The sequence below is a fragment of the Dermacentor albipictus genome, chromosome 4, assembly GCF_038994185.2.
Source record: "Dermacentor albipictus isolate Rhodes 1998 colony chromosome 4, USDA_Dalb.pri_finalv2, whole genome shotgun sequence".
NCBI classification, from domain to species: domain Eukaryota; kingdom Metazoa; phylum Arthropoda; class Arachnida; order Ixodida; family Ixodidae; genus Dermacentor; species Dermacentor albipictus.
Window position 1 is genome coordinate 63,227,452 of NC_091824.1, and position 72,089 is coordinate 63,299,540.

Here is a 72,089-nt window from a genome sequence, read left to right on the forward strand (position 1 = left end):
TCCAGCTCCAGGCTTTCGCAGCGGTCAAATTCGCCACTGCCTAAAAAACAGGAGGTGAGCTGGGCGAGCGTTGTTTCTCCCACTGCTCCAAAACAGAATACTGGTGAAAATGATAAGCGTCTTAAAAAATTGGAAAAGGAAAATGCACGACTAAGAGAACAGCTCTCAGGAGAAGAACGCAAACGACAATCACTTGAGAAACAAATTTCAGAGTTAGAGGCGCGCTTCAATAGCACAATACAACAGCTGGAAACACCGCGTCAGTCTGAAGAAATAGCCAAAGCGAAAGCGGCGGCAGATATAAACTCCGTCTCCGCGCAGTCTCCGACGACCCAAATCTCAAAAAAACACGCAGAGAACGGCAGCGCAGATCCAGACAATGATCGCGAAAACTTGAAAATATTTATGCATGAAATGATGACGTTAGTTACCCAAAGGTTAACGGAATTTCAACAACTATGCACGAAGGACTTCGAGAAACACAAGGTATTCGTGGCGGAACAGCTTAAGGCAGTCTCGAAGGCTGTTCGCACCGAAAAAACGCGCAATTGCGATAGGAGCGGGTTCGGCAAAAACTAAAATAAGCCACTGCGTAACAGAATCCGACGGCTCGGACACGGGAACGTCACGGGCTTAAAATAAGAGTGGGCAACATGGCTAATCACGCTAAGAAATCACGAGGAATACAAAATTCAGGCCAATTAGAGATATGGCAATGGAACTGCCGCTTCTTCTCCAGGAAAGCAGCAGTGTTCCACCAGTTTATCAAGAACTCCGGAATCGCTCCGGACGTGATATGTCTGCAGGTGGTCGGGGCCAAGCCGGCCAAACTGCAGGGATACTACACTCTGAGCGATCCTCAAAATTCGAAGGTCGCCATGCTGGTGAGCAAGTCGATAAACGCTCAATTATTAACACTTCCACAAACTGAGGGAGAGACTAATTCCATAGTTATCAGTGTGATGCCAAAGAAACGAAGTAAGGCACGCACACTAATCACAAATCTGTATAGTCCTCCCAAAAGCAAAGGGGACGACCTACCCCATATTCTCTCAGCAACAAAAGATTTAGCGGGCACCAGGGACAAGGCGCTGATAGTGGGTGACTTCAATGACACCCCACATACTATGGGGATACGCGAAAACGTCGCCCAAAGGGTTCCTACTCGAGCGCACCGCAGAGGCCTTGGGCTTACGGGCAATCAATCAGATCGGCAAACCGACACGCACAGGTAACAGCGTCAGCAGAGACATGGCGCCCGACCGTCCCTTTACAATTAACATCAGAGACGCACAATGGGTTTCCTTTGACGAAAATTTGGGAAGTGATCACGACATAATCCGAGTAGCGCTCTCCACGCCCAACATACGGAGAAGATTAGGAATGACTAAATTAACTGACCGGCCTCGTTATAGAGAACTCCGGAGAGCGCTGGAGGAGTCGGATACAGCCCCGACCAACATGCGAGAATGGACTGAATTCCTTCGACGAGCACACGGGGACACCACTAAAGCCATTGAGCGTACAGCGGAGGTGCCGGTGATAGACTCTCACCTGGTCAGCCTATGGGAAGAGAGGCGGAAACTGGCCAAGAGGTGGAAAAGGCAACGTCTAAACAAACACCTGAGACAACGCATCGCTCTCTTGGCAGAGCAAGCCCAAGGCCATGCCAACAAGCTCGCTAAAAACGAGTGGGCGACGTTCCGTGGAACCTTGTCAGGAACTCTTGGAACGACCAGTACGTGGCGAATACTAGGAAGCATGCTAGATCCGATGAGCACGCGTACTGAGAATAACAAGAAGCTGCTCCAAATTATAGCAGACAACTTCGAGGGTACAGACCAAGATCTCGTCCATGCGCTTTAGAAAAAGTACATAGGACCTTCGCCTGCCACGGGATCGTCGTACGCGAGGAGACAATACGTGGGGGAGGCGAACCCTAAATTAGACGAAGATATAACGTACGCGGAAGTGTATGAGGCGGCACAATCCGCAGTAAAAAACTCGGCACTGGGCCCAGACTCGATCACAAATGCAATGATTCGAAACATGGATTCGGTAGCCCTAGCGAAAATCACAAAGACGTTTAATAGCGAGTGCTGGGCCAAGGGAGACTTGCCCCAAGAGTGGAAATTGGCTAAAGTAATCATGATCCCCAAACCAAAAAAGAATCCCTCGATTGATACACTACGGCCGGTGTCGCTCACGTCCTGCCTAGGTAAGCTCTATGAATGGGTTATCCATAGCAGATTGCAGCGATGCCTGGAAGAGCGGAGCTGGTTCCCGGACTCCATGATAGGATTTTGCACGGGTTTATCTTGCCAGGACGCGTTCCTCCTACTTAGAGACGAAATTCTAACTAATATACCGTACGGCGACGAGAGACTAGTCCTAGCACTAGACCTGAAAGGAGCCTTCGACAACGTCTCTCACGCCACAATATTGGAGGAACACGAACTCTCGGGTTGTGGTGAGCGCACATACAATTACTTAAGAGCGCTTCTTTCCAACCGCGAGGCGAGCATCAGTATTGGCCAAATCACTTCGGATTTATTTAAAATACCTGACAAAGGAACACCTCAAGGACCTATATTATCTCCTCTTCTCTTCAACATGGTGATGTGTCGCCTCGCGCGCGATCTGTATCGGATACCCGACCTAGGTTACACGCTCTATGCGGACGACATCACGCTGTGGACGAGCAGAGGTTCACTAGGGGATAAGGAATATACGCTCGAAAGCGCAGTATTAGCGCTGGAGAAGTTTTCTAGATGGAGTGGCCTGAAGTGCGCACCCGAAAAATCTGAGGTTATCCGGGTACACGCGAAAGGCTACAAATCCAGAGGATCCATTAACATCGTTGTTGAGGGCCAATCAGTCCGAGAGGTACCCACGATGCGAGTCCTGGGTTTGTGGCTTCAGAGCGACGGGAGAGCAGCACAGACACTCAAGACCCTCAAATCCACAGCCAACAACATAGCCCAAATGATACGTCGCGTGACGTTCGAAAAGCGGGAATGCGAGAAGACGATACCCTAAGGCTCGTACAGGCCTTAGTGGTTAGTCGAATAACGTATGGCTTACCGTACCAAATCCTGAACAGGGAGGAGGAAAAGCAGGCTAACACAATAATCCGAACCGCTTTCAAAGCTGCTCTGGGCCTGCCTAAATGTACTTCAACGGAGCGCATGTTAGCTTTGGGAGTGCACAATACTTTCGACGAACTGAGGCAAGCCACCCTGATGCGACAGAGGGAGCGCCTCAGCTTCACAAAAACTGGTAGGGCAATATTGGCTAGACCGAATATCCCAGCATACCCCATTTATCTCACAGAGCAGGACGTGCCTTTCCCTCCTTCGATGAGATCCAAAATTACAGTAGCCCCAATTCCAAAGAATATGCATCCCGAGTACAACAAATAATAATAATATTTGGGGTTTTACGTGCCAAAGCCACTTTCTGATTATGAGGCACGCCGTAGTGGAGGACTCCGGAAATTTTGACCACCTGGGGTTCTTTAACGTGCACCTAAATCTAAGCACACGGGTGTTTTCGCATTTCGCCCCCATCGAAATGCGGCCGCCGTGGCCGGGATTCGATCCCTCGACCTCGTGCTTAGCAGCCCAACACCATAGCCACTGAGCAACCACGGCGGGTACAACAAAGAAAGTACAACAACAGAAAGGCGCAAAGCACGCGCACAACACCTTCAATCAGCGTACTCTAACAACCATAGGTACAACACGTACTACACGGACGCAGCTATGTATGCAGAGGCGACCGGGCAGCGCTACCAAAGGAGGTACGCCCTGGCAGTCGTGAACGCTGTCAGCCAACAGCAAATTACCGCGTCGGCCACGGCGGGATCCCCCACCTCAGCTGAAATATTAGCAGTGGCGATCGCACTCGCTCACGCGGAGCGTTCGCAAAGGGACTCGGTCGTGGTCGCGGACTCCCAGGAGACATGTTTCATGTTTCTCAAAGGGCACGTGACTGCGGCTAGCCTCGCGATAATTCCCAAATCCTTCAACCACTATCATCGCCTACTCTGGTGCACGGGCCACGCGGGGGTACAGGGGAACGAAAAGGCTAACGCATTAGCTCGAGGGTTCACTAACCGAGTGACGGTGTCCTCTTCTAACCCCAACCACCCGCACTATCCCTCACAAAATTCCACCAATTTAAATGCCAAAGACATCCTTGCTCATCAGCGTGGAGTCCGCAGAAAATACCCGCCGCCTCACCCACAACTAAACGGGGAAGAGGCCGCCGATTGGCGTAAAATACAGACTGGGGTGTTCCCCCATTTATAATTGCTAAACGCCATGTATCCCGCTCGTTATAGGGCCAACTGTCCTTGGTGCGGTGGCATACCTACCCTAATACACATAACCTGGGAGTGCACTAAGCACCCTCATAGGCCAAATACCAGTGGGACAATGGAGCAGTGGGAGGCACAGCTCGCCCGCTCCGACCTGGCAGGACAAAAGTCCTTAATTAGCCAGGTCGGGCAGGCGGCAGAGGCCAGTGGGGCCCTGGACTGAGAGGCTCCGACCACCCCTCCTTCAAATCTTTACAATTGCAATAAAGTTTCTCTCTCTCTAAGGTAGAGTACGAGGGATAGTCATCGATATCGTAGAACGAACTGCCACGCCTCCAATGAACAAAGTTTAGCAAGTGGATGGCTACGGTCTCCAGCCACTACTGCAGAAGATCAACAACAATTTTCTGCATGCGAGAAACTTGCCGAGACAGACGCCTGCGCTCAGTGACGGCGTCCACAGTCGATGTGTTCTCGGGGTAGTCGGGACATATTTGCAAGAACATTGGCTTGCATGTCTTTGGAAAGCTTGGCATTCTCTGCAGACGGGTATTGAAGGCAGGAACGTAACCTCGGTGCAGATCTTCACAGAGAGTGTACAGCTGAAAGAGAAAGTCAACATATACCTGAACTGCTCAGTTTCTGCAATAGATTGGGGCCGGAAGTGAGCTTTTTTCTTTAAGCTCCGTACATGGCGGTGGCAAGCGTAGATTTTTTGGGCGTATTGGTAATACATCGTAGCACAAGCACCGTGCAAAAGACGTGGGTAAGATAAAGAAACACAAACGGACCTGTCATCATTCTGTCAAGTCACTGTGCTTGTCACTTGTCACTTGTCAAAAGAATCTGTGCTTTTTAGACGATGGCGATAAGAATGCTTCCAACCTCGAGAACGCTGCGGGTGACATCGCTCTCTGTGAACGCAGTGGCCGCCAAACTTCTCGATAATATAACGAGACCTCAGGGCAGCAGAAATCTCTCAATGGGGTCGAAAGCTTATAATCATCTTAGTTTGTGCCGAATGCTGCTTTAAGTGTTACAAGTCCTCGATGATTGAACTCAGTCAAAAAAGAAAGAGCCGGGTGCACTAAAGTAGGTGAATGACAGAAGTAGACGCGACCTTAACGGTTTCTTAAAGGTGTGAGATGGCGTTGTGACCGCATCGCCAGTGCCTTGAACAATAAAAAAACTAATATATTTAAGTTATTTTTTTTTCAGTGACGTGCTTGCAGTGCTGTTTTCTATATATCTCCCTGGCAATGATACAAATACTTATTCCTATGAGGCCGTTGCGGATATCATAATAAGCACAGTAAAGAATACAATGCTATGTTTGCTCTGCCTCATGTATAATCTTTCAGCGGCAAAGCACACTTTACAGGAGAGTCTTACGCTCGTCGACTCATTTTAGGTTACAATGTCATGTGCATAATGTATGAGTGAAGGAATGCACCTCAAATAGACCATACCAGAGTAGCCCAGCATGCACTGGTGCTGTCTTAGCCAATTGTGAAGAGCGGGAGCCATGAGATCTGATTAAAAATGTAGGAAGAATGCTCACAGGGAAACACACACGCGCGTTTAAACGACATTAACATGTGGCAGTGCGAACAGTTCTTGCTGTTCTTCAGTACTGCACATGTATATTCAAATGATGAACAACGCGTGATATATGCTGTCGCACTACTACCGAGATGATACAAGGCGTGCAAAGATGAACACAATGTTTGGAAAAAGCAATTAGCAAATAATACTTCTGCGGTCGATTTGGAGCGTGACCTAAAGGTTTAGACCAGCTTTGCCGTTTTCCAAAACTACGCCCACTATGACCTGAGATCTATGACCAACCTACCACCGTTTGCATTGGCTCAAACATCTTGTAATGCAGAGGCTACAAGCACTCAACAAAGGAAAGCGAACAGTGCATGCACTCATTGGAATCACGCATACAACGTACAAAACAGCGTACGTTTCAATAAAGAACAAGCTCGAAACAAGCATGCATCACCATAAGCAACGACTCATACTCCCATAAGCAAGCATTGCAATGGGTTATAGTTCTGTACGCAATGGATCATACCCACTTAAGGAGGCAAATGCAAGGGCTCATACCCACGTAAGGCGGAGGCTACAAGCGCCAACAAAGTGAAGCGAACGGTGCGTACATTCACCGAAATCACCCATACAACACACCGAATAGCATACGTTTCAATAAAAAAAAAACTCAAAGTGAGCATCCAAACCACCAATAAAGTATCGTATGCCTCCCACAGCAGTCGTAGTGGCGGTGATGCCACAGCTTCCCTGGCCATCCACTATTGCAGGGCCCGGATGGCGAGTAAACTTTTTTCTTTCTCAAATCTGCTCCGTCTACCTCGTTCCTTCGTAGTTACCTATGTAACTGCTACTATATAGTGTGCGACGTGGTGCTATAATAAGCAACTGCAATGCAGAATAAGAGAAAGCAAGGAGAGGAATGCAAAGTGCACACGTATCGACGCTAAGCGGCACGCATCTCACATCGCGTACCTCCTCGCGCGCTACGACACGCGTTTTCGCAGCCACTAGCAAGCGCTGACGTGGCGCAGTGGTGGAGTAGCTGATTCCCGCGCAGAGGCCCCGGGTTCGACTCTTGCGGGAACTGCTTTATGTTTTTTCATTCATGGCAATAGATGCGACGGACACCTATGGCGGTGGCGGAAAACATCGCCAACCGATACAGCTACTGGAATGAGCCCATAACAGCTTGCGCTGTAAAAGCTACGAGAAGAAAACATGATGTCATGAACAACAGAACACATCGCCGCTACAAAGGGGAGAGATAGCAGAAGGGCTCCAGTTTTGACAATTTTACAGTTCACATTATCGCTGGGACCTCAAATGTAATTTTAGTTCCCTTCGCCAAATATATTCAGTATATTCCCGCTGCCATTTCTCTGTTTGCTTCATCCTAATTTATATTCCTTCGAGCATTAGCGTAGGCACCTTTTTTAGGGAATGTTTTACGATTTATTGAACAACATTGTAGCAAAAGCGTATATTAAGGTGCATGTGTGAAAGCGTGTTCTCAATAGGGCATTCTTCAAGAATGTCAGCCCTGAAAATGTGGACTAAACCAGCACACACTACACGCTCACAATCCCAGCGAAATGCTCATACATTCAAAAGGTCGTTTATTTACACAAATAGGTTCAACACATATAGCTAACTTGGTGAGCCAAAAACAGCCATTGCCGTTAAACATCCTTGAATGAACAATACGGAAGGGATAACATGTGTTTTGATTGCATTATTTTGGTGAGTCATCATTTTTATCCTTTTACGGAATTATTACAAAACATTTTCCTTGCTTGCATCATCAAAAGTATTAAAACACTGCCTTCAGGGCGCTCGAAAAACAACAAAATATACAAGAAAAAATGTGTAGTAATTTAGATGTATGCCGCATCTTACGTGAGCCTTTCATGAGACACACATGTGCGACTTTTACGGGACCGCAGAAATTAGTGAACACGTCTTGCGATTTTGCTTCTGCTACGACGTCCAGCGCCACCCTCTCCAGAGAGCATTAAACTGGTTGGTCTTCAGATAATCTTCAGAGACCGCGGCCCTGGACGTTGCTGGTGTTTCAAGCAAAGAGGGAGTTGCTACAATACGTCACGTCAATAGGTCTCTGAGACTGTTTAGAGACTTGCTGTAAACCTCAAATAGTGCACGCAACTAGTGCTCTTTCGCTCTCTCTCTCTATGTTTTGTCTGCTCTGTTCACTGCTTTATCTCTTCCCCAATGCAGGGTAGCAAACTGGACGAGCGTCTGGTTAACCTCCCTGCACTTCTTTGCTTCTTTATCCCTCTCAATGATGTTCAGAAATTCTGCTAGTTTTTTCCTCGGTTATTATTAGTTCCTGTATTTGCTCCATACAGGCTACTGTACGAAAGAAGAAAATTTTTTAGACCTGCAGACACGTAGGCAGGTACGCAGCATAGAGGCTAAGTAGTACTCGGCAGCCCTATGTTTGTTGCCCAGTGGCGTAGTGATCACCTTACGGCTCTGCGCACTTCCACACATTAAGAAAAACGAGCGATAAACAAACAGAAGTGGAGAAGCGCTAGGGCACATTTATTTCGCCGTTGTCATCTCTCCATGCACTTCACGGAAGAACTTAGGCTATAGTGAAACAGCATTAAAAGTTATGTAGTACTGCCTAGTAGCATCCTCTGTAGTACCAGTTGAGATTCTGAACTATTGCATTAATGACGTAGCGGTTATGCATCTCTTTTTTCTAATTGCAGCGTTAACACTTGGGAATTGCTTTCAAGTAAGTTATTCTGCTTGCGTTACACTTTCACTGAAATGTACAAATACAATAAGTTAATAGACAGAAGTAAAGAGAAAGCGCATAGGTTAACCAGCTTGAACCTGCTTTGACAGCCTGATCTAGGAGATGGGGAAGTGGTAACGAAAGAAAAAAAAAATGCGATAAGAAGTTATGAGCGAGCACACAGACCAGCGTTCTCTGGACATTCAATAGTGCTCGGTTAAATGAGCAGACCCAAACCGTTGCTGGATTTTATATCACGGACTTTTCTTCCTTTCTTTTTTTCTGACGAGGGGGGGAGGGTGCGCATCGGAGTCACGTCTACGCGCTACGGTGGCACTTATCTCGACGCAGTGAAAAACCTAATGGCGCTACCGATTAGCGAACTGCCGAACGAGAACCCAAACGTGGCTCTCACGCGGCACGCTCCTTGTTCAATTCAATGCTGCTGGAGCGAGGCGACGCGGCGGGTCCGGCTCGGATCCGGCGCGAAGATGAACCGGCGGATAGCATCGCCAAATGACGTCGTCGCAGACACTGGCTAGTCGATGAGAGCGCGCTCGCTTCTCGCCAGTGATTGCGCGGAACATCGGTGTGTCGAGCCAGCTGGACGACGCCACTGCCGCGCCTGACCAGCGCGCTTTGTTGGGGAACGAGCTTCTCGTGCGGTGGATAGGCCCACTTCCCTAGTCTGTTGAGGAGAGATTGTGCGGAACGCTGTGAGTCTGATATGAAGTGGTGTTTCCTACACGAGAACGTGCCGATTCTTTAACCACAAGGATTAGGCAAGAAGAATGCGGTTCAATCTTGGCCTTTTTCAGACGTGATACACACTGTTGCTTGCCTTTAGCACGCGTGCTGTTCAAATTGACCGTGTAAGTGGTTATGAGATGGTAGCATGAAGAAAAGGCGTTGCTTGAAAAACGAGGACGCGTTCGCAACCTTCACGGGAGCATCGTTACATTTGTATATTTCATGGCAGCAAATAAGTTCAACTGACAAAAATACAGAGGCAGTATCTAGAGCTTGTTTTCTTTTATTATTTTTGTAACGACATAATATGAGGACCAACGCCTACTAAGTAGCCTTGTCTCTATTCTGATAAAGAGTTGTGTCATTACTCTTTGGAAATGGACGTTAGGAAAGGTAAACGCGTAATTGTCCAGAAACCATCGACAATGACTGTGAATACAAGTGAATATCTGAACTTCCCAAGGAAGTAGTTCACTTTATTACAGAAGTGGTGCGCTTGACAACATACAGTCGCCTGCAATATGAGCTACGGCACGGTGCACGTGTTCAAAAGGGCCCCAAGACTGCACGGTGGCGTTGACACACAAAACAATGGTGTTGTAAATACCAATAACTGTAACGTTGTTCAGTTTTCCATTTATTCGTATGCCGGTACCACCGTGTAGTGTTGGAGCCTGCTTGAACACAGACACTCTCTTAAAGGTAAGTTTGAACGCGACTGTACAATGGTTACAGCGAAATATATGGCTTGGACATGTTGTTTCATTGTGTAACTCTGCAAAGAAAGGAGCCATTCACTAGACCATCATTAGCAGTACTATAGCTGGATCACACGTGTGTTTCAAAGAGAAATATGACGGCTGTAGATCGGCAAAGATTGCGCCCCGCTACGGGAGCGCGAGCGCCCGTTGAGTCGCCACCTATTGTCCCAACCTCCGACGGCCAGCCACCGACCACAAAAACAGGCTCAAGAGCCAAAACGGAACCGTAGAAATTTACAGTGCGCGAAATGCTAAACCCACGTGTAATTGGGATGCCACCAGTGAAGTTCAAGGCTGAATGAACAATGTGGTCACCAGGTCTGTGCAACTACTACTCGCGAATGCTATTAGCAAACATAAAACCATGTTTTCTTCAAGAATATCTATTTCTCCAATGCTCATCTTGATATTTTCCGTCTCTTTGTTTACTATTGTGCTGTAATTATTAAATAAATAAATAAATAAATAAATAAATAAATAAATAAATGTTTATTTATTTATGTGTTAGTACCTCAAATACCCCATTTGGGGTTTTACATGAGGGGTGGGCATATTTAGATCATATTTTCAATGAATGCCTTGAACGATGAATGACTAGAGTGGTGCACCGCTTCAGCAGGTAGATGGTTCCAGTCTTTCGCTGTTTGAACGAAGAAACAGTTAAGATGAGCGGAGGTGCGAGTTGGAGGGGGATACGCGTGTGAGAGATACAGAGAGAAACAGAGAGATTGAGATATAGAGATGAACATGAGCAGGGGGTTGCCGAACATTGGCTCTTATTCTCCGTGTTCCTCGCCTTCAGTGGTCATCCATGCGTAAGCCGACAGACAGCTCTTCCGCCTCCAATTTGTGTGCCAGCAGCCAACACGATAAACGAAAGAAATCGGCAGAACACGTCTCAAGACGACTGTCGATGGCAAAGCGTTTACCATTGGATCAATAAAGCGGCACAACATATTGCCACCGTCGAAACAAGTCACGTATAATACGTCTACCGCAGCGGGATTCCTCTTTCCTACTTCCCTAAGAACACTTGGCGCCATGTAGCACCGCCGCCGCCAAGCCTGTGCGTTGCTTCCGAAATGCATGGAGCGTCGGTGCGCACGAATGCCGGGATTTGTCCTCTCGCTTGCCGCCCATCCAGTGGCACACACTCGGTGACCCAAGTTGGCTAGTTCATTGAACGGCGGCACATAACAATTTGTGTCAAAACCTGCTAAAGTGTCGGGTTCCTAACCTTAAGGAATCCGTGTGACGTGGGCTCGATTCCCCTCAGCATCGGAGAAATTTGAAGGATCTTTCGGGTCACTGTCGAGTGGCACACCCTTGGCACATGCCAACTGACCCAACTCGGCATCAAAGAAGTTCTTTGAAGAACAGCCACAGTGCGATTGGCACATACCCAAAGTGTGCTCCAAGTTGGCGTTAGTGTCTTGAAAGAGCGGTAAATATCAAGTGACACATCTAATGGGAACCATATAAGCTGGCAATGAGTTTGTTGAAGAGTCACACATATGTACACATTGCCAATACTCAGTGGCTCAAGTTGGTTTGACGGTTGGTTTCGAACACTGTTCCCTCAGCACAGCAGCTTGATGATCGAACCATTCGACAACGTACAAGGCAGCGACACAGGCTGGCAGGAAGACTGTTAAATACAAACATACGTAGATATATAGTTGCCCCGGGAAATACCTTGAAGTACCCTAAGAATGCAAAAGCATAACAAAATTCCGCCGGATCCATCTCAGGATTACTGTCGACGGTAATACGTTTCGCTTCTATCAATATAGCGACACAACGATATGCCACCATTGGAACAATAGCAAAACGAGAACAAGGTGAAAGCGGCAGCCAACGTTTCGACAAGTGGACTTGTCTTTTTCAAGGCGACATATGTTTTCCTCGGCGCAGTATACATAGGTAGAGTTCTTCCAAAGTGAGAAGGGATTATGTAGGTGGGTGCGGCAACGCGCGAAGGTGTGTTAAGGGCAAGGTCGTAGAATTGAGAATAAAGGAGGGCTGTGCACAAGGCCGGTGACACGGCCGTCTCTCACTCATATGTCAACGGTGTGCACAGCATGCCTGTACCTACTTCACTGGTTGTCGTGGGGTATGGTGTCTCTGAAAGAGATAATAGGAGTGGCAGAAACCGCGGCCCGCGATAAACATTGTACAGGAAAAAGTGCTCAAACGGAATAAACAATTAAATAAATAATTAAATCAATAAATAAATAAAAGGAAAAAAGGAAAGAAAGCGGAGGAAGAATGACACTAAGCAACCAAACTAAATGTTGCTGCCTATAGCTTGGAAGTTAGCATAGCGAATAGATTCTGAAGTTCCTATTGAAATGTTTATGCCTATTGGTTGGAATGGAATGGAAATCTGACTGTAAGATGTAGAGTTTAAGTTCATCAAAGTTATTACCTAGATAGGTGCAAGGATGGTCGACGTCATTGGGGAGCTTTTTAGCTGTGTTGACGCGATGTCCGTTTAATCTGACGTAATACAAATGTAATAACAGATAAGGCTAGGAACCGTGAAATAATTAAGCCGCACTCAGGATTCCGACCATCCTTGAGTCCTCGAACGGATGACTGTGCGTATCATGTAGTGTTGTCTTTTACCTTTTGTTATTCCTTCTTTATTGCGTTCGTTGTGCTTCTGTATTCTTACACGCATAATAATTGCTTTTGCTGTTTTTGTCAAGAATGGAGTGTCCTTACGCTAAGTACCTTAGTTCACTCTCACGGGTCACGTGATGAACAGCGCCAGATTAGCGCAGACGTGTGGAAATGCACAAATGCACGCCTCGCAAAAAAAAAAACACTTGCAGTCAAAGGATCAGTGATACAGACGCAGCCTGCCCTCCCACTTCCCCTGATGCCGATTTAACGAGCTCTCATTCATTACCGTTCCTGTATTTCTCGTTCTTCCACAGCTTCGTGGTTTGTTTCACCTTGTTCACTTTTGCTCCTCATAAATATTGAGATGGTACGCGCTCTCGCTTCGTGATGTTTTTATTTTGTTTCCGTACCTCATCATCGTGCACATTTTCCTGCATATCTATAAATTTGATTCCCTCTAGCCCTTCGCTGGCTGTTCATGCTAACTGCTGCTCTTGAAGCTCTGGAGTGGCCTTAGTTTGAAAGCGCCTCGCCAGGACAAAACAAAAAAAGGAAAAAGAAAAAAGAAAAAGAAAAGAAGGCAAACTACAATCTCGAGCAGGTCTCGTATGTTTCCTTGCAGCTTCCAGGTCTGCTGGCTCTTTTACTAGATAAGTCGTTTTGGTGCAGCATTCGGGAATGGTCCTTTTTCTCGCATATTCTCAAAGATGCGTAGATATTGTTCTTCTTGAGCTTTAACGGAAAACAATAAACGACATGAGAATATTTGTTGTTCTGTCCTCAGAGGCCAAATAGTCGAGTATTTTTCCAACACTCACAAAGACAAGTGACAAATGTTTATTAGCACTTGTATTAACTGCCCATCAAGAAATTCAGTTTTCATGTTTAAACATGATTTACCAAATTGCAGAAAAAAATTGTGTTCAAGATTTCTCCGTAGATGTTTTTTGCTTTTCAACGCTCGAACTGGTTCCAATTTCCTTATGCAAGGTATACTATCTTCTCGCGCTCCAAATATTTCAGATATTTTTTTACGGAGATGCCTTGGAATAATGTTTAAAAGGCGCTGATTACTGAAAGAATAATATTCGTCTGACATGATAAACAAATTTTTTATTCTGAAGCAATTTCTTTTCGAAAACTAAAGAAAAGACATTGGTACGGTGTTTAGCGAGAAAATACAATCCTTAAAGATTAGCCGAACGTTATACGCTGGCTGATCACTCGGTATGGTGCCAGAGGTGATAGCTGATACTCGTGGTATACATTGCAGCGGCTCCCTCTAAGCGCAGCGGGAATTTTCATCAACGCAATGGAGTACTATGATGGACAATGGCTTCGCTCGAAAATCTACAATAGTCTTCGTGGAGCCTCAACTGACAGTGGTTTATGCTAGCAAATATGATAATCTAAATAGCCTAATGTTCTCGAGCGCTATACAAGTAGTTTTCCTTTCTTTGGCATTATTCGCTGCTCTAAAAAAACACCGGTCATATTGTGCCAAACGTTGCATTATTCCTTCAGCTGCGCTTTTTATCTTAATGTCGTTAGAAGGTCGCCTACTCCGATTTGATAGCGTTTCTTTCTCTTTTTTTGATGCGCAATTTCCACAATATGTGAAAGTCAATCAACTCAGTCGAAATGGTCAAAATTAAATCAATAAATTTCTGTTTTACTTTCCAAAAACAACGGTCTCATTATGAGGCACGTAAGGCGTAGTGGGGAGACTCCGAATTAATTTTGGTCACCAGGGACTCGTAAACCCTGAAGCACCTAGGCTTCGTTGCAGTGTTCGTGGCTGCCCTGATCAGAAAAAGGCTAGCAGAGGTTGACGAGAGCAAAAGCACTATTTAATAAACGAGGTTAACGAACAGCAGTGGATTGCGCACACAGTGCGAAAAGAAGTCAAGACGACTAAACAAGCTTGCTCAGCAACAAGCGCTGCTGAACCATGGCCCCGACGGCCCGCTCGCCTCACCCACGCACACTTGCTGCGATGTGGCGAAGCGGACTTCCACTAAATGCTTGTCAACGTTCACTTGTGTCAGCGTGGTTACGATTGCTCTGAAGTGTGTACAGCGTCATGCAGACAAGTGTGGCCCCGCCGTACACGCAGCATCTTCATGTGGATGCCGCTGCTGATTCATCACTCATAATCGGTGGGCGTATCATCTCGGTGATACCCACAGCCTACACCTAAATTTAGTTGCACTAGCGTTTCGCTATAGCGCCTTTATCCAAAATGCGAAACGTCCCAGCCGGGTTCGCACTTGTGACACTGACCTCGGAAGCGCAACGCCATAACCGCTAAGCTACCACGGCGGGTCAGTCAGATTGCTGTGCTGGCCACAACGTAAGAGAAAGTTGCGGTATCTACTGTGAAAGTACGCGAGAACAGAGGAGCAGTGCGCAATTCAAGCGTTATTTGACAGAAATAACAAGACCTCCTTGAGAAATAACGACTGGTTCTGAACGACTTGTATTAGATAGTGAAACATGTACGTTCGAGGAATGATTTAGAGAGGGACAGAGAAACCATAGGTGGAGTGTAATTTCTGCCTTGATAATAAAACGCAAAGAAAACACTGACACAAAGTTGCAAGAGGAGACGTTGTTGTTGTGCCAAGGGGAACATAGCTGCCTAAAAATTGAAGAGGCCAGCGCTGCAGTCCTCTCCTTGAAATACGTACTGCACGCGTACGCAAGTCTTGCCGGCGTAGTTTGCGTTTGCGCTTCCTTTATTTGGAGCCACAACTTGCCCCCTTAATTTTGAAAATGTGCACTGGTTCGTCGACAATTATGAGGTCGGACGAAGATTTTTATCCACGTACAGAGTTGCTTTCTCAAATTGTGCACCCGAGACACTTTGTATTTTATTTGCAGCAAGCGTTGTGGGCTCCCGGCAAGTCCCGAAGTACAGCACAATTATACGTTAATTTTTAAATTGTGCCTTCCGCATTTACTCAACGACATTCTGAAGGTATGCGTGCTATTACATTTCGACTGTATGCAATGCCATTTCTAAGGTATGGTGTATGAAAATACCATTCAGAACGCATGCATTGCTTTAGTGCGAAGTTTCTCTATACGCGGCGCTTCCACTGCCTCTAGAAACGGGCCAGGGTACGCAGTTGCCACAATTGACAATTTCCTAAAACAAGCCTAACTTTCTCCTCCCATTTGTCTGGTGCCCTCTCATTCGTATAGGCAGCAGCCGCGTTATTCCACCTTTAACGAGGCGGTGACGTTTATATCACAAAATAAGGGCGTGTTCGGGATTAAGCGTTTATGTTTATGGACATCCGGTCTACGCCTATGGGTTTCAGGGTACATTCGTATTATTGTGCGCTTGTGCTTGCAAGAACAACTTCGCTTGAGGGATACACGTAAGAAAGACGAAATAAGATCATGGAAATAATGGAGAGGCGAAAAGGAAACGGAGAGACAAATACGTCAACGTTTATAATTATATTTTGCTATTCTGTAAAGGGACAACGAACACAAATGACCGGTACATGAGAAGCAAAATAATTAAACAGTAAATGTGCTCAAAACGCGAAGCGCATTTCATATAATCTACGCCGTTATCTACTCTCGAGACAGTAAATAACTTTACAGCACATTCATAGAGAACATTATGCACTCCGCATGTCGTTATTAGGGGCATTAGTGAGCATTTCGAGCTCGTCTATTTTCACTGAAGTTTAGGACACTGTGCCAGGTAGGCATTCGAAAATGAATGACAGTCTGTCAAGCATGCTGAAGCACTTTCATGCTTTGCAGGGTAGCGAGGCCCACAGAGCAGGAAACAAGACAAGCATATTGCTCAGTGGCAATATTACACGTCACTTCCATATCAATCCAGATCTGATTGCTGCACATTACTCTGTAATTATACAGCACGTTTGTCCCCTGCTTTTGATTTTTGTGGGCGAAGCAACTTTCTGGACGGCGCCCTTTCATTCACCGCAGTGAGCTTCGTCGCTTCGCTGTTGTTTCTTACTTGTGCCTTCTGTTTTTCGAACTCCTCGAGGTGTCAGAAAAAAAAAAGGCTAAGGCAAGGAACACATGCAAATTTTGCTTTTAAAAGAATCGTCGATTTCTTCTCTGATGAAGAGTTTGAATTCAACGACATGCGGGAACAGTGTCAGGTTTGCCGCCTGCGAGTGCGCAGCGTTTCAACTGCTGCCGTGAAGTCAATGAATGGGCTGCGTGAAACTTGGTCTTATTTCGTGATACTCATGTCCAATAATATTAGAAATAAAGCTTGCCAAAACTAGTTGTACTGTTTTTTCTTCTTTGCATACTTGGAATTACACAGTATACCAATGCACTAGAAAGATAGCTTCAAAGGGACTCGGCGTAGCCACCAGGATAGACCGGAGGAAGTTAACTTTCTTCATTCTGAAGTATTATTCGGAATAAAAAATAAATTTGCCTCACTTCTTCTTAAAAAGATCCCTGGATGATTAGGACGTCGAGAAAGCCGTGAGTAATGACGCCTCACGTAAGAAATGTTTTCGTTTACGGGTACGAGTGATATGCAGTGCCAAGATAGAACCAAAAAATAGACGATTACCTTTGTGAAAAGCAGCAGTATGACCGCTCTCTTCAAGCGCTCTTTCGTCTATTACACAGCATCTTCCAGAGCGCGTAACCGTCCTCCACGGTCTCTCATCCCTCCATCTCTCTCTCCATCCTCTGTAGTCCGGCAATCCTCAGCGTCTGGTATTTGGAAACATGCAACGCAATAGTGGCGCCCATTAAGTAAATACAGGCCAGGCAGCGCCATTTTAGTGCACGGAAGAGACCTACGCAACGGTCTTCTTCGAGGTATAATAATGAGCACTTATCGCTAGCAGCACCATAGATGAGAAGAGAGAGGGTGCTCTAAGATGCATGTGACTATGTCGCCTGGTGACGTAGACGTGCTTGCATTGTGCGAGTAGACAGCTAAGACCGTTTCCACTCGACCCACATTGCCATTTGCGTAGGTTAGACAAACGCCTCACGCCTGAGAGATGTGAAGCGGAGTGTTGACACGCTATAAAGACGAACGCTCAAGAGGTTGGCAGGGCCATCGCGGTCTTTGTTAGTCGCTCGTAATGTGGCGCATGGAGCGAGCGGCGAAATTAGGCATCATTTACATTATCAACACATTACTGAGGCATCCAAAACAGCTGCCAGAATGGGCCACCGTAGCCATCGCCGTAGGACACGCGTATTTTGCATAGCGATTAGCCCCTGCTCACGCTTGTCTACATCTCGTACTGCTGACACCCTTTACGACGCCAGAAGAAGAGGGGCGGGTAGAGGGGTGGTGGCTGTGCAAGAACACCGGCAGTGTGCAGGGCTATGAGTGGCGAGGCGCTCGTTTATTTGGCGCTAATTAGGCAGCGCGAGAAAGGAAACGTGGATAATTAGCGACGTGCTTCGCTTTGGCACGAGGCGACCCGACATGATGGAGAGCTGTCGCTCGCTGCCGCTTGTGGCAACAGTTACGGCACGTTTTCTTGCGGTGTCACGTTTTGTTTTTCTTGTTCTCATTTGGTGCCCTGCGGTTGTAGCACCGCCACTGTTGAGCGCCACTACTGGATTACTATCCGTGCACCCAACATCGGGCGTATTATTGGGGAAAGGAAAGCAAGATAAAAAAAAAAGCTGCTGGAATAAAACAGAAAGCTCGCTATTTGGGTAAAGAAAAAAATGCAATTCTGTTTTACTACTTTGAATCTCTCAACTGTGTTTATACTACAAGCCACTCGGTATGGCGGTAATAGCCCTGCAGTTAGCGAGCGTTAGCTTCCGTTTATGAAGAGGCGAAACACGGATGAAGAAGGCTGTGGTGGTGGTTAGTGGTCAGTAACGTGATTCGGTCACTGGGAAGTTCGTGTGTAATCGGAGTACTCGTTGCTAGTGTGCGTTTCCGTGGTTATCGCAGCGTGTTGCCGCTGGAACGATTGAATTTTCTTTACCTGCGAGCGTTCTTAGTATAGCGCTTCAGAACTGCTGCAATTTTGCTTCATAATGAAATCTCGCTAAACTATCGTCATATTGCAAAAAGAAATACGTTTCCACTGTTTTACCCGTAGCGTAACCAACCCCCATTGCTTCTGCCTATTTCGAGGCTCTACAATCTTCTTAAAGCTACTAGAAATGCGGCAAGCTTCCATCGCCAATTAGTGCGCACAGATATTTACCTCGCCTAGTTCTTTATGCCTAGTGGCAAAGCGTCCCGAATAAAAAGAAGCCCTATTGGGCTCTTGCAGTTCGCGAAACCATTTCTTGGTGCCCATTAGAATCGGTAGCGCACTCTTCAAATTATTTTAATTGCATTCCTCACACTGGGGGCTCTTGTTGATAAAACAGTTGTCAGCATACTTTCGAAGTTTCTTTGACACTTTCTAGAATTTCACAGTACAACAGTCGCTACATGTCAGTCTTTCATGCTCTTAGGCAAATATTATATTTTGTTTGAGGAGAAAACACTTTTGCAAAATCAAGTGAAGTAGAGCACAGAATTGCGTAGTATAAAACCTGGCTCTCACCTACTATTAAAAAAAGAAAGAACCCGAAAACGCGGTTATAATTCCATTTAATCGTTCATCGTACTGCAGTCTGGACCACAAAAATCGCCTTTTTTGTGCAGCTTCATGTCACCGTATGCGTGACGTAACTGTGGCTCGCAGCTTCGGGGACGAGGTTGTGCCGGTGTGTTTCGGTGGAAATCTAGATTCTCTGTGCATAGTTTCTGTTGAATTGGTTCATGTTGTGCAGCAGACAGAGGCCGTACACGTAGGTTGCTAGGAACAGGAGAAAACGTGATTATACTTCGAATTACAGCTTCACGGGACTGCCCTATGTGCATGAATATTATTCACCTAGATAGCGCGAACGATGCGGACATCATAATAAATTTATCGTTCTTTTTTCTAAAAGCCGGAAGTCAACACATACTCGCCGAAGTGGTTTAGCAGCTATAGTATTGTGCTGCTAAGCACCAGGTCGCGGGATCCAATCGCGGCCTCCGCGGCCGCATTTCGATGGGGGCGAAATGCAAAACGACCGTGTCCGTGCATTGCGGGCATGCGAAAGATCCCCTGGTGGTTCAAATTAATCCCGAGGCCCCACTACGGCGTGCGTCTTAATCAAATCGAGATTTTGGCACATAAAACCCAAGAACTCAATCCAATTCAGTTTAATGGATGTCAACAAAGTGTGAGATTTACTTTCGCCCTTGCTCCCATTCATCCTGTTTGAATCAGGATATCCACAGAAGAGGAAGAAATTATATCACATGTTGTCTGTCTAGGCCAGGGCAAGAATAGCCGTGTCAGATAAAGTATCACACCGCTATATCCATCATGAATCGCGCATATTAACCCACTTAATCTGTCCCCATTAGCTGCAGAGCATCGCACGAAGGCGGTGGTCAACCTGTGATGCCGCAGTAAGTTTTCAGATTTCCTTGATCACGACAGGCCGCCAATGCAAATTTAACCTCGCAATGTTGGGCACGCGCACAAACCCGCTCGCTTTAGGCTAGTTAAGCAGGACGCTCGGAGGAATTATTAGTCATGACCTGATAGTGGGCTAACTGGAGTTAAGAGAGCTGGCGGGGCATATACACGGCTGAGTAGTGAGCACGTTTTTGCGAAAGCGGTAATAAAACCTGTATAACATCTACAGCAATTCTGCATATTTACAGGGCTGCACATCGAGTTAGTAGGTTGTGCAAGTGCTGATGCACTTCTCGAGGTGCACCAAGCTTTGTGAACGCCTCTAATTGGGACGCCCTTCCCGTTATATATTTCTTTAGTTCTCAGTCTCTGTTCTATATCTAACCTCTATATGCCTATTTGCCTCTCAAGTGCAGGGTAGCAAACGGGAAGGATGCATCTGATTAACCTTCCAGCCCATTCTCTCTCTCCGAAGACGTTACGAAGCAAGATTAGTAAAGCTGTTCGTTCCTTTTCCTTCCTCTTGTAATGCTGTTCTTTACTTTTCTTTCCTTTTTAGTATAAATTTCGCTGCTTCCACTAATATAAACGGAAAATAAAGACAACCGCTAGTAGCGCTGTGTGCGTTTAACCATTATGCGCCTTCTTCTGTCATTGTGGCTTCTGTGGGCTACGAATCGATAACTTCAATATGACCGCCCAACAAGCCCACATCGACACTGTCATGTAAGTCCTCGGCCCCCGAGCCCATCCAAATAAGTGATATTAAGGGATCTAATCCTACGGGACATAACGGGAAACCTCGGTGAAAACCACATCAATAATTAACGTGTAGAATTCCCTATAAAAAGCTATATAGGTGGTATAAATAAACGGAACTTCAAGCCGTGACTGGCAGAGGTCGTACATCGTCATGACTGGACGCTCTGGCCTCCAGTTATGATGATGATGTAGATGACGTTGAAAAAGGGCGACGGTGAATCGCCAATGATAAAGATAAGAAATTAGTGAACTGGCGCCATGGGTGACTTCCATGCGAAAGTGCAGAAAGAGCATCTTGGGGAACAATTAATTGGCAACTATTGTATCGACCCTTAAAATAGAAGATATGTGCTGGTAGTGCTCGCAGAAAGAATAATAAATACCTTTTACCAAAAGCGAAACAGAAAGAAGTAATCCAGCAAACGGATACACTAAGAAACAAGAAACGAAATTTATTCCATATTCTCTGCTGACCCCAGCATGTAGGAGCGTTAGGTAAAATAAAATACAGTAATCACATGGTAGTTAGGTACACGTTTGCTCCGCATTTGTAGAAAGAAAGAAGAAAATTAGGAAGAAACAAGACATGCTACAAAGAGATGAAATCAAGCTAGTGCTGGCCAAAAAATATGACGCTATGAAGAGGTAGGAGATAGTATATAACTAATGGAGGAGGTCCTAACTAATATCGTTTCAGAGACCGTAAACAAAGCTAAAGGTAATGCACCAAGACCGCGAACAGGCAAGCCCTGACTAGGACAAAAGACCTAGTAAGAAAACAACAGCATGAGAGCGTCTAACTCGAGATGTCGGATAAAATTGGCCTATTGAACTGATTGTTTGATTTCTGTTTAGTTGAACGATACGCGCCGTCTTGTTTATTTAAATTCTTCGTTTGCTGTTTAAGCACGCTTGATAAAGTGCTTTACTGCCCTGAGGGCTTTCATATCACTGGTTCTTATAATTTTTTTATGAATAAACTATTTATTATTTGTGGAAAAGCCGGCGATACAATACTTGCCAACACTTTTGGTATAAACCAAAGAAACAACTCACGCTGAACGGCTGTGAAATGCGGTTGAAAAGAAAAAGCTTAGCGTTTGTCGTTTCACTTTCACATGCTTGCAGAACTATTCGTGGCTGTGGCTCCATCGCAGCCTGCTCTTGTTTCTTGCTTGTTAAAAAAGTAACCACAGCTCCAAGGAAATTCGAAAGACGGCCCCCTTAAAAGAAAAGTACGCAGCATCAAGTTTTCAACGCTGCTTCGCTTCTCAGTGCTTTGGGCGCCTTTGCTTACCTTTCCTCGTTCGGCATGCACTCTGTGCGTGTTTGTGAGCATGCTTGAGAAACAAGAGGAAGTGTTTGTGAAGTACCCAAATGGTAGAGCTATGCAGGTAAGCTGACGTGCTTTGCTGAACGCATGTTTATGCTTCAGGAGATCAGCAATATCAAGAAAGAGAAAGGAAGTTCAGGTGAAGAAAAATGAATATATGTTATTACGCCTGATATTTGTAAACAAAAATATAAAAGCGTTCATGGTTAGATATGTTTATACATTGCAGAGATGACTCTGTTGGGCAAAAAAAAAATCAATTTGGAGGCTCAACATAACGAAATTACACGGTGGGTCATCAGGCAAGCCGTATCAGAGCGATCCAGAATAATGTGTACCACTGAGATTTCTTGAGCTTTCGTTAAATGAAAGGTACACCTTATAGTAATGGGGTCGCTGTGTCCTGGTATGTAACCCACGACGTCGTGATCATCAAAATGTTGTAGCTACTGAGATACTGCGGGCTGCTGGATGGGCTAAATGACCACTATGATAACCGCAACATCGTTGTCCTTTTACCTGCGTGTGATTTGTCATGCAGGCAGGCTGGTAGGTAGGTTCCTCTCTCGCCTGGCTTTGACCTCCTTCAATGACGATACATGAGTGACCGATGGTGGCATCAAACCTCGGTCACCTAGCACAGCACAGCGACGTTATATACATTAGGCCGCAATATATACGTTGTATACATTAGGCCGCAGTGCATACTTCTTTCCTGAAAACGCACACTATCTCTTTGAGACCTTTGGCGGGCGGGTCACGTGCCAGTTTCTCGCATCCTTCTCTCAGGACAGCTGGCGCTTCGGGACACTGCGTTTCACCTGCAGTCGGGATCGTCCCAAGTTCCCCAATCCTTTCCCTGTATCAGCTATTGCTACGCTGCGCTACATTTAACCGCTTTCATGATCGGTGCAGGTCGAACCCATTTTATCCTTTCTTCACTAGAGTACGAATAGCATCGTCGTTTTATCATACGCAACATGACATACATCATAGATAAGGACGATTATGAAACGCTTAGCCACAGAGGCCAATACAATTCTTGTTTCTCTCCCATACGCCCTCTCCAGTATGTACAGTCAACCAAAAAACTTGTGGACCAAGGGACCTGACGAAAAGCTGAATATCTCCGCAGCCTGAAAACGCAGCCCGGTATTCCCATTTGCAGCCTTTACTGGTATATGTGAACAACATTGGGGGGTACGGTTGTACTGGCCATTTTTAAAGGCTGCTCATATATTTAGCATTTTCTAAGACCCCGTGGTCCGTAAATTTTTTTTGTTGGCTGTACATATGTACAAACCAATAATCGGCAAGTCATAAAGTCGCATTGAACGGCTGCTGTAGAAACCATGCCGCCGCTGCGATGCGGTCGTCGTCAGCATCGCCGTCGTCTCACTGAGGCCTTCACACACGGCGATCGCGGCACAAACAGAACTGATTGCCTTGTACTAACAGGTTGCATCACCTGGTAACGCTTTGCGAAACTCCAGTCGACGCCAGATAGCCAGCTATCTGTAAAATGCTTCACATAACATCTATTACCAGAGTGTGTGATGTTCTGGACATTTTTTTCTTTCTTTGGTATCTTTGTGCGAGCGAGTTAGCAAGACAGTAGCAGCAGCAGTCAGCAGCGAACAGCCATGGTCAGCAATGCCGAGAAGGGTTGTCCTAAAAAGTTTCGCTTTAATATCTATGGCTACATATGAGCGAGCTTGAAATTTTGACCCGTGCCGCCACCGTGAACGCAAATGGCGTTAACGGCCCGGAAACTATGCGATTTAATTCAATAGTGTACCTTGAAAAAAGGACATCTCTGCAGACTTTTTTCTTTGTGCGACTAGAAGGCGCACAGCAGATCCGAAGTTCTTTGATGGTGCTACAGATTTCTAACGTTTATATATGTAAAAAAAAATAACTTTTACAACAATCGCTCATGCACCTTGAGCCACAATTATGGTTGTGAACGATCTATAGCGCCTGGGTGCAATCAGTAAAACGAGATGTTTACCCATCGGGCTGCTTCGGACCCACCTGACAGCAAAATTGGATTTAAAATTTCAGAACGTCACCATCGAACAATCTCTATCGGTTAGATTTGTGGGGGTGACATTTCCAGAAAAACTTTCATGGACGCCTGACGTTGACAAGCTCCGAAGTGAGCTAGGGTCAGGCGTTGGAATTTTAAATTAAGTTACGTGAAAAGTCAGATATACTACGCACTTCTTCATTCCAGGTTATGGTAGTGTTTTTTTGTATGGTAAAAAACGACCAAGATTAACCTAGACTGTCTTTTTTCTTTGCGCAATGAGCGGTGCGTGCAATTGGAAATTCGGAACTTTCGGAAGACACTACGCTCTGTTTTAAATCAAATAAATTATTGCCTACTCATCAATATTTATAAATATAAACTAGCCTTAGCAATTTCGCACCAGCACCGAACAACTACAGCATTCCAAACCAATATCAAGCGAAACCAGGTCCGTGCTACCTACGAAAGAATTTAATACCGAGGCAACGTTCCCGAACAAAATATGGTGATCAAAAACTAAGTTTTATTATACCAGATCTACTAAACGAATATCCGAAAATAGCTGACGCACTCATTGCACCTTCCTAGGCACAGAAACTCAGAAAGAAGTTCAGGAAATTTTTTCTCAATACAAACTGAAGATAGTGCCGGACTGATTTTAGTTGGTTTCCGTTTACTCTGCGAGTCGTTGCTTTTATTGTGAAAGTCTGGTATATGTTCTGTACCCGGATGACTGCTGCTTCGAAATACCTAGCTCTATCACGTACCTGTATGTACCTGTATTATTATGTGATTGATGTAAAAAAAAATAATCATGTCTCGATTTTACCATCTTTCAAATTGCCGCATTTCAATTCTATATCTTTTGTCATTGCATTATGGGGTTCTGCGACCGCAGCTGCCTGAGGTGGCGCGGCCCACTCAGGCACTGTCTTTTGTCGCGTCCCCCAAGGCATTTCCGTAAGGAATGTCTTGAATTAATAAATGAATAAAGAAAGAAATACATTGGATGTCAATTCTTTGCAGTGGGTATCCTTTCAAAACATTTCCAGTAATGATCATGCAATTAGCCTCGAGATCGAGCTAAAGGCAGCAGTAGCGTCGCCGCGTTAGTGTGGATATAGGCTATCGGCGGGATGCATTCAAACGTGCTTGGCGGCGCTCCATTGTGAACGATGTGGCCCAATTGCTAACGCCAAAGCGTTACGGAGCCCTTGTCGCAAATATTCTATGTCGGCGTCGGACGTCGATTCGGCGAAAATATTTTCTAACCACCCATACCCAGGTACTCCACATGACGCAAGGAATTTGCTGAACAAATTCAATTTCTCAAGCTAAAATAAGCGCAATAATCGTAATCTATGAAGGAAGGAAGGAAAAAGTGGAGAAGGAAAGGTAGGGAGGTTAACCAGTATGGCTTAACCGGTTTGCTACCCTACACATGGGAGAGGGATGGGGGAGATTAAAGATGGGGAAGGGGGAGAGGGAGAGAGAGCACACAGCACAGCACACACACATCGTCCGTTGGAGTCCATCATTCTGGCATGGTACGCGACGTTACTCTCACAGCCGCTTGTCCAATCCCGTCTCTTTCAAAAACCGAAGTAGTCCCTTTGTCGCCTTCACCTGCGATATCTTCTGTCGGCGGCATGTGAAAATCGTGTCGAGCGACAATGGTCTACTGTCAAGGCGCGCTAGAACAGATGCCAGGGACTGTCGCTGAACGTTATAGTCAGGACAGTCGCACAGACCATGTTCCAGCGTCTCCTCGCAAAGACAGGCATTACAGAGATCGTTGTCGGCCATTCCAATGCGGAAGGAGTAAGATTTGGTGAAAGCCACCCCCAGCCATAAGCGATAAAGCAGGGTCGCCTCTCTTCGACGCAGTCCAGATGGCATATAGAGATGCATCAAAGAGGGCAGGTGGTATTGACGGTTGCTCTGGGTGGTCTGGCTGTTTGGTGTGCACCATAGAGATAGCGTGATCTCATGTGCAAGCACTCGAAGTCTGCTAGCTGCGTCGGATCGTGAAAGCGGTATGGCCTCTTCTCGTGCGTCTTCAAGAGCTGCCCGAGCGGCATTATCGGCGTCTTCATTTCCAGTGACGCCGCAGTGACTTGGCAGCCACTGAAACGTCACATGGTGTCCTTTCTCCTGTGATGTATGGAGTAGGCATCTAATATCGAATACGAGCTGCTCGAATGGCCCGCGATGCAGAGCTGACAGTACAGATTGTAGGGCTGCCTTTGAATCGCTGAAGATTGACCATTGCCGAGGTGGCTCCCGATTGACGACACGAAGTGCAGCGCGAAGAGCAGCTAGTTCAGCAGATGTCGATGTTGTTGGGTGGTCAGTCCTAAAGCTGATAGTAATAGCTTTTGCTGGGACAACCACAGCACCGGACGAACACTGGATGTTTGTGGAACCATCGGTATAAATGTGTTCCCTGTCCGCGTACCTCTCGTGCAGAAGAAGCAGAGACAGTTGTTTGAGCACAGGCGATGACAGTTCAGACTTTTTTCCGATTCCTGGTACACTGAGATGGACTGTAGGGCTGATAAGACACCAAGGGGGTATCGATGGTTTAGATGCAGCGGTGAAGCCCGATGGCAGTTTGTCGTTGTATTTGATGATAGTTTTAGCGAATGATGATTGGTGCCTGTCCGACGGTAGTGCTGCAAGGTGGTGATAGGTGGCACGTGCAAAATGTCTGATGTGCGTTCTCAGGGCTTCCACCGTAATGTGAGTTCGCATTGGATGGTCCCGAGCAATCGCAATAGTTGCCTCTGTTGAGGTGCATCTGGGCAAACCAAGGCAGACTCTGAGTGCTTGAGCTTGTGCTGCCTGCAGAACACGAATATTTGTCTTGCAGGTGTTGGTCAGCACAGGTAGACTATATCTTAGAAAACCGAGAAAGAGAGCTCTGTAGAGTTTAAGCATTGCGTCTACTGACATCCCCCACGTCTTTCCTGCCAAGTATTGAAACAACTGGGAAGTCGCTGTCAGGCGCCGTTTCATGTAGGCCACGTGCGGGCTCCAACAGAGGTCTCGGTCAATTATTACGCCAAGGAATCTGTGGGTTCGGACATAGGAAATAGTCCGCCCATTGATTGAGATGATATAAGGCGTCATCGGTTTGCGAGTAAATGCTACTAGTGCGCATTTTTCTGGTGATATGCTGAGACCCTGTTTACACAAGTAGTTCGCTGTCAAAGTGGCCGCTCTTTGAAGTCGCGCACGTATCTGAGGACGTGTGTCTGCCGAAGTCCAGACACAGATGTCGTCAGCGTATATTGAAATTTTGATGGTAGTTGGCAAGTACTCAGCAAGTCCAACAAGAGCGAGGTTGAATAGCGTCGGGCTGAGAGCACCGCCTTGAGGAACGCCCCTGCTGGTATAGCGTCGTGTAGTTGGGCCATCGTCAGTTAACACAAAGAATAATCTTGCAGATAGGTAGCTTGCAATCCACAAAAAAACTCGACCACCTAGGCCAACCGTCGCAAGGGCGTCGAGAATGGCCTCATGTAATACGTTATCGTATGCCCCTTTCACATCTAGGAATAAAGCTGCAGATAAACGCTTACGGGACTTTTCGTGCTGGACATAGGAAACGAGATCCACTACATTGTCGATAGAAGAGCGGTCACGTCGGAAACCAGCCATGGAAATCGGATAAATCTTGTAGTATTCAAGGTACCATTCCAGGCGGCCAAGGATCATCCGTTCCATTATCTTTCCTACACAGCTGGCCAGTGCTATTGGGCGGTAAGAGGTGAGTTCTAATGGGGATTTGCCCAGCTTTAAGAGTGGCACCAGGCGGCTTACTTTCCATTCGTCACGAACATTTCCCTCCTGCCATGAGGAGTTGTAAAGGCTCAACAACTCTATCCGTGCGGACTCTCCGAGATAGCACAAGGCCCGGTATGATATACCATCCGGACCCGGAGATGATGAGCGCCTGCAGAGAGCTAGAGCCGCTTCGAGCTCCTACATTGTAAAAGGAAGGTCCATGCGGCCATCACGTGAATTGGGGACGTCAGCTCGGGCTGGAGGATCTGGACGAGTAGCTTGGTCTGCGATCCGCGCACAAAAGTCTTCTGCGACATCGATGTCTTGCCGCCCTTGGAAAAGCGCTAGCGCCTTGAATGGGAAACGCCGTTCCGGAAGGCAACGCAGACCTTGCACCGTTTTCCATATGTGAGACAGTGGCTTGCGGGGGTCGAGTTTCTGGCAAAACGTTGTCCAACGTTCCGACGCTAATCTATCCATACGACGCTGAATCTTCTTTTGCATCCTCCTGGCTGCCCTAAGGTCATGAATTGATTTTGTACGCCGATATCGACGTTCCGCCCGGCGACGAAGCGCTCGAAGGCGCTCTAATTCTATGTCGAAGTCATTCCGCGTGGAAGAGGTCGTCATCATGCGAGTGGCGTTTTGCATCGTCATTTTAATCGTTTGCTCTAACCCTGATGGTAGGCCCTCGCGGCAGGCATCTTCCATCTCAGATTTGAAGTTGGCCCATTGAATCGTCCGAATGGTATTCCGTAAGCCTGATCTAGACGACAAGCCTTTGATGTTCAGATAGGTGGGAATGTGGTCACTCCCATGTGTCTCAATGTCTGGAAACCACTTCACACATCTGGCGAGAGAGTTGGAGACGAAAGCAAGGTCGAGGCAGCTGCCGTATGTCACGCCGCGAAGAAAGGTGGGGCTACCATCGTTCAGGAGAGTAAGGCCATAGTTGTGGGCGATGCTTGCTAATCTTCGTCCTCTTGCATTTGTCCGTGTACTTCCCCATGCTGGATGGTGTGCATTGAAATCTCCTATGATGACCCATGGGGCGGGACAAACACTCAAGATATCCGCAAATCTTTTGGTATCGAAATTGCAGGAAGGCGACATATACACGCCTATGAGAGTAAACAAGAGTTTGTTCCTTTTAACTGTGATGCATATATATTGATTGTCGTCGTGGGGAGCAATTGGTTGCAAAACATAGGTGAGTTCACGACGAACAAAAATGACGATTTTGCTGCATGCACCATTTGTTGATGACATGATAAATTCGTATCCTGACAGTCTTATTGATTTCGACAAGTTGGGCTCACAAATGACGATGAGGGGAAACAGATTGGTGTACACAAACTGCCGAAAATCTGAAATTCGTGATTTTAGCCCTCTGGCGTTCCATTGGATGATGGACGCAGCCTTGACTTCTTTCCGGAAGGATGGGGTATGGGTAGCCATTTTTCTAGTTGAGGGATGCAAGCACTGGGCCTAAGGCGTCCAGCACTTTAAGTGCGTTTTGAGCACAGGGTGTCCCGATGTCCACTAAAATTGCTCGAATGGCCTCCATGAGAGAACGTAGCACCGAGATGACTTGGCGGTCTGTTTTAGGTGAATCGTCCATGGCCGGAGAAGGATCAGGTGGGACCCCGACCTTCTGAGGTTCCTTCGCAAGGGAGCGGCTTGGTAGCGTAGGCCATTCCTCTAAAGATAGAGTCTTTTCTGCTTCCTTTGTGGAAGTGGTGGGCCTTGTCGCGGAGTGACTAACTGGCACCGCAGTGGAGTGGGTACTGTCACTTCGCGCATGCGCCTTCTTCGAAGACGTACGATGGCGCCTACGTCGTCGCCGACGCCGGACTACTTCGGCTGCCTCCCTGTGGGCAGAATTGTCTCTGGCCATTTGCTTAAGAACCGCGCGCTCCCTCTTGATGCGGGGACGGTCCTTCGAGGAGGCCGCGTGAGGGCCGCTACAGTTGACGCACTTTAGGACCGTGGCACCGCAGGTCTGTTCTGCATGAGGTTCAGCGCAACGGGGACACAGTAGCGAGTTGGGACACACGCCTTTGACGTGGCCTAGCCTGAAACACTGATGGCATTGAAGCGGCTTCTGGATGAATGGTCGAACCGGATGACGGAAATGTCCGACTTTAACGTGGGATGGGATACAATCCCCCTTGAATATTACTTTTACGCAGCGCGTATTCCCAAGACGGCGCACTTGCGTAATGATCGTGCCTTCGTATGCCGGCTTGATGAGGCTAGGTAAGTCATCATTGGGAATGGCAATGTCAATGTCGTAAATCACACCGGCTATGGATGTGTCGTCGACCGGGATAAAGGATAAAGGATAAATCTATGAGACACACACAACCTACGGACATGATAGCTCTCTGATTGTAATTTGACTATGCGAGAAAACATAATTATGCTACGCGAAAACTAAAAAAACACCTTTTGTTCCAGCGTTTGTACCATTCACAAACCAGCCGCGGCGTCCGCCATTCGCGCGTGCAGGCGCACGGGTGTCTCGGGGGACATGGAGCCTGCGCACACATTTCCTTGAAATACCTATAGCTTGCGCTCACCTCCGTCGTATCGCGGCCCACGCAAAAGGCTGCGTTTCTACCAAAAACCCCGCCTTCAAGCATAGCGCGCGCGGCCAGCGTTTCCTGGTAAACATTACGGTTACATGTGCTCGAGTTGCTGGGAAACGTGAGAAGCAGTCAGAGATCTTTGAATGCTATCGCGTTCCACTCTTAAAGGCGAATCTTAAGCGTCCATCAATTTTTTTGTAATGAAGCGCGATGGCTGCAGTGAATTCATTATACATTGCCCATGAATACGTCATTTTTCGCATGAAATGCACCAAAGTTACTTTTTTTACTTGAAAGAAGCGCAAACTGCCATTCGACGGAGGTGTGGCACTCCTCCAAACAGTGTGTGTTTTGGCACTTCTTCGGGGTCTATTGTGAACGTTTCGATGACATTCCACCAGATCTGCTAAATTTGCTCTATACCCTAATATTTCCCCCATTCTCTGCGAATCTTGCACTGGTTGCACAAGATTCAACATCCCTGTACTACGAAGTAAATGTAGCAAGGTAACGCGCCCTTTAAACACCAATTTTTGGCATACATCTCGGCCTCTCTTTTTTTAACTCGCTGCGAAACACAAACAGCTACAGAGTTAAGTTAAACAAGCTAGGCCCCTGTGAGTGATAGAATGTTAGGAGGACCGCCAGGTTATTCCAGGCGAGGGTACTTCTATGGCAAAAGTGCTAAGAACGCGTAATTTAGGCACAAAGCCGCCCTAGCATGGTTACGCACGAAGTCGAAATTACTTGAGAGGCTAAAAACATTAGGTTGCTTCATTTCAGTGAATAATGGCTGCTATTGTTCGTCCACCTAGCAAACACACACTAAAGAGCGAAAGGTAAGTATACTAACCGCCTTCCAACTCAGTGTTATGACGTCCTGCGTTTAGAGACTGATGTTGCATATGATACTCAGTAATACTTATTTTATCTTTCTTTTTGTAGCCGCGAACCAAACAGAAAAGCCAACAATTAACTTGCAAGACAAAATAAGCTTGACCTCGGGGCATCAGAACCACATAATGAAAGATACCTTCGGGCCTCCGCATAACCACTAAGTGAGAGTTATTCAATTAACGCGATTACTACGATGATGCAGTCATTCTCATATAAAGTATCTGACACGATAATGAGTGCTCGTTAGCGATCCTTTATTTTTATTGCTGAGTGATATTCAAGCCACCTCGCTCATGTTGCATAGATTAACAGGTGGTATGGCGACAAGTCGCTAAAGCGCGATATCCACGTTTCGCTGTAACGTCTTTTTTTCTTTAAAACGAGAGAAAATGCATCCTGTGCCTTACTCAAGGCACATAAACAATAACATTGGTTTGACTGTGGAGAAGGCAGGCCGCGACGGTCACATATCACGCACTCAACGTGGGCAGTCAGCGATCTTACTACAGCGCAAAGACGGCAGCGCAAGGTTTAATGCTTCTGTGGATTGTAAAAAAAATGCCGACTAGGTTTTACGGCCGTGCTACAAAGACGGAAGAAATGCGCGCCATACGGGCACATGTAAACATGCACGGCGTATCAGACGATGCGCGGCGCAATCCACACCATTCGGGGTTCAGCCGGTGCCTGTCAGACGACGTCTGTGCTCGAACTCGAGGCCAATACTTCGTGAGACATACGCGAAAGCCATCATTGTTTTTCTCTTATTGTTTATACACGAGGCCTCGTTTGTGTCTTAGTTTGCTTTTTATCCTGGTGGTCTGTGATCCATAGAGTCATTGTAGTTAATTCCGAAGCATCATGATGAGCTACCACTGATTACAGCGCATGCCATCAGCTAAATTGCAACAATTGAAAAACACTATATATATCAGAAGATCCGTCGTTATTCCACAACTTTCAGTTAGTAACGTTGAAAAGGTACGAAGTTCTAACAATGCGTACTTACGGCACAAGATCAATAACGTCCACGCAGCATTGCAGCAGTGCTTTAATCATGACCAAAACACTGCTCTAACACAAAAAGGTGCATTGTAATAACATGTTGTGCAGTTCTCTTCCCATCGTTGCCTTGAGTGGTGCTGCTCGCCACGTATAGTCAACAACTAGACAACTTTGCCACCGTAATAAGTGAGCTAAGAGCAGCTGCCTGAACTTTCGCGTTGCTAAACTAGTCGTTCGAAGTTCTCTATGAATATGCGAATTTTAGAGCACAAATCTTAGGTGTCCGTTCCTGCGGCGAGCGTCGGTGGCGTCGGCGTCGGCGGCGTAATCGAGCAAACGAGCACAGCGAAAGATGAAAGAGCGAACGCGGAGCAGGGAATGAAAGACGTGAGCCGCGAACTGCGAAGAACAATGAGAGCGGCCTCTTCAGTGACGTGCGCGCGGGAAACTGGCGTCATGCGGAGCCGCTCAACCGCTCGATGTGTACTGGTATCTGGTGTCATCCGCACCATTCGTTTCGTACTATCGTCTGCTCGCGTCAGCTCTCGCTCGCGCTTGTTTGTTTTGCTTGGTTTGGTCTCGTTCGCGCTTGTTTCAATCGTCATGGTTTGCGATTGTTTTGTAATCTGATTGTATGCGCGGCTTGAATTGTGTAGTACTTTCTGGAAACCACGCGGCACCAGCGATTACGCTGGAGCCTTTTACAAGTCATGTAAAAGCCAACGCGCTTGACTTGCTGATCAGATCGACGATGGCCGACTTTGCTACATGTCGCTCTCAAATTTTTTACCTGAATATATCGCGAAATGAAAACGCGTGTAGAGCTGCGCTCAAATTTTGCATTGCGATATATCGTGATCATCGGTGAATGTTTTAAAAGTTATGCTAGAAAACATGTCACACACATTTATACAAAGATGATCGGTTTCAATAATGTTTGCTGCAGAATAAGAAAAAAGAGCAAAAGGAACTTCTTTCACATATATCAGATGGCAGCACTACATCAGAAAAACACGTTGCGATTAAATGGAAAGTAGTTAAAGTAACCGAAATCCCTTCCCGAAAATTCACACAATGCAAGTAGGATGAAAATTACTACTCTGTAGCTCTAAGCATGTCTTTTGTGAAGATATCATTGTTTCCGAGCAATAAAAACAGCGCTAAACGACAGGACGAGTGAAGGGACACAGACAACGTCCCTTCACTCGTCCTGTCGTTTAGCGCTGTTTTTATTGCTCGGAATCATGAACCAACCAGCCCAAATGCGTACTCTTTTGCATATCATTGTTTCTTTTCGAAACTTAGGATTTATGAGCAAACTGCAAATGACGTTAAAATGATTTAGAAGTTATTTTTTACTGCTTTGAACAATCGCCATGTAGTTGCACGCTTAAACAAAATGTAAGCATTCCGAATTCTAAACGTGGACGTTCTCTTTTTGGAAACTAAGGCACGCCCTGGTCCTTCTTCGAAATTCGGTAAATCTAAGCTGAACGATAGGTACAAGTAATATTTATAATTACGTGTATTTGTATCATGTCAAGGCCTACACGATGCAGGAGCCAGCAGAACAAGCTGTCGAAAACATTATGACCAAGGCTGCAGGCCTCTTTTCTTATTGACATGATCCAACGAGGCTGTGGCGCACAAACAAGTGCCGGCTGCTTGGGTCTTGATCATGTGGTACACATAGCATACATGTAGTTGCAACATATAACCTATAACAATGTAGAACAAAGCTACAACAAAGTTGCGTTGCCACGTATTATTCAAAATAAAACACGCCATTACAAAGACGCTCTTAAAGCAATAATGCGATGCGAACAAAACAAAGAAACGCTCAAGCATTGATGCAAACTGCAATGATGGCAAATGTTCACAGTGACAATAAAAATAAAGGATTTTTATATAAATATACTAAAGGCTTAATTGTTCATTGTTTAAAGCGGCGAATAATAACCATCTCCTCCAGTAAGGCTTTACTGCTTTAAAGGGCACTTCTGCGTAGCTCTTGTTTCTGTAATTTCTGTAAACTGAGTGGTTTTTGGTCCAATACCATTATCACGACTTGATTCTTCGTCTAGGGGTATCATGATGCAGAAATTTTAGAGAAAGCTGACATAGGGGTCTTCGTCAACAAAGCCACAATCACCCTACGAATTTCATCGCTGACAATTCTGTGCAAGAAGTAATTTTTTTAGGTGGCAGCCAGTCACAACGGACGAATAAGGGTTTCCATGTTTCTATCCAAAGGTAATAGAATGTTGAATTAAGTAAGCGGATTATTGTAAAGCGGATCGAAACTCATGAAATTTTGGTCAGATCACGTATTTTGAATGATGTTACTTTTAGAATGCAGAGCAGTACGCTTCCTGAAACAGGGATGGAAATCACATCATCATTACAATGTGCTTGTGCTGCAGCATCCGCTGCTGTGCTGCTTGGCATATTTTGATGTCCCAGTATTCACTGAAATATATGTCGTGCTGCATTTGGTTTACCTTTGTGAACTTTAAGTGTCTCATAAATCATAATGCCATGATTCGTTTTAATTTTCTTGCTGCAAAGTTATGCGAGTACTCCCTGGGTGTTGTTGACAAATACGCCCTTTTGCACCTGTCTTGCAGATTTCATCGCACATAGAATAAAGAATAGCTAAGTCCTTATTGATGAGGTTGCATGTGATAACCTGAATGGTTTTTGTTTGTTGAAGTTTTGCATAAGAAGTGCTGAATTTGAAGAATATCCTAAGCTGGCGCCATCCGTGTAGACATGTATATATCCTGGATATAGTATATATATATTTGGTATAGTGCTGGTTGGTCAGTTGTATTTAACATGTCTCCTTTTCTAATTATGCCCTCCACGGCCAACTACACTTTAGGGAGCGTAAACGGCAATTGAGAGTATTCGACGTATGATTTCCCATACTCCTTCCTTCGAAGGATATACAGATGGGTCAGAATTTCTTTCTGGGGACTTTGTCCCTTTGTCAATATGTCTCAAGCCAATGGGTGGTTTTCATGCTGCGTTTGAAGCCGGAAGAAAAGAAACCACTACTTATTGCGACTGGTACGTTCAAATGCACATAGATCATGGCTTAAACAAAAAAAACATATTAAGTACCTTGCACCCGAAGACGCACTTTGTGGTCTAACGTTGTGGCAGTGATATGTTGTTCTTGAGAGCCACTCCGTACCCAATGTGACTAAATCACTGCACGACAAACATATCCCGCAGGAAAGCCGAATATTCTTAAGGCCTGCACGATGGTTCAGTGGCTACCGTAAGCATTTCAAGAACGCTTTGCAACGGCATCTATAATTCCAAGACTGAAGTATAAAAGTGAGTCCGGAAAGTCGGCTGATCACTGCAGGCAGTTAAGGACAGCGTTTTCAGTATGTCACGTGCGAGCAGAAAATGGCGCACATAGCTTCGAAATGCTAGTTTCTGTCTTGGCTTAATGCAAGTATTTATATTATTTACTCGTTCACGTAAAATGTTGCTGTCTTGTTCCTATTGCGAAGCAACCGTCGAACTGCTGGCTAAGTTATTGCTGTGTCTGCCAGCCATTTTCCGAATGGCTGATGTTTTTAACGGCAAGCCGTTGGTATATATCTTACGATCTTTTCCATGTCTTGTGTTGTTGTGATTTTTGTGTACAGTCTGTTTCGCATTCTGTCCAACGTATAGAATCCTTGAAGTGCCACCACTGTTCTTTTTTTTGCTGAATTCTGATGAGAGATACAAGTCTTGCTCCTGTTTCTGCCCTAAGTACATTTTGAATGGCGGGACATTTTAGTGGACAGCGAAGAATAAATTTCAAACAAGAACGAGGCATGCACATTTAGAAACAAGTGCTTTTTTTCCCTTGCATTTCTTATACCCTCACCATACTAATGGCAAGTACGCGCGCACTTGAGTTCCAGTAACCATTTTGTACTTGACGAAATGGTGACCTAAGGATACTTTGAAAGCAAAAATAACGGCTCACAACGCAAACCTGCGGTTATTTGGTTGGTGGCAACATTTTCCGTAGTTTTTTCCTGTGTTAATGGGTTCTTTCTCTTCTCTGAACAGAAGTTTCACGGTGGTGCATGTTGCAGTGCGTTACTACAGTGGCATTCGCACCCATAAATGCCTTGAAACGTGACTCCCGCGCTGTGTGTATTTTATATTGCGCTTTGAATTGCTCATGAGAATTTCGACGATATGTTTCTCAGTGCAAGGACCATAAAGTCTATTCGCTGGTGTCCCATAAACAACCGTGCGCACACTCATCGTCGTTCTCGTTGTGGAAAGAGCCTTTTTTTTTCAGAAAACGGTCGCCCATTTGCTATTGCTTGAGCTTGTCCTTGTTTCAGTAGCTCATGTTTCAAATGGCCCGTTTTTTTTTTCGTTCAGTGCAGGCACAAATGTGGGCCATTACAAAGCTGATTGCAGCATTCAGGCTTTCGCGACGTATGCGACATCAAAACAAAAACTCAAAAAAAGTTTTGTGCGACCTAGAGCCATGGGGTTAGAAAATGGCCAGTTTGCTTTGACGCTTTTTCGAAGCCCAATGGATATAAAGCCTGCCACGGTGTTTTGAAAAGAAGTCAGGGCATGTAGAACACTGCAGCGAACAGCAGCGCATTTGGCACAAATCTTCAATGTCCCCTTGCCTGCCGCATTGAGGTTGTAGCGGTGTGTCACCGCGTTTCGAAATGAAAGTTGGGGCGATCCACATCGTCAGCGTGGTAACAAAGAACAGCAAACGAAGACGACGAGATTAGGAAGAATAATGTAGCAGTACGTGGATTAATGCTTCGTGTGGATGTATGGCTTTATCCTTTTTGGTTTTTTTTTCGATGTATTTTTAAATCAACCGAATGTGGCAAATACCCCGGTGGGCTCGAGCCATGTTTTGAGACAACAACGATAACGACAACGACGACGATAACAACAGCAACAACAAATGGACTCATGTTATGAGGCAACAACAACAACAACAACAAATGCGTTCATGTTATGAGGCAATAACATCAACAAATGGTTTCAGGAGGCAACAACAACAAATGACCATGTTCTGAGTAACAACAGCAACAAAAAATGGGTTCATGTTGTGAGGCAACAACAACAAGCGGGTTCATGTACTGAGGCAACAACAACAAATCGGCCCATGTTCTGAGACGACGACGACGACAACAACAACGACGACAACGACGACGACAACAACAAGCCGATGGTTCCTGTAAGGAGCCCGCTACAACTACAAATTCGCTCTACCTACAGTACCCTCGTGAAATTTTTACACTGGCATATTTGAAAAGAGGAACAGGTAGAATAAAAAAATGAACACGAGCGACAAATCCCAATCGAGTGGTAAAAAGCGAGTGACGAGGAATACGTGGAGCCGTTAGAGGACGTCGCCACACCTGATGATTGACGAGACGCGTGGATCCGAATGTTTTTTACGCATATACTTCTGCAAGGGACACCGGCAAGGGCGAATAAAAGTGTGGCTAAGAAATTTATGGCATTTATCGAACCGTTCTACATCTACGAGTACAATTGGTTGCCATTTGGCTAGAAAAGTTCTTGGTCCGGGTTCCAACATATGATGAACGAAACACTAAGCAAATTCATTAAAAATTTGGCCAGGTATATAGGGATGATATTGTCTACTCCAGGAGGAGGGAAAACCACGAGGAGCATTTGTATAAGGCACCGGAGGCACTAAGCGTCGCAAGACTTAGAATTTATATAAAGAAACTGAGTTTATTTTGCAATAAGGTGGCCTTTATTGGAAGGATGTTTGACGGCAAAAATAAGAGCACCAAGAAAGGGAGTGTTTAGCGCGCCAAAAAACTGGTTAACTTATGATATTCATTCCCGCCGTGTGTTTTTGGGACTGTCATTTCCGCACATTCGTACGAAACTATGGAAGAATGACCAAATGTCTCGGCGCATTAACTCAAAAGGGCGTGCCATTTAAGTGGTTCGAACAATTTGAGAATAGGCACACCGAGCTTGTCCACATTATTTCATCGGACCATGTTTGAAGGGACACTGAAGCGATTTTGACGATTTTGTACAAACGTATTCACTCGTTAGGGTTGACCCTTCTGATCATTTAGTGACCCATCTATGCGCTCGGCGTAAAGCGGTTAGCTTATTATAAAGTTTTAAAAATGTAAATCATTGGTGTTTGCAGAACGGCACACCCCTTAGTTTTCAGCCTCCCCTGACCAAGCGACGCGATGTGACCATATAACGCCAGTAGGGCGAGGTATCCGATTAGATGCCCAGGGCGCGGCATCGATAATTTTTCCAACTTTATGGTGAAAAAATGTTCGTCATAGCGGGAACGTTAGTTAATTTGTTTTTACATGAAAGAGTGTTACCGAAAGGGAATGCACAAGGACAATTTATCTGCACTCAAGCACTTCCGGTACAGAGCGAGTGTTGTCTGCTTGTGTTACAATGTTGTCCGTGTTGACGCGAGCTGTGTGGTCTGCGTTGGTCTCGATCTGTCATTTCGCGAGCACCATGGTTCACCTTCGCGTTGTGGGCTGTAAACTTAGTGATAGGGGACATGTGAAGCTGCGACAACGTGTCCCTCTGCAAGGCAAACATGCGAGGGGCGTGGCTAGAGCACTGGTAAGCCGTATCCGATCGGCACCACCAACTTCAGGTTTGCGGCCGTCATTTCATGCCGAAGGATTACTATACACCGTAATCGTGTTTAGCGGGTCCGGTATTCGGGTAGACGCAAGCGAAAGGGGACTACGTCTGGGCCTTTTACGGGATGAGTGGAGTCGCAAAAGCGAACGGCCTGCATGGTGCCGCCACCTCGTGGCACAAACCTCAACCAAACACAGAACTAATATCGCAGTAACCAAGTGTATTCGACTTTGCTGCTGGTGTAGATTGTTTGGTAGGAGCGTAATCGGGAACACGTTGTTTTTCTAAATCTTGAAAATGTTTTATGCTTTTTTTACAGAAATATTAGCTCTTTATTTGACTGGTTAACCTCTGCACCACCGAGAGGCTGGACCATGCAGACTGATCAGGGTGCTCACGTCTGTCTACGCTAAAGCTCCTTCATCACGCCAATAGTAGTATGGAGAGGCTTTAGTTTACGCCTCCACCCGTCCACCGAAGTATCCAGCTCGTCTGTCCCTGCCGGAATACCGGTCACACTCGGCGTTGCTTGCTTCAACAGCCCTCGCTTGGGATTTACTGCTCGGCGGCTGGGGGAGAAGTTGGAGAGGCCTCGCGCGCAGCCTCCAAGGCAACCGGAATTAGACAACGCGAAGTCTCATCATAACGCAGAGCCAGTGAAGGCGGAGCTTAGCCCCGATCACTCGGTGAACGAATTGATGAGAGAAAGCATGGCTATGGAGAGGGTTAACTTGTAATCGTCCGTTGCTCTCTTAAAATCAGACGCTTCACACGTTTTGTGGTGCGAATGCTTTACTGTAGCTGTACCCTACGTATTTACAAAATTTGTGTGAACCGTTTCAGGGATCCTTTGATGCTCCCTGTCTTCAAGCTTACCTCAGAGTTCTATGCCGACTCATCTTAATAGGGAACAGGCGCCATAGTCAATCAGCGTTGTGGTACAAAATACCAACTAAGGGTAGTAGATTACTACTCTTGTACAAAATTAATTGGTGCCTGGAAATATATATATATATATATATATATATATATATATATATATATATATATATATATATAACCGACTTATAAAAGCCCTGAATGCTAATTTCAAAGTATCGCGGGGGCGCGCACACATTTTTGCATAATGAAACAACAACATGAATTACCTGCATTTAATCGGGCCCAATAGGTATCTTCAATGCACATAAACCTCCCACTGGTATGAAATGTGGTATTCATGGTTTTTTTGAAATTTTTCTTTGTTGGCTATCAGCACTCTTGGAGCACTGGCTATGTGCCCACTCCTTCCGAATCCCCCGGAATGGGTTTTCTACTTATACAGAGATGGTGCTAAAGCCCCAAATAGTATTTACATACCTCCAATATGACAAAGGAGGTACATTAAAGGGATATTTTTGGGTGGCCCAGTTTTCGGTATGTTTGTCCATGTATACGCTTATCCCTATGTCCACGACTGACCTTTTTCGCGCCAACCTGGGTCATTGCTTAGTCCATCGTCTAGAGTATAGAACACCAGGCTTCTGGCCCTCAATGAAACACGTTCGAAACGAATCGCCGGACCGACCTGGGACACTGAGTATGTGCCACTCTTCAAAGAATCTCTCTCACGCCTGCTTGGGTCATTGGTTATGTGCCACATTTTAGTGAATCTCATTGAGATTAACTTGTGTAACTTGTTATGGGCCACTGGGTATGTTCGTTTAATCAGTTAACTTCTTTGCCACCAAAGAGAGTCATTGGTTATTAAGGGCCAGGTGGCATGTGCCGCTCTTCAGTGATTCAAAAAATCTGGTGTGCAGATTCACTCTCTCTCAACGAGCGGACTTCGTCGTGGCGCCGCTAGGTGGCGCAACATGTTCAGAGAAAAGCGCGAGAGAGGAACCTGTCTGCACATATCTCTCAGACATGACGCGTTTCTGACGTTGCAATATGGTTTGTCGCTACATTGCTTCAATACTAATCGCATCGACGTTGGCAATCATCGTAAGATGGGTTCTGCCGAAAGTTTTATTGCAATTAGCATTCTTAGGATACTTGTAACGTTTTCCGGTGTCTGTCTACCGGTCTGTCTGTGTCTATGTGATCGGTTTAGTGCGCGAGTGCCGCGGTCAGAGTGGGTTAGCCGCGCGAAAATACCGATGAGATGTTGCAGCGCTTGCACGAGCGCGCCAAATAAATAATTCGAAGACAGTGACAACAAAAATGGCACGCGGCTGGAATTCAAACCATGAAGCGTTTAGCCAATGAGTGGCCTATACGGCAGTGATGAAAATGATGAACAACTTCTAAGGCGGTTCCGCTTCGATCATAATGGCATCGCTTTCATCTCCAACCTTCTGTGACAGGACCTTGAGCTATGAGGCGACGAACTATAGCAGTGTTCGTGATCGTGCAAGTCGTTACTGCGCTACAGTTTTTCGCAACAAGAAATTTTCTAGTGGCAGCAGGGGATGTGGTTGCTGGGCACGAGGCGGCTGCGCCCTGTATTGTGCGTTGCGTGGCCCTTGCCTTGAAGAAGCGGGCCAGCCACTTCATCAGGGGAGTGCATTTCATAATACGTGCGCACGAAGGGGCGTACCGCAACCGTACACCTTATAATTTCATCAACTAGTATATTGATCTAAACAAAATCTTTATTGTGTATAAAATAATAATAAGGTGGCTGATAGAATTCGCCGACGACAGCGTAGACGCGAGGAACAATCCTCGTACTACGCGTGGAAATACCGGGAAAAGATAGAATTAAAAAAAAACTATTTGTAATGCTTCTGCTGAAACAGGAAATCTAAATTTTCGCCAAGCAGTACACTTACCATTGTTTTCGCTGAGTGGGAAATCGCTGTCCAGTGCAGTTCTTTTATGACCTTTCGATACATTGCGGATAATGCCTGTGTGACGCTCTGGAACGCTTTAATAAGTAACTTTTTATAAGGATTGCAAATAAGCTACACATATTAAACATTCATAGTTATTCAGTCACAAGCTTCCTACTTCAACAAAACGTAAATACCGTACCTAGTGCAGTTCACCGAGCAGACAGGGTAAAAGCAACTATACGCCTTGTATATCGTGCTAAAATTTGGTGATGACGAGTATACAGTAATTATTTTTAAAGCACGTAATTAGCTTACAAACTTTAAAGTTTCGGTTCACGTCATTCACGGAGTGGCCTCTATTTCTCCAAAATCAATAGTGCCTGCTCTTATTGATCCCCTCAGGCAATCCAATAAACTTTTGTGGCGTTTCATATAAACGTCTGCAAATGTGCCGAAACGGGGGTTTTAACATTTTTGTTTATTTTTATAACTCTGTGACACTCTTCACAATGTGTACTGCATACTGCCCCTACCACTTGCCACATTTTCTCAATATATAAACTTAGTGAGCTAGGTAGTCCTTTCTTTAGAAAAATCGTGAAAAGAGGTCTTTGACTCTTTCAGTGCTTCCGGTCGCATTTACCACTGCGCTGTAAAACTTTTTCAAAGCTAACGCACGAGTGCGTCCCTTGTCGGGAAGCGCCGCGAGTCCGAGTCTTGAAAGATCAACGGTTACAAAGACATCGGCCACCACAATGAGACGCCAGTGAAGGAATAAACAACCGTATGCCCGGTCTGGCTCGTTCTGACCATCCTCGTTGCACTATAGACGATAGAACGAAGGAGCACTGATGAAGCGAAGTGGCAGAAAGGGTAAGAAAAGAACGCTGCTGTTTTGGTTGAATGGAAAACTTCCGCCCTTTTAAGGCGCTGTGGCTCGGTCCCCATTGTACGTTAGGCACGGTCCGGTGAGTCTCAATGGGCGATATCGTTGTAAGGGAGGGAAGCGCTCGGTGGCACTGGCGTTGGCACCGACATTTCACATGCTAGAACGCGTTCGCACAAAGTGTTTAAATAAGGGAACTGCGTGCATAACTTTCCGTTTAGGACCTTCATGCTCCTTTTGTTATCCACTGACTTCGTGGCACGGCAGGTTGCTGTTAAACCTGCGCTTAAGAAAATAGTGGCGCCGTGGTGCGGTAGTGAATACGAGTGTCTCGAAAGCAGACTTGCAGTGTTATGCTGCATGCTTTAAGCGTGGATTGTCTTCATTCGAATCGTTTTCTTGAAACGTGAAAAAAAAAGAAAAGGAAAAAATTGCTTTTGTACGCATTTGTATAAGTTTCCAAGTTCTGTTCTTCTTCTCCTAAAATTATGTTGCCCAAGTGGGCAAGTGTATCTCAGTTACTGATTGAGCGAGCGAAAGAGCACCGGAGGCTATGCTCGACGAGCAAAATGAAACGCTTTTCCTAACTATGTGTGCGATTACCAAAAATGGGTGCTTCCTAAAGGCGTGCGTTATTTTGAACGTTCTTTGAAATTGAAAAATGAGTTGCTTGAGCGATGTTGTAAATATGCCCATAATGCTATAGAGCACAAACATGTGCTCAGTAATTGTATTAACTGCATTCATTAGACGGTAATGTCCAGCTGATTGCATGTCGTTCTTCTTCAGAGCTCGGCCAACGACACTGCTGGAAGCGATAGCTGTAAATCACGCACACTCACACGCTTTCTGATCTGGCACTGAAGATCTAGTGGAAAGCAAGAGTGGGATATATTCAGAACGCCTGGGGCCCTTTGAGCGAAACGTCACAGGAACGGGTAAACTTACCCAGCCATCGTGGCCTTCAACGAGTTGTGACCTTCAAGAAATAATAATAAAATTCAAATAAAGAAAACTGATTTGTAATCTGTCATTATTTTAATCATGTGACCTGAGTTTACATTGTAATGTTTTTTTATGGAACCTGTTTTGTAAGTTGTCTCTAGATTTATGGGAGATGCCATAATGTTCCAGTTTGTTTATTGTGAATATTGTTGTGAGCTGTTTTAGTGCATTTGCGCCCACCTGCGTCTTCTCGTGCTACTAGGTTTATCTTGCTCATGACAGGCTTGTAATGATATTTTTATTGTATGTTGCTTGTGAAAAAAAGTAGGCGGCGCCATTCAAAGATGTCAACAGCTCTAAATATTATGCGTAAAAAACAACAAAAATGACAACCATTCCACCCTGTGAAGATGGGATGGTTGTCACTTTTTTGTGTTGCGAGTCTCGCGTCGTTAATCGTTCGGAGGTGCACGGGCTCGCGATTGTCGTTCTCGTTCAGCATCGGGGAACGTTCTTCAGCGGTGGTCGTTTCGCGCCACCGTCGTTTGCATTCGCGTTGTTGTTCCCTCGGGCGCTCATCGTACGCATGTTGTTCTTCGGATGTACGAACTATACGTGTCCGCCCCATCGATAACGCAGCTGTTTTTAGCGCCGATACTTCTGCTTATACACTGCGATAACCTAGACGTCATGCTATTGTTCACGGCGGGTGTTCTAATCTGTTCCGTATTTTGACACCTGCGCCGCCGCACTGCACCCGTATGGGTTTGTCAGAAATCGCCAAGACCCGCCGTGGTTGCTCAATGGCTATGGTGTTAGGCTGCTGAGCACGAGGTCGCGGGATCGAATCCCGACGACGGCGGCCGCATTGCGGTGGGGGCGAAATGCGAAAACACCCGTGTACTTAAATTTACGTGCACGTTAAAGAACCCCAGGTGGTCTAAATTTCCGGAGTCTCCCACTACGGCGTGCCTCATAATCAGAAAGTGGTTTTGGCACGTAAAACCCCATAATCAAATCAATCAAATCGCCAAGTCCGTTTCTGTTGCCGCACGCCCAAAAAATTATGGAAGGTTAGGCATATACAGCTTTCGCTGTAACAGCAAAACTAAAGACAAAGTGGCTTTGAGCAGCATCCGAGCCGGTTCCGGGAACAGACAGGATTTGTCTTATTTATTCTCAACGGCAACAGTTTAGCCATCTATCACATCGGCATATGCAATTGTACGGGCCTCTTACATAAATGTTTGCCCTGGTATTGGCACAGACGCTCCGGGATTCCTCGACACCAACTATGATTTCGTGCAAAGTTATGTCTATTTTATATATATTTTTCGCTTTCTTGCAATCAATCGTGCTTTTCGCTCAACGCTGCGCGTCCATTTTCCTTTATAGCGCCATTGTTATGTGCGCATGTCCAACAGCTCAAATGTGCTGTTAAGTTGTGTAGTGGATTTCGGACGGAAGTATTTGTTTTTGACCCGAAGGGCGGCCTTTGCACGCGCACTTAAACGCTATATCCATTGCTAGGAGGTAATGCATAGTTTTGGCGCCTCAGGTGATCTGCTTCAATGAAAACGCCAATAATACCCCTGCAAGAATTCCTAACGGAAGGAACATCCATGCACGGGAAATTTCAGGTGAAGTGATTGCTTGCGCTCATGAGAAATTCCACCTAGATATTCACCATATAATGCTTTGTACGCATAAATGGCTGGATGCTGTGTAAGTAAAAAAAAAGCCGTTACGTTGTTAATTCTGCATGCGCGAATACTCAGTGTAGAGGGGAGGTACACAGAGTTGTGATGACATCTGTCTCAAAAAACATGTTTTACAATACTTCATGTACAGGTAATGTGGTACCGGCACTTGGTGTAAATGGGTCACTGTTAATGCAACGCCGATGTGACACGCCGCGATTCAGAGCTCTACACAAAAGGTTCAAGCCATTAGCGATATCTTTGTATGGAACAGAAAGGCTATGAAGTATAGAGATGAAATTAACGAAATACTATATATTGGGGGGGGGGGGCAAAACGCTAGAACACCCGTGTACCGAGAATTCGGTACACGTTAAAGACGCCCAGGTGGACAAAATTAATCCGGAGTCCCCATCTACGGCGTGCCTCATAGTCATATCGTGGTTTTGGCTCATAAAATACCATAAGGTCAGAATATTTATCACTCCAAAGTCTATAGCTACGCTTAAACATGAAACCGAACACCAATGTAGAAATGTGATGGTGGAATTCACTTTTCGTCTTTCCGTCTAGTCTCTTCTTAACACGGCTGCTGTTTGCGCCGACTGCCAGATCGCGCCTGCTGCCCCCGTTTATTGCGTTCCTTTTTCAGATCAAAACATGACATTCCACGGAGAAAGGCAGGAAGCGTCATCTGTTTGAACGCATCGAAGCGGATGAAGAGCAAGGAAAAAAGGGAATAAAAAATTGAGAAAAAAGCGATGGCATGGCTACAAGAAATTCCGGCCAAGTCAGATCGTTTCCGCCTTAGCAGAGTTGAATATCTCTGGCCCTTTTGACCATGCGAGATCCACTTTTAACAAGCTTCTCTTTCTCTTCCTTTCACCGTAACTCTCCCCGCCTCTTCTCTACCACGTGTCTTTTGTTTTCTTTCGTTTATCTCCTTTTCTTGATTGAAAGCAAGAGATGGAAATGCAGGATGGGAAGCGTTATATTTTCATGTGAATGACGTCACGTTTAAATGTCGCTAGCGTTCTTTTAACTCAGTTTTAGAGAAGAAAAGAAAGCCAGGGAAACAGCACGGTTGAGGAAGAGCAGTGCTGGAGTGAAAGTGCGTGTTCAAAGGCTGAGGGAGAACGCCTGCATAACACTGTCACTCTTGATATACCAATAAATCTTGCTGAATGACTAAAAATGAGAGAACTATCGACTGCTGGCCAAGTGCTGATTAAGCGGCCATAGCCTAATAAAGGAGAAAATAAGGAATATAAATGCCATAGCTCTTTTTAGGAGGCTGATATCCGCAACTTAGCTTACGATTTACATCGTGACAAGGCAAAATTGTTTATTGCCTTGCTTAGTAACCCAGGGAACGAACGGCAATGCGTGCTCACTGACCTGGAGAGGCAAAGCCGAAGGGTGGGTCTAAAAATTATTCTGCAGAAAACTAAAGTAATGTTTAACAATCTCGGAAGAGAAAAGCAGTTTACGATAGGTAGCGAGGCACTGGAAGTGGTAAGGGAATACGTCTACTGAGGACAGGTAGCAACTGCGGATCCGGATCATGAGACTGAAATAATCAAAAGAATAAGAATGGGCTGGGGTGCGTTTGGCAGACATTCTCAGATCATGAACAGCAGGTTGCCATTATCCCTCTAGAGAAAAGTGTATAACAGCTGTGTCTTGCCAGTACTCACGTACGGGACAGAAACCTGGAGGCTTACGAAAAGGGTTCTACTTAAATTGAGGACGACGCAACGAGCTATGGAAAGAAGAATGATAGGTGTAACGTTAAGGGATAAGAAAAGAGCCGATTGGGTGAGGGAAGAAACGCGAGTTAGTGATATCTTAGTTGAAATCAAGAAAAAGAAATGGGCATGGGCAGGACACGTAATGAGGAGGGAAGATAACCGGTGGTCATTAAGGGTTACGGACTGGAGGGCGGCAGAAGGTTAGATGGGTGGATGAGATTAAGAAGTTTGCAGTGACAACATGGCCACAATTAGTACATGACCGGGGTATTTGGAGAAGTACGGGAGAGGCCTATGTCCTGCAGTGGGCGTAACCAGGCTGATGATGATGATGTTTGTGTGCATGTGGGGGAGGGGAGGGTAGGTGCTGCACATTTTGTTTGAAATGATACAAATAGAAAAGCTGGGCAAATCAGATACTTATATGCATTGTCAGTAAAGCAAAGAAAGGAAGTGTCGATTTCTCCCACACAAGAGTAATATTAGACAGCTGCTTCGTTAATCAACGCTAAGCAGCAGAATCCGCAATGGGCGCAGTAGCCTCTCAGCTGTATACACTGCGAAGAACGTGAGCCACTAGCAAATAGTGAATGCTCGAAGAGATTGGCGTGTGATTGTGATGAAGTCGCCAGGACAGTTTGCTTCCAGCAGCCTCAATATAGCAGCGGACATGCCAGAATGCGCGCAGGAACGCAAGCCAGCTGCATGGGACAAACGTCAAATACTGGAAGTAGGCTTTTCCACACTGTTAGGTTGCCCTACAGAAAACAATCGACGTACCGCTTATGGCAGAACTGAGTCTAGAGTAGGCTTGCAAAGGACAAGCATTTAGTGAGGAAGAGGTTGTGGCAACGATAGCGAAAGCTGCTCGTGCTGTGTTTCCAGTTCAATAGATGCCGTACGCCACCTTATTTTTGTAAAGTTGTTCAAATTAGATATGTGAAAAAGCGCACTTGCAGGATTTCCCATATGCTCCATTGCGCATGGCAGATGGTAGGGCGGCAATGAGAGCGGACTTGACCATGGACAATAAGCGATTGGAGTAGTAGTAACTTTACATGGATGGTGACTTTATGTAGGCACAACTAATTTTGTTGAAATGCCATTGTGGCTGTGTGTAGGCAGAAAACCATTCCACACAGGAAATGACAAGTTGATTGATTGTGCAAGAAAACTAAAAATGTAAGAAAGAGTGTAAAAATTCTATTCGGTTGTACATTTCTCCTTTAGCACAGTTTAGTACTGCACAAACGTCGCTAGCAATTTTTAATCATTTTATCAGATAAAGGGTGAGGGAGCCTGGGCTGGAAAATTACACATAAAATTGAAAAAGGGGGTACCAGCGAAACAGAAAGGATGCGCACACAAGGAAGGAAAGCGTTAGACACGGACCCGCGTTATTGGTCCGTGTCTAACGCCTTTTCCTTGTGTGTGCGCCCTTTGTGTTTCACTGGTACCCCCTTTTTCAAGTTCATCATGCACCAACTGGCCCAAGAGCTTGCGCTAATGCAAAATTAGACAAAAACAGATGGTCAATGATTACCTGTAGGTGTACGAGAAATCACAATTGACTTACGCAGTACTGGTGTTCTATAGTCAGCCAAAAACAGGATACGGGAAGCCAAGAGGATAGAAATTCTTCACTTAAGATTTATTACAAACAACGAGTAAAATGCATTCAAATGGTTCCCAAATATGTACGGTTATTCTCACAACTCTACATCAACATAGCTTTAGGCATAACTAATGCGAACGTTGTTACAAATCAGTTGAACGATGTCTCAGACAACCGCACAGAAAAAAAAAACATACACGTTATCCACTCCGACCAAAATAAATTGAATTATTTTACGAAATTAAGGGAAAATATATAGGTTCGTTTATTCATGTACGCGCGTAGTTCTAGCAAAAAGAAGAGAAGAAGCGCCATTTGTTTACCGAAGTTCGCAAAGAAGAATGGTTTGCAGACAACAACATCAATTTGTTAAGAGTGGTAGAAAATGCGACGGCAAGCTGCATGCCATAAAACGCGGCACCAGTATTAGAACAATAAAAGAAATCATCAAGGGACACCTAAGCACTTCTTATGAGTACTGAATGCGAAAGCGTTGATGTCCAATTGAACGCCGCTGTGCAGTCCTTCGATCTTTGCGCTGCTAGTAATGCACAGTAGCAGAAGGTGCTACCTGAGCCAGCAGGCAGCAGGAGCCTGCGGTGCCAACACCGCCTGCCAATGAAGTCCTGCGGGAACTGACCGAGGAAGCAGCAGCGGCCACCAAGGGCTGGCTCGCGCAGCAGCTAAGCGCAGAGATGAGAGAGAGAGATATATATAAAGAGAGAGAGAGAGAGGGAAGGAGGGAGGGAGGGAGGGAGGGAGAGTTCCGAACCGCGCGCCGGCTTCCGAGAGCGAGACGGCGGCAGCCGCACGCGCGTGGCCGACGACAACCCCTGCGGCGTTGAGACGCCGTATCGGCTCCGTCGAGGCGCGCTGGTGATGTGGCGTCGCGGCGACGCTCTCTCCCCTCACGCAACACGTGGTGCGCTGACGTGGCCGCAGGTGTTCCGATTCGGCCGCTCTGCTCCGTGTAAGCACGCTCGTGATAAGGCGTCGCGGCCCATGGGAACTTAACGTGAGATTTCGCTGCTATAGACACCGGCTTTTTGCCCAATGGGCCATTTGAAGTTTTCGACTGAACAGTTATACGAAGCTTGCCCAACTTACCTGTGATCCTCTACATAAGTATAGACCAAAAATAACTCAGAGTGATTAAATTAATGCTAAAAAGTAAGGCTGCAGATTTCGAGGTCAACGCTCCCGCACCGACGACGACGCCGGCAATGCTAGAGGGCCCACAACAGCGCGGGCATGTAGGCTCCATAGTGTACTCTACGCCTAAGGAATGCTACTCGGAAGCACGCCATGACGCCACGGAATAGCTTTATTTGACTAATTCACCCGTTTTCGATGGTCAATGACTGGAATTGCTTTGCTGATGCAAAATTTGTAAGGCGCTTAAGCCTGGCCTTAAGTGTGGAACGCGATAGATTTGAATCGTGCTCCCGATTTTGGTCATGCTCCTGTCATCTCAGTCATCGTCATTCTACCACCGTTAGAGCGTCGTCATAGTCATGGTGTCATGCCGTCTGCCAAAATATGTCAATAATAACTCTTCCCATTGTAATAAAACCCAGTTATCGACATCGGCAGCATACTTTGGGAATGTCGCGCTCGTGCCCATTTGATACTTCGGTCGTTGATGAAGAAGCCAAGAGCACTTGATAAACTACCAACGCCTTCATAGCGGTATGACTATGGAAGAAACCATGGCACTAGTCTTGTTATGACGGCGCAAGCAGTTTTGCTCGTATGTTGTAGACACATTTGGGATAACTGCCATCGAAGTATATAATTTTTTTATAAATAATGTGTATTGTGCATCATGGCCCAGGCACACTAAATAAATAAATAAATAAATAAATCGAGTTGATGTTTGCACCGCTTGGAATCTCATCGCTTAACTTATTCGTAATTTAATATAATTAATATAATATAATATATAATCCCAACACTAATATAATTTACTAATTCGCGCGGAATAGCCTCCTTGTCAGGCCACTTCGAAATTTCGTTTTCTCCTGTAATTCAGTGCTGCTTCCTCGCATGATTTACCGCAGTGAATGCGGTGAGGCTTGCGGTCATACTTGCGGGGCGGCTCTTTTGCACATACACACACAAAGATTACAAGTCGATTGGAGGACGAGTGCTCGTCGAGTCTACTTGTTTCTATTTGTGTTTGTGCATTAACTCCGCCCTGCAAACATGACCGCCACATACTGCAGCTTCGTGCATGCCGTAAGTGAAGACAAATGACTCGTGAATGCCATGCTTGGCGAGCCTTTGGGATAACCATTTGCTGCTCCTCTCAATCTGTCATCGTTCGAGCGCATCACGTAATAACGCTAGCAATGACCGTAAATTATGAAAATACATTGGTTACCGTGTTGTATGAGTTCGATCCTCTGACATGCGGGCAAGCTATCGCTTCAAAATGCAATAAGAAAAAACCAAATGCACATTATAAATTGCTATGGGGACGATTCATATAGCAAGAAAAAACAAGGAGCGAATATGCCCTAGCCTTCGCTCATCCTTTTGAAGAAAAGCATCATTCCGAAAAGAAATCGCAGGGGATTATCATACGGACGGGTGCAGCCAGCATAGCTTTCACAAGGACGAAGAGGAAGAAACTAACTACAGCAACTCTGCTCACCATCAACTGAATGCTTTTGCACCGAAGCGGAACTTATATATAGGGTTGCAAAGAAAGGTAACAATTACAAAAGACCGAAAAATAAAGACTAACTTGCGGATCTAAATGACACTGTTACACACGAGAACTAGATCATTTGGGGGTGGGTGGGGGGCGGAATCGACAGTGTGCTGACGCTGCAGTTGCCTTTTTTTACATGTTGCCATGGCCTCTATGTGTGTTTAGGATGACACATAGGTCTGCGTCAGTCAATGGGTGCTGGTTGCGCCCGTCGATACGTACCGAGTAGCCCAACAAAATGCAGAGATTCGCTTGTGTATTGTTATATGTATTGTTTTTTACGTAGGCAGCAGCCCTTACAACGTTTAGTATGAAAGCAAAGCTCTAGCTCGCCCCCCTCCCCCATTCATTGACTTGTTCACTAATTACGTCTGTATGCTTTACCTTCACAGATGTACGCGTGGTGTGGCTGACTATAACCATTACTTCTAGCCGCCTGTTAGGGGTGAAGATGCCAGGTTTCGTTTACTTTTTTTCTTTCTAGGCGCGAGCCACGTTGGAGAGATCCTGTCTAGACTACAATCTTTCCGTCTCAATGGAACAAAAAAAATAAAGCGAACATTTCATAGTTTGGTTGAGGCGGCATTGCACTTCAGCACTTACGGAGGTTTTAATAAAGACAAGGCCGCCAAATCACGCATCGAGGCAGAAAGCCTGCATCAGTTTGTCTGGTGCTTTCTGGCGTTTTTGTCTGCTCGCAACGATAATGTAGTTAACTCGCTCACCCTATTGTCGATATATCAATGAATGAATGAATGAATGAATGAATGAATGAATGAATGAATGAATGAATGAATGAATGAATGAATGAATGAATGGTGATAAACCTTTTTGAGCGAAGGAATGGCTCTATGGCATAGGTAGTGTATACAGGGCAGTTCTTTATCAGGGTTACTAAACTAGTAGCAGTGCAATTGCTGAGGTGCAGGCAGGTTGAAACACAAAATTTGAACAGTGCATACAAGCAACTTTATGGGCAGCATAAAGAAAGAAATCTGGGTAGGTTATGTTGCATTCCAAACCATATTTAGTTTTGTTCAGATCTGTGCATGTTCAAGTCTATTCTAGTGCGCTGCACTTGAGCTGTCCGCTATCATGCAAAGACATTTCAGCCTGATGAAAGACTAGTCTTTGTTAATAGTCTGAAAAAATGCGATATATAACTATCTATGTCTAGGGCGTTTCACGCCTTACGCATGCATTACCTAGGCATGCTTCATGAAGGAGGCTTTCATTATTGACACTAGTCTACTAAAGGTTACATGAAGTTAACTATCGTCGGGCTTTCTTAATTGCTCAGACACTCGTCCAAATTTTTTCCTGTGCTGAGTGCTGAAAAACCACGCATCCAGCGACAAAAGTTTACGGACCGCAGGATCTCCTAAAATGTTCAGTGCCCGAACAGCCTGTAGCAACAGCCTTTGAAACTGTATACGACGATATTGCTAGCATATTCTTATCGAGGCCCAAAATGCAAATACCAGACTGTGCTGTGAGGTTGCGGAGATACCCAGCTCTTGCTCAGATCTCGTGCCCAGCAATATTTTGTCTTCGTGTGTTCTTATTTGAAGTTTCTTTTCTCAGTTTCACGCAGGGCTTCTTTCTTTTCGATAATTCGAAGACACCACGAGTATGCGGCAAATGAAGCGTTCGACTGGAACGATGTATTCAACGACACGAACTGCGATGCACAGATATAAGACTGCGAACTCACCGCAGTTATTCAGCGGCTATCGCTTTTAGTGGTCGAGCTCGAAGTTGCGGGTTCGCTCCGGCCATGCATAGATGGGCGAGAAATGCAAAAAAAAGGAAGAAAGGTAATGTACTTATATTTACACGTACATTATATAGTTCCAAATAGTAAAAATTATTCCGAATCATGGTTTTGGCACCTAAAAATGCAAGAATTGAGGGTACTACGGAATATTTGAATGTCCACAAGCCTGTCATGAATACTCCGACTGACAAGGCTGATGTATGAATTGGCCAACTCGCAGGCAATACACATTACTAGAACGCGCACAAGCACTCTCTGTAACAGGAATATGAAGCGTGTGGAGCAGGTTAGCCCAGCTCAAGAAAGCTGTAAGCGCTTTCGTTGCGCGTGGAGAACTAGCAGCACTGCTGATATGTCCGACGCATTGTGGCTTCATTTAAACTTCAATTACCCTTAAATGTGAGCGCATGTGGCTCTTAATTTTCACATCACTTGTGTTTATCTGACACGTGCGGTACGAGTGGTATATGCGGTTTCAATACCAATCGTTAAATTATTTTGTCGTAGCGAATGGCGCAGTTCGTGTTATATTTTACATTTGTATATTTTCCAACGCACACTGCAGCCGTAATCATAGTGCTACGTTAAAGAACGGAAGAGATAGAACCGGTGACAGAATGTCCTCTAAGTATTTGTTAGTAAGATATAGAATTGCTGAATTTATTTTCAGTGCTCGAAGGCAAACGAGCGTCTAATCTGACTTTACGCGTGAAAATGCATTCGCGTATCGAATCACTGGTCACGAAGAAGACAATGCCTCTAACGCTGCTTGCCTTCCGACTCAAACAGTAGTATTGACTGCGGGCTATTAGAAATATATACAGTCGATGCTAGGCCAACCCGAATCATTTTTCAGTAGTACAGCACCTAGTATATATAGCAGATCTCTCGGATTGATTCTAAAATTTTGTAGATGGAATGTCCTCTCAATTTCTTTTTTAGATAGCGAAGGCCACGACTTAACGAAGTCCAATCCATAGATGCGAATAAAACGATCCGTTAACGTTACCTAGCTCATTAGGTTCAATGCCCAGCCCATCAGAACAGCTGTGAGTCTTGGATTTATTAAAGCGAAAGTCTTATTTGTCTCATCGTTCAGTCGATCTTCAAGTCCTTGAACGAAAACGTGGCGACGCTAAGAAAGGTAGAAACACTACCATCATTATCAATGGCTCATGTCGCCGTAAGCAAGCAAGATGGATGATGGATGTACATGACAAAGCGAATTGGGTTGGATAATAAAGCAAATTAAGAAGGATGATGAAGCAAATTAAGCGGATTACTAAGCGATTTAAGTGGATGACTCAGGTGGGTTAACGGCAATAAAATAAGATTGATTACTAGGAGATTTATGAGGATTACTAAGCGAATTGAGAGGAAGAATAAGAGGATGACTAAGCAAAACAAGAGGTGTGACTAAGCAAAGTAGACTAAGAGAATTAACGGCGATGTGTACGTCATGTGCCCGGCTTTAATGAATCGGCACTTGGGCTTTCGCCTTCAAGTCGTCTTAGGGATAGCATAAGAGGCCCTGTGAATTTTTGCCTCAATACTTTAGAGAAAATTATCTTCTCGAAAAGCTTTAGAAATCCACTATATGATATAGTGGATATAGCCTGGATTCACCCACTGTATCACCTGTAAGTATAATGATCTGGTTGAATTGCGCATTTGATACATATTTTTATTTTTTTTATTTTTCGTTTACACCCTTCCTCTAGAATATTTTAATCATTTTGCCACTTCCTATACAGAGTGTAATATCAGCGGTTGTATAAACGCTGGCAAAAATACCTGTTTTACAGTAAATAGATTCGCTCTCATCAATCTATATTTCATTTCGACTTGAATAGAACGTTACACATTCCTTCTTCGCTTAGAAAATCTTATCCCTTCCTATACTGAGTATATTATCAGCGGTGTTATAAATGCTGTCAAAAATACCTGCTTTCTAGGAAAGAGCTTCGCTCTCTCTCCAATAAATAGTTCATTTCGGCTTGAATCCAATGTTACAAATTCCTACCAGACTTGGAAAAGAGACCTAGTGATTCGCCGTTTTAAGCGAAACAGCAAGTCTGCATAAATGTGCCGGGGAATCCCGCTTCTCCCGCGATTTTGCTTTTTCCTTTGGCTCCCGAGCTGACAAGATGCTGCGCGGAAGAGCACTATCCAAGCGTTCGGTCTCGAGCGCCTCTCTGAGCCGCCGCTTAGCACACCGTGGGCGGTAAGCTCTCCTTGAAGCGGAACGTGCGCCATTTTTCTTCTGCCTCACTCGAGCCTGCTTTCCTCGATTTCTCTTCAGCACGTCTCTCTGCCCGGTGTCCCTAAAGCCGCACGCAATGCTCGTATATGGCATCTATACACTGAATTTGTCTGCCCTCTGTATTTTTGGTTCGGCCGCATTTCATTAAAGAATAACTGTCATCTGACTTGTCTCCTTGCCTCGACCCATGGTCAGCGTGGTAAATGTACCAGAGTTCAACGGGTAAACATATTGTGCCTGGTATCGAACTCCCCTACTTTTGGTCTAAAAGGGACAGCAAATGTGTACACTGCTAAAATTTATTCGGGAGCGATGATAAGAATTTAGGCCCGTGGAAGCATAACTGGGCGCAATTACTTCACCAGCAGAACTTTCTTCGCTCGATGGACCCGTTGACGAGATAGGCATTTCTGCGTAAACTTCCACGGCAACCAGAAACCCGGTGTCATCGCCATAACCTGAACGTAGCCTTTACGAGCAGTTGTTCGGGCCCACTAGGGCAATTTATCATGCCTTTTCGTGACAGCTGTTGTGCTATAAAATTAAATGACTGAATATATCCTATTCGAATACTCAGTTAGAAGTGACAAATTAGGCTTAACAAACCCACACGAAAAAAAAAAACATTAGTGAGGCACCACTGGCGCGGAGGAGCACAACATAGGTCGAATGCCTTGTTCTTGGTAGCGTCATGACTTAGTGTGATTGTTGATTGTTGATAATGTGATTGAGAAGTGGGTCTGCGCGAGTACCATTTAAGGATGCTATATACACAACAGTACGACAGAACTTCGTTTTTAGAACACGTTCATTTTGCACGCACCCCATCGAACTTCGTTTGTAAATATAGAGCCCACCAACTCCGTGCCTTTTTCTTCTTCCTTTTCTTCCTTGCGGCCTTTCTCTCTCTCCAAGGGTCGCATCTCCTCCATACTAAGTAGCATGTAGGTCAGTATACACGTGTCAGCTGAAATCGCTGCGTTTTATGAAAAAGACCTTTTGCTCCCTCTCTGTCTCTGTGTACCGATGTGCAGAATAAAAAAAAAGTTCAACTTCAAAAAAAAGCATCGATGAAACATTGTTCCAGCGCACCAACGAACACGGATGAGAATAGAAAGACAACACGAACGCCGGTGTTGTCATCGAGGCCAGTAGCACGCCACTTCAGCTCGGTTTTGGGGCAGAATAGGATGAGACCGCGGCTTACATGCGTTTTGTCTTGGGAGCGTACAGAGCCTTATATGCCGATCGTTTTAGTCGAAAGCCAGGCAACGAGACACCCAGGCGTTCTTCCCCGGCCCGAAAAAGTAGTTTATTTAGTACGGCCTCCGCTTTGTCTTCTAACTTCACAAACAGCGGCGAAAAATATTTGGAAAGGCATCGCAATGAGTTCGGCACAGCAGAAGCAACGGTATACGTGGTCGGCAAAGTACGTTGGTGTCATGAAGCAAAAACACCCGCGAGATTTCTCGCCGCACATTATTTCTCTAACGCATCGCGGGAGTATCGCGCAAGCCCTTCCCCACTGGACTTCAGAAAAGCAAGCGTCCCTTAGAAAGCCAAGAGCATCCCGCCGTACCGATGCCGATCTCTCTCTAAGAACGGAGGTGAAGTTGACAAGTAAAGACGAAATCGGGAAAATGACGTTAACTGGAGAGGCATGCTACTATAAGAGAGCCAGAGCAATGCACTAGCTTGCAAGAGAGAAACGAAAAATCTGTAGGGGAAGAAGTGACACGGAAAGAAACCAATATAAAGCAGGTTACGAAAGCTCTGCAATAGAGCGGCAGGAAAAAGCAAGCTCTTTAGCGCTGACGGGCGCAGGAGGGGCAGGATGTGTATCGAAGTTGGCACCACAGAAAGCCATGACGCACTGCCGCCCGGAAAAGGAGGACGTCTACTTTTCACTTGTGTGTTTGATTATAGGCCCGCACTGCCGCCGTTGCCGAGATTCTAGTCCGCCTCTACACGAAAGAGAAGGTCGTGGTATACAGAGAAAACGCGAGTGGTCTCGAAGCAAGAAGACTGCCCTTCCTCGTTCATCCTGTCCGTGGTCGCGCTCGCGGAGAAAGGATTGCGGAAGGCAGCGGAAGCGGAAATGACCAAAGGAGAAGTGGTGGCAGCGCAGGAAAAGAAGGAGCAGCGAGAGCTGCTGAATTATATGTGACCTTCGAAGTTGAGCTCCAAGTGAAAGGATCTTCGGCAAAGAGGCGCTGTATACGCAGAGCGCCCGCTGCGCAGACGAATGAAAGTAGTGCAGAAAAAGTTAGCGGCATGGTTTGTGGTGGTCGCCCGGCATAGCGCGCCTGGAAAGCTTCTGCAGCCGCCGACAACAGTCCGTTGCGTCGCATTTTTCATGCGTGTTTCGTTCGTTCACTGAGAGCAGCGCTGACGCCGGGTATATGTCGTGTCAGGGTGTGTAATTGAGTCTGTGTTGTGATCTGCTATTGCCAATCTAAGAACATTACCACACCATTATATAATTGATTGTGTCGAATTTTGCCGTCTGTCACATCGCAAGAATTGAATGCCCTGAGGATGCACAGGAAGTAATGCACTAAGAAATCGAGGTTTAGCTTACCGTTGCGCTTTATGGTAGTATAGGTGGTGGCGGCGTTGGTTTTCGTCCCCGTGCGCGTTTCTTTAGCATTTGTAACAACGGGGATTTCACCACGCACTTATGAACTCAGCCTCTCTGAGGAAGGTGTTCAACGCTGCATGGTCATGCTGTAGTGTATCGCACTTTAAAGCAAATTATTACGCAGAATAAGAACGATGCTGCAATAACATACGTCATCTTTTCGCAGCGAAGTGTATCGTCACCGTTCCATCGTCGTCATCGGTTTCGTGCAATCGGTGTCACGCCGCACTAATCTTCAACCCGCGCAAACAAAAGGCAATGGATACGCTTGGCCACAATATAAATGAGATATTTTCCAGTGTATTGTCGAAAAAGCACGCGCATCCGAATTCAATATTGTTGTTTGTCTTCTACTCATTTACAGTAGAAGTTGCACTACTGCCAGCGATTGGAAGGACCGTTAGTCTCAAAGAGTGTCTCTAGAAATCGAAGAACAATGTGGCCTAGCGGCATGGTGAAACTACCACCTATAGCCGCGTATTAAACAAAGGAACACGCGGTAAACTGGGACATTGTAACACTTGTACCAGTTGGACGTGATACATAATCAAAATTGCACTTAGCATATCTGCTCATTCAGGCAACTGACACCAGCTTTGACAAAACGGATCGTAGTCTGCATTGCGTCAGCGCGATCGATTCGCAGCAGGATACTTGAGGATATTGCAATGTCTTACTGCCGGTCTGAATCAATTGCCGCTCCCACGAATTCCCTAGCACATGTGGTTTACAATTTATTCAAATTTGTTTAATTAACCTTATACCAAAGTTACCTAATAAATAAATATAAACGTTTTAAACGCACAAGCACCAACACCACCAAATATTTGCACCAATTATGATTTCGTCAGAAATACAACCTGAATCACTCTCGTTTGCATCATCTGGTGCATTTGTTATACAGTATCGAAATGCAGCCGCCGTGGCCGGGATTGGCCCCGTGACCTCGTGCTTAGCAGCGCAACACCAAGACCACTAAGCAATCATGGCGGATTCCTATAGCACGTAAAAGAAAAGGCGGCAATGAAAAAGAAAATGTTAAAATGTGGCAAGAGCATCAATGCCATTACGGTGAACATTTTCAGGGCATTACTATATTTGAATACAGTGCAAAAGTCGGAGAAGGTGTTCATGGAGTGAATACTGAAATGACATGAATACAAATACTATCGTCTTTAATTGTTCTCCATCCGTGCGCCGTATTCCCCAGACTGACAAATATGAAAGAACAAACTCTGGTTATTATCTTGATTGATGCAGAGAAAACATTAAAACGTGGGTACGACATCTACTTTACATATCAGTTACCTCGTACCGTGTAACACATGGTTTTTGTAAACATATAGTTCAAACATTCGTAAAGTCTCTACCTCTACTGACGCACTTATCGTCTACTGCGACTCAACACGAGACGCGTTTATTATTCAGAAGCACAAGGACCGGAATGGGAGAGGGGGGTGGGTAGAGGACAAGGGAGGACATGACATCCTGCGGCTGCTCACCCTCACGGACCACGAGATGGGAGCGCAACAAGGCTGGAGCGTAGGACAGAAGGAAATACGAGTCATTCCGATCTCTCCTTCCGGTCTCTTCTTAAAGTGAGGAAGGAGGGAAACCTATGAAAAGCTGCCTCTAGCACCTGCGACAGCGTAGCGAGTGAACGCTTTCTCAGCGTTTTATTTACTTCTGCAGTTCGTAGGCAAACATGACAGCGCGGTGCATTAGCACGCAATCATTCTTTTGTGAGTGTTGCACACCTCTTTGCTCATTAGAGCCGCTCTCGGGGCCCTTCCGAGTGTCTCCCGGTTAAATTACCCTGGAAAAAGGGGTTCTAAAAGTACCCTCACGTGACGCGCCTGTCCGCGGGCGTCCCTGCGGCGACCCCCGTCTTCGTTGTTTTAATGGTTCGTTATGCGGAGCAAAAATTAACGGTCATAAACGCATTCGCACTGCGCCTCTCTCGGGTCGTCTGGCGGGCCCACAGAGGCGAGTAAGCGTAATGGTCGCCCTTCCATTAGTCCTGCACCTACGTCGTGCTAAGAACGAGCGAAAAAAAAATGAAGCGTAGTTGTCAGCCATTTTTCAAACGTGCGCTCGTGTGCGAGCATCGGGATGTTTTTTGTATAGGCTAGGATTTGCCGAGAGCGAATGCTTGCCTAGAAAAACGCGTAGCAACTTTACTTCAGTGGGCGCTGACATAAAACCCCGGTTGGGAGCGCTCACAACGCTGGTGCTTGGGAAACGGATCGCCACTAAGAGTACATAATTATTAGATCAAAAGAGGAAGGAATCTCTTTAAAGATGTCTGCGTTAAGGATACCACACGAAGCGCCATATGTCATACATTGTAAAGAGCGCCAAAAGACACACAGGCAAGGAAGAGCACAGGACGAGCGCTGACTGCCAACATTTTTTTATTACAGCCCGAACAAATACATACTATTCACAACGGGCTGAAAAAGAGAAAGGAAGGAAATAAGGCGAGTCATTGTCGGTCAACTTCTGCTGCGCATGCGTCATAATCGTAAAACTATATAAATCTAAAATACACAATTAGGACACAACTGAAACTGATGAACTTCTAAGGAACTTAAGTTTCTTATCGCAAAGAGCTATAGAAGGGGCGCTTACGCAAGTGGCTCCTAAATCGCAAATTGAAAGGCCTCAAAGATTCTCTTGGCCATGGGATCGGTGTGTCTTCTCCGAACACGTCTGCCTTTTAGGCGGGGTGAACAGCCACACTTCGCACAATGAACAGAAATATTACTATCAGTCTTAGTATTGACAGAGTGCGCATGCTCACGTAAACGTTCATTAAGGCAGCGTCCCGTTTTCCCCGTGCAAGTACAGCCGCAAGAGATGGGAATGGCATAAGCTACATTAGTGTTGTTATCTACGGGCTTGGCAGAATGCCGCTTATTACACAGTCCAGGCCTATGCCAGCTATTGTTGACTTTTTTGCACAACTTTCCCGACCTCTTACGGGTGGTAAACACCACCTTAACGACGGCCCGGCCCGCGGCTTTTTTAATGTACATGCGGGATCGCAGAATTCTCGGATATGTTCTTTACCACATCGCTCAGTTTCATGAGGCAAAGACCCTCCTGCAATAAGACTTCCGTCAAGAATGACAGAAGTTGTGCTGTATAGCCGCTTACTTCAAGCCGATGGACTTGCTTAGCGAAGCTGCTGGACATCTAGTGGGGTAAAAGCGAACGACAACATTTATGAGAGGAAATGTTAAAGCGTCGGACACCGACATCATATCTTCATAGCATTCAGTCGTCTCCCAATCGTCTTATACACATCACGTACTTTCGCAACCATTTCCACAAAGTACTCTTGCACATATTGACCTTTAACATCGCAGTGTTCGTATGCTACCCGACTACGCCTGACTGCATGCAGCTCGAGTACCAAGTTGGGAAAGGGGTGCGCAATACGTAAGACTGAGGAGGCGACGTACAGAATAAAAGCAGAAGTGTTTCTTATTAGGAAGGACGGGAAAATGAAGTATGAGAGAAGCTAGCGCTGGTCGCGAGCGGAGTAACTTCGATTTCTTCGAATAGGAAGGGCTTGGGCTTTACAGCTGCAAATAAGGCCGGGCGCCACGCATCGCAGCAGTTAGAAGAGGCCCTAGGAAAGAGATCGCCGTAAGCAGAAGTGGTTAAAGATGCGAAGCGACGGCGCGCTTAAGCAGAACGACTTCGCTATGTCGCTCTAACTGGGGTAACCAGGGAACGCCGGCTTCACCAACAGCAAGCAGCACAACGGCAACGACCACGCAAGAAACATCCCAAGAACTCGAATGCACATTCGAGGAGCAAATCGCCAGCGATCCGCTGCGCGAGCAGCTGAAGAACATGACAACAGGCTATGGAAGAAACGAGAAGCACAGCGTTAACGGGTCACTCGCCAAAAGCTAGTTTGTCAGTGGACTTCCGGGGACGATAAGTACTTTCGCAAACATTTCATCGATGACGAGCTGCGAGTATTGTTCAGCGTTTGTGACAACTTGTGGCTTAAACAGGATGTGTCGCGTGCCAAAGAGAAGTCAATGCCCATGACTGTCACAGGGGCCTTCAACACTGACGCATTGAATCCTGGAAACCAGTGGCTTCCAGAATTCATGAAGTGCTGGAGTTACAACTCTTCACACCTACAGCAAGTACAGACGTTGTCATAGATCGTGCCTTTGCTAGAGGTATACAACATGCGAAAACATTGAAATATGTATCACACTTCAGCATTCACAGTCGCCTGATTGCCATCATGGGCATGACGAATGATAGAAGTTGAATAAATATGTGTGTATGAATGCCTTTACCTTAACTTAAAAAATCTTCATGAGATAGGTTATGCTAGAATTTTTTTACTGTCAGTGCGGAAGAAAGTAATCTCGAGAAACTACCACTCCAGTTGCACAATTTCATTCGCTTGAGTGTTTACGTATTGCACGCGCCATCTGAGCCTCCTTGTGACTTCCAGGGTTACTGATTGCTTAAATCACGGCTTTACTGTGGAGTGTACCCACAACATTTTCCGTATACAGGGTGTTTCACTTAACTTGAGCCGAACCTTAAAAAATATGCAAATACTTCGTAGCTGCACAGAAGCAACGTATAATGTTTGCCGTTGCTCGGAAATACTACGATTATTTTCTTTTTGCATTCCACCTAAATAAATAATTATTCTTAATAAATAATCAACTGCTCAATTATTATGACTACAATAAAAGTGTCGATAAGGAAATTGTAGAGCAACATGAAAAACTCCCGGTACAGCTTTCTGTTACCCAATTCGTGCTACACCCGCCGCGGTTGCTCAGTGGCTATGGTGTTGGGCTGCTGAGCACGAGATCACGGGATCGAATCCCGGCCGTGGCTACCGCATTTCGGTGGGGCCGAAATGCGAAAGCACCCGTGTACTTGCATTTAGGTACACGTTAAAGATCCCCACGTGGTCGAAATTTCCGGAGTCCTCCACTACGGCGGGCCTCATAATCAGAAAGTGGTTTTGACACGTAAAACCCCCTAATTTAATTTAACACGTGCTACGTAAAAGTGATTTTCCGAGCGTGAAAGAAGCCAGCGAATACACGCAAAGTGCCTCAAGCGGCAGTCGCGCGGCAATTTTGCTTGTATCCGCGGGCTTCTTTCACGCTCGGAAAAACATTTCCATGTATCATGTATTGAGCAACAGATCTGTTAGCACATCGAAAATTTTTGGCGGAGCCACAAGAAAGTGAATCTGCTGATTTACTTACGTTTCATCCATTCATTCATTTATTCATTCATTTACATACATTTAGGTCCCATAAGCATTGCACAGAGGGACGGTTAATACTGTGACCGCACATTTGAACGCGTGCGCGCCTGCGCCTTCTATGTATGCACGTGCGTGCGAATGTGAATGTGTGCTAACATGTATATTTACGTTTGAGCATGCATGAGTGTCAACATGTGTGTGGGTGTGTGTGTACATCTACGTGCGTACTGTGTGCGTGCGTGTGTGTGTGTACGCACGCGCATGTGTGTACGACCATGTCCTTGCTTACAGCTTTTCTCGGAGACAAATGATACATAGAGTTTAGCTAAACACATACATAAATCCACGAGAATACAAGGAATGACACAGAACTTATAGAATTTGTTTCTTTCTATAAGCAAAACTGACGTGAAGAAAAAAAAACCCACACGTGTGGCGTCAATGTCGCCGCCCTGCGTTTCGTCACGATGGCACCGTCACCATCGGCACGACCCCGTGAGGAGCAGCATAGCGGCTCACCTTCATTATGTTTCTTCCTTCAGCGGCAATGCAATGTTTGACTGCTGGTAACGCATTAAAGCTGCCCCATCATTGCGTCATGCATCAATTCTGCAGCGCCGCAAGCTTTTGATGACACTTTCGCTGCCGTACCGGCTTCCCTTGGAAAAAAGAAAGGTGAAAAAAACGAAAGTGGGTTGGCCGCAAGGAACTTCAACACGAGGGCGATGCCATTGATGACAATGGCAACATGACAAGAGGGTGGGCATGGTGGTGTAGACGTTATGAACGTTCTTTTTTCGCGCTTCTTAGCTTTGAGAGATCATTTAAATGCAGTAGTAGTAGTAGTAGAAAACTTTTAATGAGATCGTTTAAGAGATTCGCGGATTCGAAGCCTCCGTCGTCTTTCTTGGCGCCGGCGACTTGAGGCTTCTCTTCAGCAAGGTTGGGCCCCTAGTCCAGGGCTCCACTGAGTCGCGCTGCATCAGCAGCGTGCCGCACTAAGGCCCTTTGGGCCGCGAGCTCGCTGCTGGTGAGCCGGCTCTCCCATTGCTCCGCACTCGGGAATTCGTGTTGGTGGAATGCTTTATTTCGTTCGCACTCCCATGTGATGTGGTATAGTGTGGGTGTGTCGCCGCACCAGGGGCAGTTTGCTCTGTATTGTGTTGGTGACATCTTGTTATAGATGTACAAGTTGGGGAAGGAGTTTGTTTGTAGCCTACGCCAGCCGACTGCTTCCTCCCTCGTGAGGGCTTTGTGTGGTGGTGGGTACTTGAATCTAGTCCCCCTGTATAGTTGTAATGTCTCTGTGTATCCCCCCTCGCATGCTAGTAGCTGAAGCTCCAGAACATCTGACATGCCTGCTCGGTATGTAAGCCCTCGAGCTAGGCTGTCTGCTCTTTCGTTCCCCGCTACGCCTGCGTGGCCTGGGACCCAGATTATGTGTTGTATGGGTGTCTGCTCAGCAGAGGCTGCTGCCCCACTGATTATCCTGAGGGCCATGCCGCTAATTCTGCCCTTCGTATAGTTTTTACACGTGTCTTTCGAGTCTGTTAAGATGTTTAGGGATCGGCCTTTCCTATAGCCTTCTGCTACCGCCAGCGCGACGGCAATTTCCTCGGCCTCCGTTATGCCCACGACCTCCACTGAGGCGCATGTGGCCATGTCTCCTGTGCTATTAGCTACCACCGTAGCGGCTAAGCGCTTCCCTGCATGTACGTACATGGAGGCGTCCGTATAGACTGTGTTCTCTGACCGGCCTAGCCTCCTTTCTAGCTGCTCGGCCCTTGCTGTTCGTCTGTCCTCGTGTAGGTTAGGATCCATGTTTTTAGGCAGGGGTCCTACATTAAAGGTCTTTCTAAGGTCGTCCGGTACGTCCGCGTATCTGTCTACCAGTCCGCACGTGTTCCGACCCAACCTTCTCAGGAGCGCCCTTCCCGTAGAGGAGCCTCTGAGTCTGATGAGTTGTGCCCCCAATTGAGCCTCGGCAAGCTCATCGAAGGTATTGCTGATTCCGAGTTGGAGTAGCTTCTCGTTTGATGCGTTTCTGGGCAGGTGTAGAGCAATCTTGTATGCCTTCCTGAGAATACAGTCGGCTTGCTCTCGCTCCGCCTTTGTTGTTGCGTGGTAGGGCAAGGAGTACATAACTCTGCTAACGATTAGGCTGTTGACGAGTTTGAGGGTATCTTCTTCTTTCATCCCGTACCTTCTCTGAGAGACTCTACTGATCATTCTGCCAACCTGCTCCGCGGCTCTTCTCAGCAGGCTGATGGTATGGCTGCATTTTCGGCTGCTCTGCAGCCACATGCCTAGGATTCGTACCATGTTCTGCTCTGGGATCAATTGCCCCTCTAGAACTACTTCCAGCGAGGCTTTGGTAGGATTTCTTCCGATCCTGATGATTTCCGACTTCTCCGTCGAACATCTGAGGCCTCTCTCCCTGACGTAGGTCTCTACGCAGGTCGCAGCTTCTTGTAGTCTGTCCTGCTTCTCCCCTAACGATCCTTGGGTGACCCACACCGTGATGTCGTCGGCATACATCGCGTGTTGGATGCCCGGGATTTCCTTGAGGCGTCTTGCTAGCCCGATCATCGCCATATTGAACAGGACGGGCGATATCACGGAGCCTTGGGGTGTTCCTTTGCAAGGCGTGGTGAAGACGTCGCTTCTCAGCTCGCCTAGTCCCACGGTCGCTGTTCTGTCGCTCAGGAAGGCCCTGATGTAGTCGTGGGTTCTTCCCCCGCAGTTGGTGTTGTTGATGCCTTCCATGATGGCGGCGTGGCTCACGTTGTCGAAGGCTCCCTTTATGTCGAGGGCCATGACAACGTTTTCGCCACTTCTCGGCATTTTCTCGAGTACTTCCTCCTTGAGTTGGAGTAGTACGTCCTGCGTAGACAGGTGGGCTCTGAACCCGTACATGCTGTCTGGGTACAGTTGGTTCCTCTCTAGGTGCGACTGGATCCTTTTTGTGATTACTTTCTCGTACATCTTGCCCAGGCACGACGTGAGGGAGATCGGCCTGAGGTTCTCGACCTGGAGTTTCTTGCCTGGCTTCGGGATCATTACCACTACCGCGTGTTTCCACTCGGCCGGCACTTTTCCTTCGTGCCAGAGCTTGTTGAAGTAGGCTGTGAGCTGATCTATGGCGCCATCGCTGAGGTTTCTTATGAGCGAGTTCTTGATTCTGTCCGCCCCCGCTGCTGTGTTTTTTGTTGCCGACCTGATCGCCTCGACGACTTCCTCTCTCGTTATGGGCCGATCCATGGTGGGATTCTCTTCGCCCTGGTACTCTTCTTGGTAGCTTTCGACCTGGTCTCTGCCGTAGCATTTGACCCGGACTTCCTCGAGTAGCTGTTCGTCCGTGCCCGTGTACTGGTGCACCAGCCTCTGAATCGATTTGCCGCTTTCTGATTTGTTCTTGCTCGGGTCCATGAGGGACTTGAGGATCTGCCACGTCCTGGCCGTGCTGAGGGTGCCGTTCAGCGCGTTGCTGAATTGCTGCCATCCTTGCCTAGCCAGCTGCGTTGCATACTCCTCCGCTTGTTTAGTTATTTCGGCTATTTTAATCTTTAGCTTCCTATTGAACTTCTGTCTTTTCCAATGCTTGGTGAGGCCGCGTCTCGCCTCCCATAGCTTGAGGAGCCGCTTGTCCACCTCCGGAGTTTGTTCGGTTCTATCCACCTCTTTAGTATAGAGTTCTTGGATCTGTCTGAGTTGCTGGCTCCACTCCTCCGCAGATACAATGTCGCCCTTGATCTGCTTGCAGTGTGCTCTGAAGGCGTCCCAGTCCGTTAGGCGGACCTTGCCTATTTTCCGCTTGATATTGTTTGCGGTTGTGCTGATCCTTATTATGTGGTGGTCGCTTCCAAGGTTCTCGAGCAGGTTCTCCCATTCTGCTTGTCTGGCGCCCCTTACGAAGGTTAAGTCAGGGCACGTGTCTGAACTGACGCTGTTCCCCTGTCTAGTTGGGTGGTGTTCGTCGGTTAGCAATTCGCACTCTGCCTGTTCTGCTGCAGCGCAAATGCCACGTCCCTTCTTGTCGTCTTTATTGTAGCCACACCTCGGGCTCTTGGCGTTGAAATCACCTGCTATTACTAGGGTGTTGTTCCCCGCGAACTTTTTCGCCTCCGTAAAGAGCCTAATAAAGTCCCCATCTTTCTGTCTGGGCGGGCTGTATAGGTTTATAATATAAGTGCTTTTAGATCGTGCTTTCTTTTTGGGGATTATCTCCGTGATCACGTGTTCGATCCGGGTGTCCTTTATTTCGTTATGTGCTATGGCTACTACTTGTTTGCTAATGAGAGTTGCCGCACGGCCATTTTCCTGACACGTGTAGCCCCTAAGCGTAGGGGTGCAGTTTGTTTCCTGTAGCATAATTACGTCTGGTGGGGTTCCTCTGGCATAGATGAATTGCTGCAGGAGGCCTTGTTTTTGCCTGTACCCCCTGCAGTTCCACTGCCACATCTCTAATTGTTGGAGGCGTTCTGCCATGATGGGTTACCATTATTTGCGTTGGGGGTTTCTGTGCCGAACCTGCGTTCGTTAAGTAATCTGTCTCTAGCATCATTGGTTATTCTCTGTGTGTTTTGGCTCTTGATGTGCGTCCTGACATTCTGTTCTAACAGGGCAAACTTTTGTTGTCCCTGCTGCATTTCGCTTTTTAACTGCTGCATCTGCTCTTGCATCTGCCTCTGCATGTTCATCATGAAGGGTTTAAGGTCATCGTTGGAGGTCCCTCCCTCGTGGTGTTGTTGCCCCGTCTCCATCGCCCTAGGCGGTGGGGTCAGAGTCCTAGGCGGGGCATAGCCTGTCCTCGATTCACGTAGTTCTCTGATAACCTCGCTTAGCTGCTTCCTAAGCTGCTCAAGTTCACGTTTAAGTGTCGTATTTTCCTCCGCTAGCTGTTTCTCGCGTGCGGTTTGTGTGTTGTTTGTGTTCGAGTGCGGAGCAAAGAGTGATTTGGGAGGGCCGTCTCCCCAGCTCACCTTAACGCCGCCGCTCTTCTTCTTTTGCTGTTTCTGCCCTTGCGTCTGCTTCTGCTGTTGCTTGTCGTTGCCGCCCAGGGGTGGGAAGGACTCGTCCTTTTCGGATCCCCGGCTCTGGCTCCGGTTCCGGCTGCCCCCGCGGCTGCTCCGGCCCGACTCCTGACTCTCGTCACGGAACCATCTTGGTGTTCTTCCCCGGCTGCGGCCCCGGCTACGGCGTTGCTGCTGCAGGGGGCCCCACCGCAGCTCGCTCGCCGACTTGAGTCGCTGTTTGCAGTCTCTCGTGCCCGCCACGTGGTCGCCGCCACACAGCAGGCATTTGGGTGTGCATGGGTGGTCTGCCGCCGGGTTCTGGAGACCACACTGTCTGCAGGCCCTAGTCTCCGGATTCGGGCAGACGTCCATTCGGTGCCCCTGTTGGCCGCAGGTGTAGCATACCTGCCTCGTGGGCCGGTACGGGTAGCACCAAAATTCTCCGCTGTGGTAGAGAACTTGCTTCGGGAGGGTGGGGCCGTCGAAGGTGATGATGGCCGTGCTGGATCTCCCGAGCATTCTGGCTGTTAGGATCTTCACGCCTTGCGTGCGAACTCTGAGGCTTGCCTTGAGTTCCTCGGGCGAAGTCTCCGGATCCACTCCGTGGATCACCCCGCGTAGCGTGCCGTCCGGCGCCGCCACGTGTGCGTTTACGGCGTAGTTCTTGCCTCCGAAGCTCAGCTGCTTGATGCGCATAATCTTCTTGGCCGCTTCTTCGTTGCTGGTGCTCACAATTATGATGTTCGATCCAATGCGCAGCCGGATGATCAGGTCTTCTTCCTTACATCCCCGCTCGGTAGCCGCGACTACCGCCCGCGCCACGTGGTGTTGGTGCAAGTCTCTGACTGCGAGTCCTCTCGGCCGGAGGACGATTTTAAAGTCGTCTCTGGGGAGCGGAGGCAGGCGTCGCCTCGGCGCTCCCTCCCTCTCCTTCTTCTCCGCCGCGGCTGGCGCGCCAGCTGCGTTCTTCGTCGCCCCTGAAAAAGGCGCGCAATCTAGGCCCTTTCCCGCCAAGACTTGCTGCTTGCCGCCGCCGTCTTGGCGTTTCCGTTGTTTCTTCGACATGGCGACTATCCAGTCGTCTTCTTTTTCTCTGTCGATTCCGCTTACTTGTGAGCGTTGGATCGTTGAGGTGCTGCTTCCCGGGGCTTGGATCCCTGCTGCAGCGAGGCCGTCTCGGTCTTGCTGCATGTGGGCCACTTCGATGGTGTCGTGGAAGTCTTCTTCCATGTTTTCCTGGGATTCAGCCGAAAATCTTGTCGGTCTTAAGGTCACGGGTTGGTCGTAGCTCGGATTGCTCGTTCGGGACATCGCTCCGATGCGTCTTCACCGCGGGCCGAAGCCGGGAAGGCCGCGGAGCCCCGTACGTAACGCCCTGCCGACTACGTGGGAACTTCAAATGCCGATAAAATCCGAAAAAAGGACCCACCGGCTTGAAATTGGTATCCTCGTGGTCCTCTTCACTTCCGACGTCGATTCCGACCAGAATTTCGGTAGTCCGATGGGATTAACCGGGTCAAAGGACCCCAAAATCACGGAGCGCATGTGAGGCACGTCCGCACTCTTCGGCGAACGCAGCGTTCCCATTTAAATGCAAAACACATGTTCGCGTATCTCTTACACTAGCTAGTTCAATAAAATTTCTGCGCTGAGCTGCATAATATAGAGGACGGGCTCGAAACTACTCATTTGCTTTAGCCACCCAAGATGAAATAATCTTAATGTTATTAACCTAGCTTTGTCAATTAGGCACAAGTCTGTCCAACTCACGCCATATCTGAAGTTACTAATCTGGACAATTGAATTATGACAACCATATAACAAAGACTTATAGTGGTCTGATTTTAAAAAATTCGTGCTTGTAAAAAAGGAGTCTGGTATTTGGTGATGTTGTACACTTCTGATAACGTAAGTGTGAAAGCTTGTACAGGTTTTCTTGACGCATACCAAATTCCTGAACTTAATCGCATATTCCCAACGATGCACTTCCTACTTTAAGATGGATTGTCCTAGAAGCATCTCAGCTGGATGGTGCATCGCACAAGGTGTGTGAGAAAATTATGTGCGCTGTCGATTATACTTCCAAGCGTTGGTAACATCAGTCTCGATTTCCTGGCATCAGGCTCTTGCAGATGGGGACCTACCCCAATCCTGTATTAATAAGCAAAATATTTCCCGAAGCGTTGGCTCCATATACTTGCCCTCGATGCGGTCGCGTAGCAGCCTTACAACATATATGCTCTCGTGGGGCTCCGCGTTACGCAGCGTCAAGGACAACACAAAAGAGCGTTGGGGCGCGGCTCTCCATAGCCCCGAACTAGAAGAACAAATATGGGCAGTTCATCGGGCCCGCGATGCGGCCGAGAGGCTTTGTACCTTTCGGTCCCGACGTGGGAGTGGCCCGTTTCGGGATAGTAATCTAGCGCGACCTGAAGGATCTGGATAAAGTTTTTAATACCATACCATCTCTAATAAGAACAGCTACCTGTAAATTACTTCTTGCGCAAAGTATTGGATACATATTTCAGTAATTCGTAACAGATGGGGCAGCACAGACATGAGTTAAAAAAAAATGCTGAACTTTTAGCATCACGATTTTGCGGGATATAGGTTGTCGGTCTAAATTTACGACAAAAAAGAAGGAAATACAGCAGTATCGTGACAATACTGAGACACGTACAATCTCTGACATGGTCCCGTGGTAGAGGCGGCCCCAGGACTGCGTGGCTAAAGTGACACACAAAATACTTGTCTTCAAAACACCACTAATAGGATCGGTATTTAGTGCTCCAAGTTTTTGGATGTCGTTGCCGCAGTGCAGTCGACGGCCCCTTAGACCACGCGCATCATGTATCAGCTAATATTTAAGGTGGCTGTACCACATTTCTTAACTCTTTTTCCGGTGACCTTTCTTGAGCTTCACCCAACGGTTACAAAGCAATCGCTTGCCTCTGTATGGCTGTATCTGAAGTTTCCAGAAAGTTGTCGCTGGTTTAATAGCGAAAGAGTGTTATCTAATCAGATTGCGCGCGTGAAGTAAGTACTGGCGCACGTGGAATGAATACTGACCCTTTACCTGTAAAGGCCCACTCGCACTTGGCTGACACACCGATTCCGGCGTGTCGACTGTTGGTGATAATATTTTCCGGCCTGTCGGCGCCCCTGTCACACTGCAGTGAGGCCGACAGTCTGCAGACTGGTCGCTGAAATGCCGTGTCGGCGGAGCGTTGGCGGGAACAGACTCGACGGCACCAAATTCGGGCCTTTTTCTTGTCACACTGCGACGACACGACGATACACCATGCCATACACGATGGAAGCATCACCGTTGGGAAGCATGGCGTCGCCTTCAAGTTTACAGCCGACCGCGTCGGAT